At 37.8% G+C, this 72089-nt stretch overlaps 4 protein-coding genes across 5 annotated transcripts; all 4 read right to left on the bottom strand.

Annotated features, from left to right (window-relative positions):
- Positions 1–16002: 16002 nt before the first annotated feature.
- Positions 16003–24573, bottom strand: gatd3a (glutamine amidotransferase like class 1 domain containing 3A). Its single transcript, XM_036574290.1, has 8 exons — positions 24135–24573; positions 20855–20907; positions 20406–20519; positions 19386–19505; positions 18529–18621; positions 16991–17147; positions 16696–16826; positions 16003–16311 (listed from the first exon to the last, which is right to left on the bottom strand). The coding sequence occupies exons 1-7, from the start codon at positions 24246–24248 to the stop codon at positions 16698–16700; spliced, it is 780 nt and encodes a 259-aa protein (XP_036430183.1). The 5' UTR covers positions 24249–24573; the 3' UTR covers positions 16003–16311; positions 16696–16697.
- Positions 24574–25624: 1051 nt separating this feature from the next.
- LOC118810348 (interferon-induced GTP-binding protein Mx-like) lies at positions 25625–40657 on the bottom strand. 2 transcript variants are annotated; one of them, XM_036574163.1, is made up of 12 exons: positions 40427–40657; positions 37401–37641; positions 32949–33086; positions 32694–32848; positions 32072–32210; positions 31770–31968; positions 30771–30849; positions 30510–30632; positions 30241–30382; positions 29468–29626; positions 28247–28539; positions 25625–26232 (listed from the first exon to the last, which is right to left on the bottom strand). In XM_036574163.1, the coding sequence occupies exons 2-12, from the start codon at positions 37621–37623 to the stop codon at positions 25996–25998; spliced, it is 1887 nt and encodes a 628-aa protein (XP_036430056.1). In that variant the 5' UTR covers positions 37624–37641; positions 40427–40657; the 3' UTR covers positions 25625–25995. The 2 variants fall into 2 exon arrangements, with proteins under 2 accessions (XP_036430056.1, XP_036429970.1); XM_036574077.1 differs by having other exon boundaries at positions 40422–40645.
- Positions 40658–41516: 859 nt separating this feature from the next.
- On the bottom strand, positions 41517–45778 carry hpxa (hemopexin a). Its single transcript, XM_036573949.1, has 10 exons — positions 45527–45778; positions 45259–45290; positions 44747–44860; positions 44453–44610; positions 44186–44339; positions 43877–44089; positions 43692–43793; positions 42455–42579; positions 42216–42363; positions 41517–42115 (listed from the first exon to the last, which is right to left on the bottom strand). Exons 1-10 carry the CDS (start codon positions 45580–45582, stop codon positions 41886–41888), a joined length of 1332 nt encoding a protein of 443 aa, XP_036429842.1. The 5' UTR covers positions 45583–45778; the 3' UTR covers positions 41517–41885.
- Positions 45779–60934: 15156 nt separating this feature from the next.
- Positions 60935–71098, bottom strand: LOC118810198 (hemopexin-like). Its single transcript, XM_036573823.1, has 10 exons — positions 70941–71098; positions 69944–69966; positions 68310–68417; positions 67823–67959; positions 67491–67644; positions 65660–65872; positions 64763–64858; positions 64533–64666; positions 63857–64004; positions 60935–61313 (listed from the first exon to the last, which is right to left on the bottom strand). The coding sequence occupies exons 1-10, from the start codon at positions 71006–71008 to the stop codon at positions 61087–61089; spliced, it is 1308 nt and encodes a 435-aa protein (XP_036429716.1). The 5' UTR covers positions 71009–71098; the 3' UTR covers positions 60935–61086.
- Between the last annotated feature and the right edge of the window lie 991 nt (positions 71099–72089).

Raw genomic sequence — 72089 nt, 5'->3', positions numbered from 1 at the left:
AGTGCTGTGCTAAGCACATTATTTAAAGCCATTTGTTTTGGCATTAACTGTGTATTTGCTTGCAAAAACGCATAAAAAAAGAATAAAAAATGTGAGCTAGTTTCAGTTCATTAGTAGTTAGTCGATTTAACGTAATAAATTATTGCTTAGATAAACTAGGTACTGTTTTATAACTATAAGTTACTGGGCTTCTTCAAGGAGAGATTTGGAAATCATTAAATAAACCCATATACATTAAATCATTATTGTTGCATTAATATTATTTGTATTTATTGCAATATAATTTTTTTCTGAGCTAATAAATACTTACTGACTGGATAAACACCTTTTTTTAACCTAATTTTCTCAGGTGCCTAAAACTTTTACACACTACTGCCTATTCAGCCCACTACAGCCCCGACCACTCAGGTTATAAGGAGTGTTTTATTCCCAACTGCTCTCTGAATGAGGCACAACAAAAGGGCAGCCAGCCAAAAAAAGATGAAAAGATGGCTTTTATATATTACAGTCATAAAGGAACAGTAACAACAAGAGCATGTTTAATATTAAAGAGATAAAAACATGGTCAAGTAAAATGAACTATGACTGTTTTTAGTACATAAAACCATAAAAAACATCACAGGTGGACCTCACTGGACAAAATAATAGAATACAAGAAAAATTAAGACATGGGACCTTTAAAAAGAAAGAACCTGTCAAAAAGTAAGGAGTGGGTTAATGTTTTTTCTTGAGTGAATCTGAGTGTCAGGTAATGTGTTGGAAAGGGAGGGGTGGGAGAGGAGTTTTTATGGGATTTCTAAGAGTTCCCCTCAGCAGCCCACCTTATTAGTCATTATTAGTCATGTCCATCACATGCAATCGCACTAACCTCTTAACATTTACCACTCTGCACACACACACACACACACACACACACACACACACACACACACAGAGAGAGAGAAACAGTTTCTCTCTACCTCTGTCGCTCAAACACACACACACACACACACACAGGCACCCAAATCCACCAGCACTCCCCACCAATTTGTAGCCTGCACAGTCACATTGTTTGTTGGGCTGCAGTGCAGGCCGCTTCGTTAGCTTGGCCTTTAACAAGCAGCTTAATTGAGCCGTCTAGCGGGCCACCTGTCACCCTCCGCCTCATTAGCATACTAATGCATCGACATTGTGCTGCTGTGACAGGCAGAGAGAGAGAGGAGAGAGAGAGAGAGAGGAGAGAGAAGACGGAAAGATGAGAGAAGGAGAGAGCGAGAGAGAGAGGAGAGAGAGAGAGGGAGGGAGAGAGAGAGAGACAGAAAGAGAGAGAGAGAGAGAGAGGAGAGAAGACAGGGAAAGAAGAGAGAAGGAGAGAGAGAGACAGAGAAAGAGAGAGAGAGTCAGACAGGGAAAAAGAAGAGAGAGAAGTGGAAGAGGTTGAGAAAGAGAGAAATACAAAGAGAAGGGAGAGAAAGAGAGAGAAGGGATAGAAAAAGAAAAGAGGGAAGGGAGAGAGAAAGATAGAGCAGTTAAAGGAAAAATGGAGGATAAAAGCAAGATGAAAGAAAGTGAGACAGACACAGAATAAGAGATACTGACAGACAGACAGAAAATGAGAAAAAGAGAGAGAAAAGAGGAAAGGAAAGAGAGAGAAAAAAGAGAAAGCTAGAGAGAAAGGTAGAAAAAGGGAGAAAGAAGGATAAAGCAAAAGATACAGATTGAGAAACAAAGAGAGATGGAAGAATGGAGGAAGGACGAAAGTTGAAGGAAAGAGGGAGGAAAAAAGCAAGATGAAAGAAAGCCATAAAGAGACAGAGAAAGAGATTGAGAAAAAGAAAGAGAAAGACAGCGAGAAAAAAAGAGAGAACGAGAAAGTGAAAGAGGGAAAGAGACAGAGTCAGAAGGACAGAGAAACAAGACGATGAAAGCAAGAAAAAAAAGTTTGTCTTCTTATTAAAACACGCCAACTTCATTATTGTTTATTTGCGTCCAAACAAATAATGACGCCTCTTGGTGTGAATCAGCTGATCACTGCACTGAAGTTAATTGGCCACCAGTGCGTTCGGAACGGCAACGGGAATCTCTGTGGGTGAAAATAACAGATTTCTTTCAGCTCTCCTTTGGGCGCCAACATAGCTGTGCTGAAGTGCTTTTGAGCTTTTATTCAGCAGTTTTACAGCTGCAGGACCTACCTGCCAGAAAGAGGAGTGCAGTTGTGTGTAGTAAAATGGCTTGACAGGTATTGTTTATGCATGACTGGAGTATTCAGCTCTGCACTATTGGCCTGAAACCAAAAAATACTGGACTAAAACAGTTAGAAAGTGATAAAGCAATGAATGGAGGAATTAAACGAAGTGCTACAGAGAGGCAATGGGGTACAGTGGTTCAGTTACTGTTCCTCTATGAGGAAAATGTAGCATTATTAGATTAGAAATCTCTGTAATTCATACATAGAAACATACACCTGTGTTCATATTCAAACTCTCAGTGATGCTACATAACCCATTTTGACCTTTGAACCTTGACTTTTATCTCACTGGCATAGTCCCTGCCAGATGGAGAGCTGTCCTTTTGCAGCCAATATGGCAATGAACCCTGACCTCAAACAGCCTGACCATTCAGTCTGATGGCCAGACAGACCACTCCAGGAGGACAAACACACACACAAAATACTAATATATGACCTGCCAGCATACTAGTTCAAGAGGCATGTAGAGAAGCACAAGAAGAACACAAGAACCCATTATTGAAAATGGACAGTTCCGTTTTAATCTTGGCAACATCCCTAGGCAGTTATTTACACTCATATAAGACCAGGGTCCTCTCTCTTTGAATGGGGAGGAACCTATAAATTTGCAACTAAAAGCCAAAACATTTTTCAAAAGCATATTCAAAATCATTGTTAAAATCTGGCCAAATCGTGTAATATAAATGATGCCCCCTTGTTTCCTTATCTCCACAACAAGGGACAGCTTTCTTTTCAACCTGTTGATTGCCATCTCCCTTATAACATCTCTATCTCAGTTATTTTAATGTGGACCCAGTGCTGACACATACATTCAACTGCACATACTTAGCTTGTATAATCTCCATAGGAAAGCATTGCCAATAGAATGTGACACTCTGCAACAGCTGCATATAAGCCTAAAGACACCATGCCCAATACCAAGCGTCTGCTAGAGGTGTATAAAGCCGCCCAGCAATGGACTGCAGAGCAGTGGAACTGCATTCTCTGGAGTGATGGAACTCTGTCCAATACCAGAACTACCTTACAACATCAGTATCTGACCTCACTAGTGCTCCTGGGGCTGTATAAAACCAAATCCTTACAGCAAAGTTACTGCAGCAAAGGAGACTAAATACACTATATTGACAAACATTGAACAAACATGGTATGAGCAGGTGTCTACAGACTTTTGGACATATCATGCATGACCACCCACAGCAACTCAACTGTGCTCGGCAACAATAACCTGCTTCAACAAACTCTATTACTTTGTCGGAATAAAGTGTTTGCTGCTGATATTAAAGAAAAATTAAAGCTGCACTGTACACAGCTGTAAGATTGTTTGGTTAAATTGAAAGAAGTAGCAGCATTACACGTCTTTACATATTAAAATCACACACAAAGTGCTCAAAAAGAAGGTCAGGCTTGATGTTTCGGTCTCAAATGAAAAACATTACAAAACATAGTTCCAGTGGAAAAATCTGACTGGCTGTTCAAAGGCATGTACATGCCCAGCTTACATCACTTGAATTCTGTATTACTGCTCAAAGTCACAAAATATTCTTGTGCTGTTAATGGAATAACCTTTGACTGTAATGCTGCTCGCATGGACCACTGAGTGTACTGATGAAGTAAGAAACCAAATCTGTTTAAACTGAAGGGCTTAACCCCTTACATGGTCGACAGTTCAATTCTTGGCAGAATAATTCTTTATTTTCATCATTATCGATGATACCTTAAATTAATTATTGAAAAATTGTGAATTTATCATATTTTATGTAGTGCACTTTATATAAGCAATGTTACAGTGATTTTATCACAGGTAAGAGGGTATTGGTCTGCTTCACATCGTGCCTAATAACACCCTTACCTGTGATAAAATCAGTGTAGCAACATGGTCTCTTGTGGCTTATTATTTTAATGTACTGATGACAACAGTAGATCAAGTTTTCACTGAGAACTCTTTGAATATTCTTTCAATGTGCTCGCATTTATCAGCTTCATCTGCTTGAGGAAGGAGTCTGAAGCACAAACAACATTACAAAATGTTCTTGATTTCTGGGTGAAGCTGGATAAAATCATGCTGTTAGTGAGGCAAGCTCTGCTGAGTGTTGTGATGTATGAATCATGTCTGTAGCTTAAACTCTTCTGAAGTTGTGAAGGCTAGAAAGCATGTATGCATTGGTGTATTTTGCATTTGTTTTAAACACACTAAGTTCTGGTCTGTGTTTTACAGTGAAAACTGTTGCTGCTTTAAAACAAAATGCAGATCAAACAGTGCATCTCAGTTCCAGTCTTTCTTCCAAGCCGATCTTCATCCATCAATTCATCAACAGTAAAAAGCAAAACCCCATAGGAGAGAAATGACCCAGCTAACCAAATCTGCTTCTCCTCAGTTATTAGAGGTTCACGCTGGTTAAACTGAGCAGCCTGTCTCAGAGTGTGTGTGTGTATGTGTGTCTTCTGGGTTGACATGTGCTAATGTGACAGCAGAAAGCTGGCATGAGTAACCAGTGCACAAAAGAGTTGAGGCACCACACTGGGCCCACCACCCTGCTCTTTTCCAGTCCCAAATGAAGAGGGAGAGAGGGAGACATGAGTGGACTGGGACAGGACAAACAATGTGGTAACTGAAGAATAAAGAATTTCAGAGAAATATAATGTACTTGTCATATAAAAACCCAGTAACTGCATTTTTCCAGGTTTTAAAATTCATCATCCAAATTCATGATCATTCAATCATTTAAAAAAACCTACAATTTCAACTATATGAGCATTACATTACACATTGACCAATAGGAACAGCCCAAAATCTTCACACTAACAGTAACATACATTAAACAGGTGCACAAGAGACACAGGAACACACAGTCTAGGTGACTAGTTCTAAAACCAGTTAAATATCTATTACATATTTATAAACATTTATTATTTATTTATTTATAAGATATGTATTTTGACTGTATTAAAATAAAACTCACAGCAAAGTAATGCAAAAACCTCACAGTGAATATTCATGCCTGTATCCCATGGCAAACTATTTGTTTTATCAGATATATGCAACTGGCTGCAACAGTGATTCACTTCTTCAAAACTGGAATGCACTTTATTACTTTATTAGGCTGGTAATTTACTTTGTTGATTAAGATGTTTCTTTCGCATGTTATGGATTGCATGTTAAAATGTCACAGCTATTTACAAAAACTGCACAAGTTGCCAGTTCCTTTCTCAATATTTAAACTAAAACATTCTGGAAATCAAAAGAAATATCTTACAGATATTACAGTTTTAAAGTATTAGAGATTGATATGGCGAAAATATAATAGCACAAAACTTTCTTGATACGCAACGTGCATCATTCTGAGGTTTAATAAGTTGGAATGGATAAAAAAAAAAACAACAACAGACATTTTCAAAAACCAAAAACTGTAAAATACAATGATTTTTCAATACAACACAATACAACAGTAGTAATAATGCTCTGTATCATGAAACATGCAAGTGGTTAGTGTTCTTAAACACCTTTTTGCCTTCTCATAAAAACACTTTTATAAATGATGACTTGCTATTTCCACATTTATTTCCATTCTTAGTTTCTGTTATGATTTTGTCTTCAATAACATTGATGGGATACATTATATCCATTATTACCTCCGCTCCCGGCTGCGCGTACATGTATGTCAGCAGACAACCTCAATGAGGGTAGTCAGCTGATGGTGAAGCAACATGCACATTAGGTACACAAGTTTATTTTAATGATAACCTGACCTGTAAGTGTAAGAAAAGCGAGAGCAACACAGATGCCATGGAGCATATTTTTGACTGGAGCTCATTCACTCAAGCACCACTCAGTAGTACGTGCATTGGTCAGTAACTGCTTCATAGTATCGGTACTCCCTATTACTTATACTAAGATATTTAAAGCATCCATCTCATGGAAAAACAAATTTCCCAATTTTAAGTAATATGAAAGTTGTACAATTCAATACCCAGCCCATACAGTCCATATATGGAAACTAAGCTGCAAAACAGCCTGTTTTGAATTAACTGTTTCTGTGATGTCACAAGAACAACACATTTGCATATATCTATGTTCAAGGCACAGTAACAAAAACAGCATGTTTAAATGTAAGGGATTCAGAGAGGTTGGAAGATGGTTATGTCAAAATGAATTATGACCTTTTATGGTATGTAAAAAACACTAATGTTGTAAGTGAACCTCAAGGGACAAAATAAAATACAAGACAAATATAGTGCCAGTATCAGAGCGAATAGCAATAGCGAAGTGCAACACCAATATTAACTTACAGTACTTTACCTTTGATGCTTATGTACACTTAAAAGCAAGAGTGCTTTAATTGAAGTGAACTGTAGAAAAAAGGGCTGGGTTTTTTTCGGGTAACATTTTACCAAACATCTCTATTTTTATTAAAGTACAAGATTTCTTTACTTTGTCCACCACAACAGCGATATTGTACATTCCCAACATTCAAACGTAGGGCAGAAAAAGGCAACAACAGCGACAGAGTTGACGCAGAAAAGAAATGAAAAGTGAAGGAAGAAGCGTGTATGGGGCGGGGGTGGGGGGGTGTGTGGGACTGAAAAGGTGGTGGCGAAAAAAGTCACATCCACACAGTGGCCGCATTCAGCTCCAGTCGTGAATAAGCTCCACGGCCAAACAACCATATGCTAATCACCGCATCAACACACCATTTACACGTCAAATTCACCCAAGGCCATTCCTCTCTTTCTCTTTTCCATTCTCCTTCCCTCTTTCTTTCTTTTTTCCCCCCTTCTTTCCCTCTCACCCCTGGCTAATTATCGTGTGTCTTTCTCTTTGATAGAGAGTCTCTTGCGTGAATTAGTACAATATTGCTAACCCCCCCAACACTTCTCCCCAAAACGGCCCTGCTGCCCAAACCCCCCTCGGTGCCTCGCTGCATTGGGCCACCTTGCGCACGTATTGGCCGCGGGTTCCTCTGTATAACACTTGTCAGTGGTATGCATATGGAGATTGGAGCATCTATTTTAGCTGCTAATTCCCCCCTCTACTGCTTTCTTCACTCCAAAGGCCCCTCACTGTGCGCCCCCCACCATCACAAGCGGAGGACGCTGGGACCTCATGCTGGGGCCAACAAGACGGCCCACAATTGAGGCTGGGAGGAGGGGTGACCAGGGGTCAGGGGAGGGATACACTAACAGACAGGACACACTTCCCTGGACAGGCATACACACACACACACACACACACACACCTCCTCAACCAGTTCAGGGTTCGAATGGTCCAGACAAACCCACTGACCAGCTGCCATCTGAGGACTGCGCAGGGCTGGCTAGAACAGGTGAACCACAAAGTGATCTGTAAAGTAATATAGAATCAGCGACAGTTGTGGATTCTTCTTCTGTGTTACATGCATATATTATACACCACTGTTCAAAAGTTTGGAATGAATGTTTTCAATAATATTAAAACATGCAATTTTTTATCTGCTAATTATTTAGTAGGAAGCTGTAAAAATCAACACATTCTAGATGCATCCAGAATGATGAACGCAGCTGTAGAACATTTCATAAGTACTGAGAAAGTACAGCATCCAGGATGAAGTAATAAATTTAAGGAATAAATTTAACACCCATATTGACTTATTTGAAAAGTGGTAATCAAAACATAGTGTAAGTATATATTATATTTACAATTATATAATTACTGTATAGCACATAATAACTCAAAATACTTAAGATATTGGATAGAACATCTCATTAAGTACTACTTTGAAAGATTTATTTCTTGTCAATTTTATTTTTGGTAAAACATTAAATAGTATTATGTATGTACTAACAAATCACATATACAAATTAACATATAATTCATATAAATGTAATAAGTGAAGAAATGTTTACATGGTAGTAAATAGTGTCACAAAACCTCCACATCTCCATATTGTTTATTTTTATATGACTCAAAAATGCCAGTTGTCCTTTACACTGAGTTAAAAATTCATAATAAATGAACCAAAAGAAATGGTCCAAAATTACTGGAATAAAATCTTGCTACATTAACTTACATTAAAAAATTACAACTTTCCTTCTGCTGAAAAGTTACCACTTTTTGAGATATGAGGTTTTTGTTCATCAACAACAACAGACCAACAGCCAACCTGAATTCTTTACTAAATCATAAAAAACAGAGATAACTGATGGCTTCAGCAGCACAACGTTTACTGCTTATGAAAATAAGTCAACCTAAAAGTTCTTGAAATTGGGGACCCAAAGAACATGACGTCATGAGAAAAACAGTTCTCTCTCTGTGAACAGCCCCACTGTAGTGGAAGAGACCCTCAGCACCATAAACCAATCAGAATAAGAATGAGAAGCGTAAGCTTTCACACAGGGCCTTAATCCACAAGCCAGCACAGCACAAACCTCTTCTGCTGAAGTGAGAGAGAGAGAGAGAGAGAGAGAGAGAGAGAGAGAGAGCAAATAGGTGAAAGCAAAGGGAAGACAGATAGAAAGTGCAAAATGAGAGAAAGTAAGAAAGAAAGAAAGAAAGAAAGAAAGAAAGAAAGAACGAGGAAACAGCAAGAAATGTGAGAGGCAGAGAGGAAGAGAGAAAGACAGAAAGAGATGAGAGAATGTGCAAATGAAAGAAAGAAAGAAAGAAAGAAAGAAAGAAAGAAAGAAAGAAAGAAAGTGCAAATGAGAGAAAAAGAAAGTGAGATAAAGTGAAAATGAAAGTAAGAAAGCAAGAGAAAGAAAGGAGAAAGAGAAGAAAAAGAGGGAGAGAGAACAAGAGGAGTAAAAAGAGACAGCAAGAGAAAGAGACAGAGAGAGCAAGTGAGAGGCAGAAAGGGCAAATGAAAAAGTAAGAAAGAAAGAGAGAGACAGAGACAGAAACAATGAGAAAGTGTGTGAGAGAGAGAGCAAGAGAGAGTGAGAGAGAGCAAGAAAGAAAGAGAAGAGGGAGAGTGCGGCTGGCTTGCTCTTGACCCAGCGCTGACTAATCCTCTGATCAGGATGCCAGGAGGCTTTCGGGGTTTGAGGCCCGAGGCTGGCCCCTGATTGACTGGCCCACTCACACTAATGCACTGAGGCTTTAGCCTATTCACATTCAGCCACCCCCCCCCCACCCATCCCACCCTTCCACCAACACACACACACACACAATCTTAGCCAACACCAAATTTACTCCAAACCATTCACACAAACTGCTGACATGATCCAACAACTCACAAACAAACTACTGACAACATAGCTCAGAGCAGTGCTTTAGAACAGAGGGGGACAGGGGGATAAGAAGAAAGCCAAAGCAAGAAGCAGGTGTCTGTGTCTAAAGGCCGTCAAAGGGCAGGCAGCGTGACCTGGCCGAAAGAAAGCGAGCGGCTGCCCGTCGAGTGTGGAGGGCAGAGGTGTGTGTGTGTGCTGAAGTCTCAGCTTGGCACACAAACACTTAGCGCTCGTCCCTGTGAGAGTGGCGGTAGGCCCTAAATCCCCCGTTTTGTATGAACAAATTGGGCAGAACTTGGGGCTTGTTCGCCCCGGCCCCCCGGCTGGACGGCTGTGTGAAGGGGGTGGAGGCGCTGGAGGAAAGCGGAGTGGAAAACGGCCCATCAAAGCACAGTCTCGCCTGGGAACATGGGGAAATAAACAGCCCGGCCAGTGAATGGGCCTCCAGCACAGTGTGTTAGGGCTCAAGCAACCAGCATGAAGACACAGCGTCTGCCTGACCTTTCTACATAAAGAAAAGGAAAAAAGAAAATGCTCTCTGGGAGGCGAGATCTCCCTGAAGGAGAGATGAGGAGTAAAACGATGGAGCGATGAATCAGAAAGGAGGTCTTCAAACCATGAGCCAAAATTGAAATTCAGTGCAGATTTAGTTCATGGGTAAAGTTTTTACCCACAGCAGCATTCTTAAGGTCACCAATATTGTTGTTGCACAGGTTGTCTACATTAAAAAAATGAAAAAAAGTATAATCCAGTCTTTGAGATATAAACCAAAGTACTGAGCGGTTTGATGTAGACCTCGAGTCAAGACCACTAGAGGTCAGGCCAAGTCCAGAAAGAGACCAGGGTACACTGTGTCTAAGTCAAGACCAAGACTATACTCTGCAGTAGTTGACTAAGGAGTGACTCAACAACGAGACCAGGAGTGGCCGAGACCAAGACAGGGACCAGATTAAGAGTTTTGCAGATTATAAAAATGAAAAAATAAATAAATAAATAAATAAAAAGAAAGAGTAACAACAACTGAAATTTGTTCAGTATCTTTAATTTCACACAATATTTATTATTAAATAATATTTTGTAATATACTTTTTTAAAATGTAACATTAACTAATGTATGGCCTTATCTATATTTTAATTACTATTATATTATTGTCTTTGTATTGTCACTGTGAGGTTATTGACTGTTCTTTCTTCTTTAAACTTATGTAGAATCACCACCTGAAATCAGTCAATGAGACAAGACTGAGTCAAAATCATGTTAAGACTGAGACGAAACAGTCAAAATGATGTTGAGACTGAGACAAGACTGAGTCAAAATGATGTTGAGAATGAGATAAAACAGAGTAAAAATGATGTTCAGACTGAGTTGAGAGTCAAAATGATGTTCAGACTGAGATGAGAGTCAAAATGATGCTCAGACTGAGATGAGAGAGTCAAAATGATGTTCAGACTGAGACAAGACTGTCAAAATGATGTTGAGATTGAGACAAGATTGAGTCAAAATCATGTTGAGACTGAAACAAGACCGAGTCAAAATGATGTTAAGACTGAGATAAGACTGAGTCAAAATGATGTTAAGACTGAGACAAGACTGAGTGAAAATGATGTTAAGACTGAGACAAGACAGTCAAAATCAAGTCAAGAGGCTTTTATTGTCATTCCATCTACGTACAAGTACACAGTGGAGCAAAATTACGTTCCTCCAGGAACAAGGTGCAACATGGAACAAAATAGACAGTACAAAGTACAAATGTACAGACGTAAGTGTGCAAAACATTAAACTAGAAAAAATACAGTAAATACGATAATCAAAACAGACATTAGACACAAACAGTAAACAGACAGGACAGTGGAGCACTGACACAACACTGATTTCTGAGCATGAGGTAGTGAGAATGAATTAATGAGAATAAAATGATATTGAAACAGTCAAGACAGGACAGTCTTGCCAGACTTTTGACTGTCTTGTCTCAACAGTTGAGACAAGACAGTCAAAATGATGCTGAGACTGAGACAGAAGAGTCAAAATGGTGTTGAGACTGAGGCAAGACTGAGTCAAAATGTTGTTGAGACTGAGACAAGACTTAATCAAAATGATGTTGAGACTGAGACAAGACAGTCAAAATGATGTTGAGACTGAGACAAGACTGAGTCAAAATAATGTTGAGACTGAGACAAGACTGAGTCAAAATCATGTTGAGACTGAGACAAGACAGTCAAAATAATGTTGAGACTGAGACAAGACAGTCAAAATGATGCTGAGACTGAGACAAGACTGAGTCAGAATGATGTTGAGATTGAGACAAGACTGGGTCAAAATGATGTTCAGACCGAGACCACTACAAAACCAAGACCTGATTTGAGTACTACAACTCTAGTTTGATGTGAAATGGATAATTCTAGAGAAACCTAGCAACTCTAAGTTCTTTACAGTGGTGGTACCAGGGGTCATGATGTCTACAACACAAATACAGACATTTACTTATGACCAGAGAACTTACATGTGTGTTCTGAGTTATATATGTAAAGCTGATTATGGTAAAATAGAGGTAAACGATAAAAAATCAAGTTTACTTTAGGGACTATTTTGCTATGCATGTATCTCTCCACCAAGAATGGATTTAATAGATTTAAAATATGTTTCAGGCCAAAACCTTTTTGCAGAATTATTGTAAAACAACGTCTTAAATGGCACATTCATAACCATTTCATGTTATAACTTTCTGTGAGTTAGTTTTTAGAGTAGTGATGTACGAGGTTATTGGTCATATCGGTATCAGCAGGTAATGGCTTAAAAAAATTAGCATTGAACAGATGTTTGTATTTGATAGATATTTCAAACTGATATTTGATGCTGTATTTACTTTGTACTCTGGAACTATTTAGGTGAGGCTGGGTTACTGCGCTAAAACCTGTATTTTGTTTATATTACTGCATTTGTAATCGTCTATATATAAGTGTTCAATTTCTCTGTGATGCTAATGCAGCTGGATACAGTCCCACTTTCTACATTGTATGCATTCTTGTCTATCAGCATCAGTATCATGTAGATATGTGCATGAAAAATACCGGATGTTGGCACTGGCATACAGTTTCCATATTGCTGCATCCCTGTTTTAGTGACATTAAACAATTTGGATGTCGGTTTCCTACCACCACCATTGTACAAAATTCTGTTTCAAAGAGTTTCTAGAATTGGGCATTTCACATCAAACTACTCTGAATGACCTTGCTTACACCTTAACCATTTATCTATGAAGAACATTTGAAAAATCTCTGCCTTTTTCTTCCACAGCACATGTACCAGAGACAGTCATTTCCCTGTACTGCATTGAAGAATTTTTAAAAAATTCTAAATTTCTGTATAATTCAACTGTTGAGATGTAAACCAAGTCATTCAGAGTGGTTTAATGTGAAATCGTTTCTTCTTGAGAAACTTACTGATTTGGAAGTTTTCACAGTGGTGGTGATTGGAACCAGGAGTCGAAATGTCTACAATACAAATATAGGGATTTTATTTACTATCCAAAATGACCAGTGTCCCTACAAGTGTCTTCTCAGTGTTTATATGTACCGTTGATAATGTTGACAAAATAGTTAGGAAAAAATAGGCCTCACAATGCCCTGAATTTAAAAAGTTACTTTTAGGCCAAAACCAGATCTCAGAACTACTGTGAATCAATGTCTCGGGCATCAGGCAGCATTTCGTAACTATTTCATGTAATAACATTCTGCGAGGGAGCAGTAAGAGGCATTAAACTCCTTAGATGTTTAGTTCCTATCACCACCACTATGAACAATTCTGACTTGGTATGTTTCTATAGAACTGAGCATTTCATATCAAAACAATTAGAATGACTTTGTTTACATCTTAGCAATTTGTGTAGTTAAATCACTACTACATGCATCAGTGATAAAGCACAACCCATAATACAGTGAGTAACATTATCATTCTAAACAGTTAGAATGTTATTAACCTTATAGCTTCATAAATATGAAAAAGGGAGTTGTGGGGGGGGGCACTGAGCTGTGTTTCTGCCAAGCGTGCTCTAATAAGATGTGGATGGGTAATCAGGAAATGAGAGTGTGGGTGGGTGGATCCCACATCACTTTGGGCCATGTGGCCCCTTGCATGGTGCCATATGATGACCGGTGCTGGTGGCTAGCTGTAGAACTAATCCTGTTACGCCAAACACACCCACAACTTAGCTTTGAAGCATATCTTTTCTTTTTTTCTCTACCTCCCCCATCTCACATCCTCTTGGTACACTGAATGGCTGGGTCATGTTTTTTGTGCTGTTAAATAGGTGGACAGGTAAACATTTGAAAATGAAGCTTATATATATTATTATCCAACGATAGTGGAAATGTGTGCAGTATTGATTCTACAGTCTTGGCACATTATCTTGTGTGAAGTCCCAAAGGCTTTCAACAAAGTAAGAAAAATTCATCCGCACCATTTCCCACTACATTGACTCTACAGTGTCTCACAATTATAAGCAGTAATTCGCTGTTGTTGGAAGAAAACCTTGTCCATCTCCAAAATGGTAACTTTACAGGAGGAGGAAAAAACCTACTTTACTTTTAATGCATTTCAATGGAACCAGACTTTTTTCCAAGTCATTTTAGGTCATTTCTTTTAGTCCATTCGTCATGAAATTTACACACAATATAAAGGGTAACAGGTATTTTCAAATTGTCAAAAACTGAAAAATGTCAAAAATGGAGATACAAGGTTTTCTTCTGACAACAGCCAAGTATAATCAAACATTGACTATTTGATTTCCATAGATTTAGTAATATTCTGACATGAAAAACGTGGTCTTCAATGCCTGTCTGTCCTCTAGGTGGTCTAAAGCAAGAAAGGCTACAAAAATATCAGGTTATAAAGGCCCAAGGTCAACAGAATAATTAGATGCAAGCAGCAGTAGTACTTCAGCCTCATAGGTAGTGAGAGTTTGGGACAATATACAGATTGTTATGCATAGTGCTAATCACTGTTGTATAAACCGCCAGAAACCCGAATCTTCATTTTTTTGTTGATTTTTATTTTACTACATCATTTTAACATGGTGGCTGTCATTTACATTGGTTAAAAATTTCATGATGAATGCACCAATAGAAATGTTCCAAAATTACTTGTATTAAAAGCTGATAACGTTTTTGTACTCTCCTATAAAATTATAACATTGGAGGCGCATGTTTTTCTTTAGACAGTGACAATATTAATGAAAAGCAATGTTACTGATGGTAAGCCAGGAGTTAAAATAGTCTTAATCCAATTTCATAACATTCAAAACACAAAACCAGCAATCGGCCAATTTATTGTTTTTATTTTGGCAGATCTGTGTTGATGAAAATAACGCAAGGCAAGTGCACTTGTGCTGTATATGAATGCTGCTGCTACACCTGTACCAAAAAGGTGTAGCATTATTCTGCATGACCTATTGTGCTAAATAGCCAGTCACCTCCTATTTTTGATTTTGCATTTTTGTCCCAGTTTGTCCCATAAACAAGCAAATAACGTTGTTTTTATTGCAAGTTTTAACTAAAAGGAAAATGTGTTTCATGTGTTCATTTACCCCATATAGTTATATGTTCTGCAGCTGTATCATGTGCACTAATCACATGTACTTTTCAATCAGTCGTACTGATCAATTAATTGAGATATGTTCTTTTGTTTATTTCATTATACCTTTAATGATGCAATGTATTCATAACTCCATATCCTATTGTATTAGGATATTTATTGTTGCATTTCAAAGAATTAACACTTTTAAAGGAAATCTTTAAGAAATGATTTGAGAACTTATTCGGTCTGGAAAAATCAGATAACAATTCATGCAAGAGTTCCTTAGGGATGCTTCTTAATGTGGGTAGGAGGACATCTTTACCCAACAGTGATTTTCCCAGTAAAATACGTTGACATACCTCTACAGAGAACCAACATCTACACATTTAATACTCAATTGCAATTCATTGCTGAATTTAACATAAAAAATAAAATGTGTAATGTACAAAGCGTAATGTTTTTTTTTTTTTCCAATATGTTAAATTCAGTAAATCAATTGAGCTCTGAAATTAGCAAAAGCCATATTTAAGTGTTTACTGTAGAAGAATTGTTAATTTATTTTCATTTAAAAATCAACAATAGTATTTAATTTGATTGGGCATGTCCAAACTTCTGCATAGAAGTGCATGGTTTACCTTTACAGTTAATGAGGACTGATTTTAAGGGGAGCTTCCTCCTCATCTACCCCTACCACTCAGTATCTAGCAGTCAATCTGGAAACATCTGAGGAAAATGAAGTGCTTTAGCTGAATGTAGACAAAACACATTCTTAAAGGTCTTCTTCCCTTAACACTTCACAAAGACCTGCTTTTGAATTTCCTTATATTGTGAGAAATTGTCAGTTGTTTTTGAGATCCCATGTTTCTTATCTCTAGATAATGTTTTCTGAAGTATGAAAACCCTGCAGTAACACCATTTGCAAAACCATGTTGATGTCATGTGTACAGAAAAACAGAAACTTTTCTTTCTCTTCTCATGTGTCATAAATAACATACTGGCATTCAAAAGGAATAAAAATACCCTTTTTTAATCGAACTTTAATTAATTTACAGACAACTCACAATTTGAAAAGTTATACATATCAGGCACAAATAATTTATCACAGATGCATCTCAAAGTTTTCTTTTAATCTTCAAAATACTGCTCTCTTGCACTACTTCGAGTTCATGCTGTCTCAGTGTCGAGAGCACACTCTGCTGGAAACTGATTAGAAATGCAGCCATGAACGTCTTCACAGATAGGTTTTTGATTTATAATGACTGTCCACTTGAGGAAACTTGGAATTCTTTCTGCTGTTCCACATATGTATCTAATATGTAAGATAAGAAAAGAATGTTTGCTTTTCTACTTAACACTCACGTATAAAGGAGCCAGCTTTGCTTTCTGAGTTCTGTGGTTCCTTCTGATCCTCTAGAACTATACTTTCTGGCAAATTGTACTTTACATTCACAACACAGGTGCTAGGATTTGTTTATAATAACTTTTGCTTTACTAAACTGGCATTTTTCAAATCACTCTTATGTTTATTTGCTGAATATGATCCAAATGTGCTTTCAATGTCATGCAGAATTAAAAAGTTTAGACCGCACAGACAAAAGAAAAGGTCAGATCCATGTTGAATTTGTCAAATATGAACACGAACACTAAGAGCAGGATGCATGAAAGCTGTTAAAGTTATTTGCGTGCCACTTGCCCTCATTTCCCAGTGAGCTTCAGGACGTCTCGGACCATGGCGCCAATCCCGTCAAATATGTGGTGTAGCTTCGTATCGCACATGAACGCAGGAGAGGTTACTACCTTGTTCTTCGGATCAACGTGGGCTTCGTGAGGGTCAAAAGTTAAGGATCAAATCGGACAAGTGATAAAATATCTCAACAAACTGCAGCTACATTTCAGATATGAAAAAAAATTCTAGAACTACTGAAAAGAGAAACGTAAAAGTATTAGAAAATGAATCAACAACGCTTCATGAGCGCTGAGCAGGATATGGTGACCTCCTTTATCTTATGTTGGGCACCGAGGGCACTGATGGCCTGAGCGGTGCCAGCGTACGGCCATTTCCCCCCCTGCTCCTCCTCATGCCCCACTGTCACCTCCACACCAGGCAGCACCTTCGCCGCCAGCACTGGAGCAATGCAGCACAATCTGGCAACCACAACAAATGAACATCAATCCGTCAGAAACGTTATAGAAGGAAGTTTTACTGTTTTACGATTTACTGGTTAAACTCTCATTGCATACTGATATCCTTAATAGTGGCTGTAGATTACTTGTGTACTGTCCAATATGGAATAGAAATTTCCAAAACGACGACTTCACAATACAAGGAAAAACTTTATTTTGAAGGAAAGTTAATGTAACAATATTTTCCCCAAGTAATTTTGGAGCACTTCTGTGGGTCCCTTCATTATGAAAATTTAACACAATGCAAAAGGAAACTGTCTTCAAATTATGTAAAAAATGAAAAACAACCAAAATGGAGACAAGGTTTTTGTGCAACAGCAACAATATATTATATATAGTTGTATGCAAAAGTTTGAATGCCCCTGGTCAAATTGTAGTTTGTTAATGTTATCACATCCTCTGCGGTGAACAAACTTAAATATGGCATTTTTCTGCCAATTTCAGGGCACAACTCTTATTTATTTGCTGAATTAAACATATGGGGAAAAAAATGAAACAATACATTAAATGTGCCATGATTTTCGGACATGCAAAATTTTATGCTTTTGTTTTCCCAATACGTTAAATTCAGCAAATAAACTAATTGTATATTAACATGTGCACAACTTCTGTTCTGTGTATTTCTTTTTATCTTTTTTCCATATTTTATTTACTGCATTTAATTTTATGCTGACATTCCCACTAAGACAAATTCCTTGTACATCTAATACTGGGCAAACAAAGATTCTGATTCAAATATGAATGAGATCAATCTGAAGGTGGCAATTTAACTACATCAATTTGAGAATATTAGTATCAATAATAATAATAATAATAATAATAATAATAACAACAAAAAAGAAGAAAAAAAAAAGAAAAAAAGAAGAAGAGTTTTTTTTTGGTCAAAATAAAAGTAAAAAGCCAGAACAGGCTTAGTATACTGTTTTTATTATGCATAGTTTTCTATTGTTTAAATAGTTTCTTATGTCACATTTAGGCATTCAGTGCATTTTAAAAAATCAACTTACAATTGTAACAAAATTATTATTGTGGTAAAGTTTCATGATGCACTGAATCGTTTCCTAAAGAAACTGATTCACTAATTTACAAGGACACAATCACACAACAGCGCACACACATCAGAAAGAAAAGAATTACAGAAAGACAAAGGTTGTTTAGACCAAAATACTGTAATTGTCTGTTAGAACAATATTTATGCAGTCCTCTCCATAAGGACAAAATTTATTTCAATGTGATAAATTCTGAACCTGAATATTCACTGTTATGGAAGTAATGCAAGTCTGGCAACCAAAGAGCCTTGAAAACCATCTGTGTTTAACCCCCTAACACACAGCGAACTTACCCAATAGGCTTCCCTGCTTTATGAAAGTCCTTTAGGATGCGCTCCACCTCCTTATTCACACTACAGTCTTTTCCATCAACAGCAAAAGTTGACCTGATATACAAAGACATAGTCATGGAAAAAATAGTTTGGGAACACATAAAGGGGAGTTTCTGGAGGAAAAAATGAGCAAAGATGTACTGTCAATGTTCTCCAACAAACCTAAACAATCGACTGATGCATCATACCTGTGTGCAATTGCTGAGAGTCTCTAGAATGTTCTCATCCACTCCAGAATGTTCTAGAGCGTTTTCCTGTACTCACAGTTCTAGAATACTCTAGTTCTACCACGTTCTCCTGTAGTTAGATTGTTCTAGAATGCTCTCCTCCTTTTACACTGTTCTAGATTGTGGTCCTGCACTCATGCTGTTCCAGAGCGTTCTTCTCACAGTTCTAGAACGGTCTCCTCTAGGAACACAACTCTAGAGTGTTCTCCCTCATTCATACTGTTCTGGAATACTGTTCTCCATTCACATTGCTCTAGAAGCTTCTCCCTTGTTCATACTGTTCTATAATGCTCTCCTCCATTTATACTGTTCTAGAATTCTCTCCCTCATTCACACTGTTCTCCTCCACTCTGTTCTAGAATGTTTTTCTTCATTCTCACTGGTTCATTTGAGTTGTCAGTTTCGACTCTAGAGCAGTATAAAGACAACTGCCAACACCAGAATGCTGGAGTTAGTTGGGGAACACTGGGTCACTGTGAAATGACCTTAAGAAGGACGATGCAATATATTTACCGTATTTGAAAGACTAGTGGAGAATTTAGCTTGTCATTACTTTATACTCAAACAGTAAGAGACAGTGGCAGTCCTTACAGATTTTTGGCTGCTCCAAAGCCTCCAGGGAAAATGACTGCATCATGGTTACTGGCATTCAGATTAGCCAGGTCAGTGACGTTGCCTCTGGCAATGCGAGCCGACTCAGCTAACACGTTTCTGGACCACACACATACAAACACACACATACATACACACACTGATCAGCCATAATATTAAAATCACCATCTTGTTTCTACACTCACTGGCCATTTTATCAGCTTCATGTACCATATAGGTGCACTTTGTAGTTCTACAATTACAGACTGTGGTCCATCTTTTTCTCTACATACTTTGTTAGCCCACTTTTACCCTGTTCTTCAATGGTCAGGACCACCACAGAGCAGGTATTATTTGGGTGTTGGGTCATTCTCTGCACTACAGTGACACTGATGTGATGGTGGCATGTGTTGTGCTGGTATGAGTGGATCAGACACAGCAGTGCTGCTGGAGTTTTTAAGCACCTCAGTGTCAGTGCTGGACTGAGAATAGTCCACCAACAAAAAATATCCAGCCAACAGCATCCCGTGACCACTGATGAAGGACTAGAGGATGACCAACACAAACTGTGCAGCAGCAGATGAGCTACTGTCTCTGACTTCACATCTACAAGGTGGACCAACAAGGAAGGTGTGTCTGATAGAATGGAAGGTGAATGGACAGTTTTTAAAAACCAGCACACCATCACACCAGTGCAACACTAACACACCACCACCACATCAGTGTAACTGCAGTGCTGAGAATGATCCAACACCCAAATAATACCTGCTCTGGTGGTGGTCCTGTGGGGGTCCTGACCATTGAAGAACAGGGTGAAAGGGGGCTAACAGAGTATGCAGAGAAACAAATGGACTACAGTCTGTAATTATAAAGTACAAAGCGCATCTATATGGTAAGTGGAGCTGGTAAAATGGACAATGAGTGTAGGTTGCTTTAATGTTATGAACGAACGGTGTATAAGATAGTTAAAGAAAAGAAAACACTGACTTGTGATGTAAACTCTCAGTGCTATTGAATTACCTTGATTCCTTTTCTGCAGGCTGCCCTTTGCCATGATCTATCACATGCATCTGAGTCACATCAGGAGCAAACATCTGCACCTCTGCACCTTCCCGACTCAGGTGCACCAGGATTCTACATACACACAAAATACAAAGAAATGCACAGATTTCAGCTTCAAAAACTCATGTATTATTGCTTTATCATCATATCTCCAAACTAGTAACTTAGCAGAGGAAATAAAAGTTTTTAACTTTAATGCCACAAACCATTTTGGACCATTTCTATTGGTCCATTCTTTATGAAACACTCACACAATGTAAAGGCCAGCTGGTATTTTCAAGTAGTATTTAAAAAAGGTTTAAATTAACTTTATTTAAATTAAGTTTTAAAATGACAGTGATGTAACTTCAAGGCAAAAGAATGTGGATGAATCCATGCAATATACAAGTACAGAGAGAGAAACTCACGCTGATGCCTCATGGATCTCTGTGCCATCATACACTCCACATCCAGACAGGACCTGTTCACAAAGACAAACTTAAAGTCCATACATTGAGGGTGTATGTGATACAGTATGATGGCTGGACACTTTGCCTAAAGAAGACTGTCTATGGAAACTCTGCTAGAAACGGAAACAAACAGAATCTAAAGCATCAGTAAACCTGCCTCCTTTAAACACTTTGACATGAATACACCAGTGATACACTGAAAAAGAAGACGTCTTGTTTCTTTAGATAATAGCAGCTACGAGGGGTGGGCAATGTGATATTTATTATTATTGTTAACAAAGATTCACGTTTCATGGATATCGTCAGTACTTAAAGAACACCAACTATATGTTTGTTACATGTTATTACATAAGAAAACATAATTATGCCAGTTAAACTGGATTTACTGCAGTGCAGTGTGTATAAAGTTGCATAAAAATAATTTTACATTGTAATTTTTGACAGTATGTGGCACTACTGGTTCTTTTTTGTCTGTTCCAACATATCAAACCTCAGAAAAAAAAATATTGTGATGCAGACTGCATATATGAAAATGTCTCAATTTAGCTATATTTTAATTTCTGCAAACGTTCTGACTTTGTAAGTAGAACATTGTTTCACTGAACAATTTACTCCAGTCACATGCACGAAATAATCCGATAACTGCAGAAAAACAGATTTGTCTGTAATCCGATCAATTTATATGCTCTTGAGTATTGATTGAGTTCTTGATAATGGAAAAACTCCAGGTCTACGTGAGTCAGGCAGTAATCAGATTTCTGCTTTGCAACCGACCAATAAACTCACAGAAGAAGACGTGATGTAAACATAATAAAAAACTCAAACTTCATGCTGCAGCTTGTTTTTAAAACATTGACCCACTTTACATGAAAATATGAATTACATTATCTAGAAGATTAATAATACTTAAATCCTTCATTTCATCAAGCATGTAGTTTCAGCGGCAACGCCGCTTACCTTTTTCCAGTACCGCAGTCTGTTTTCGCACATGCGCAGACTGATCCGAAAGAAATCCGAGTAAGAGTTTACATGCACTGAGGAACCTGATTACTGAGCTAAAATCCAGCTCTATTCATCAGATTTCTTAATCGGATTTATAGACCTTGCTCCGATCTAAGAAATCGGAGTATGCTGTTTACATGACCATTTGAATAATTAGACAACTGCAGAAATCCGATTATGATCGGATTATTGAGTGCATGTAAACGCACTCATTGAGAGGACTTTTTAAAGGTCGAAAATCAAAGGAAAAACAGGTAATGTACAGAAACACACATCAGTGTAAAAGAGATATTCTGGCCAAAATGTGAAATTATTCCATTAACAAAGGCAAAAAAAATCAGAGACCAACTGAGGTTAGTGTTATATCACTAATGCTAACTGGCACCACAGATGTACTCATAATCCTCTTGTTCAGCGGCTACCAGTCACGATTTGTTGAGCTGTAGGGATTCCTAACGGCAGAGCCGTATAGAGAGAGAGTTGCGTCAACTCCGTTAACTCCAATGGACCGTTTTTTTACAGCAATGGCGGATCATGGAGCCTCTCAATAGTTCCCGGAAGTTAGCAGCAAATACTAGCAGCGCGGCCGAGTTGCAGCAGAATAGAGCGGTTGTGATGCACTTTTAAAGGGTAAAACATTTAAAGAATCAGTTTGTATATAATAAGCACATCTGAATCAAATTAACATGTATATTAAAGTATGTCAGTGGATTCTCCCCGATTAAATTAGTAGATTTAAGAAACATTAACAGATAACAGATTAGGCTAGGGTACTGAGTAAAGTTAGGAACCCATAATGTTAACCATAAACAGCCTAGTAATTGTAAAATCCCTGCTCTTAATGTCATTTCATCCACCGAAAAGGCTTCTAAACATGATTTTTCACGGGGTGGGTGGGAGTTAAATATTAGTTAAATATAATATTGGGGCAGAGCTTGTAGAGTGGAGGTGGAGGAGATAAATGAGAATATCGTTATCCATTTTGGAGTACAAGCTAATGTAGCTAGGTTACACAATAAAAAGAAAGCTATATTCGTGATACGTCACTATTGATGTGGATTTAGAGCGCATATTGGAGACTTTAAAGAGTAAACAAATATAAGACTTATGGATTGAGTGTTTGCAGGCTTTGTGAGTCTGTTGACTGTTGTCTGTACATTATGTTGCAGTTTAGTTGATTTTGGATTAATGGCAAGAACCACGGGGGGATTCAACTCAGCCTAGAGACACCCTACAATAAGACAGCACCCCCACCCTGCACCCTGAGTCTCAACTCCCTGGGTCTTGCAATTCTTTACCTGTTCCTTATTTTTAATAAATAAAACATTAAGCTTCCCAGTGATGTGGCTTTTGTTTGTGAAACGTATGCAATGTCACTTTGACTGATCTTAACTACCATACAAGTTTAAGAACATAATATCTATAATACTGAAAAGTCAAAGCAATGAAACAACACACTTTGAAACCATGTTCACATTAACATGTCAAAAAGGCAGCTAACGACAGCTGTTTAATCCTCAAATAGTAGCGAATTTGACTTTAAAATATATCATTGTTGTAACTACACACACACGCGCATTGGTTTTCTATATAAATATTGTAAATCAGTGAATGTATTGACTTTAAAGTACCGAAAGACGCAGTTCTGCCGCTGAGTGTTTATGGGTTTAAATTGCCCGCAAAGAACTTCCTAGAACTATCCGAGGTCTACATGAATCACGTGATCATCAAGCATTTTGAACTTCCGTTGACGCTACTCTCTCTCTATACGGCTCTGCCTAACGGTTGTGAGGTGTTCGCGTAATGCATGCTGGGTATTGTAGTGAAAGAACACTTACAGACGAAAAAGTGAAAATGATACAAAATCGCGAATTCTGTGAGGCTGAGTGGTGCAATGCTGCACTAATACCTGCTAGTTAAAGCTGGAGTGCCCTTTTAATTTTCTTCTTTAGTGTGTGTTTGTTTCCAGTGATTTTAATAGTCTTTTCTGTCTGACCTGTGTGTGGCTTGGCTGTATGCTTGCTGCAGAAGCCCAGGCTCAAAACTGAACAGACCAACAAACAGTGTCTGACCTTTCTGTGTGGCATTAGGCTCCGGGTGTTATGCAAGGCCCGACCTAAAAATGTCTGATGCATTTGACATAACGACTAAGAAACAGGGCGGGAGCCAAACTGCATATAAAATGGAAGTGCATGCTTTTTCAAAGCACAAACCGCAGAGTTGCGTGTTTACTCACCACAGCGACTTTGGCGCTGCTATAGCTGTTGGCGCTTGTGTGGATCAGACTGGCGATCTGAGACTTCACCAAAAAGGGACATTGCTTAGAAATCAACGATCGCACCGCTAACATCGTATAAGAGCGAGGCGCTGCGAGGAAACTTCAGACAGTCAAATGCAGCGTTTGGGCGTTTAAGAAGGTCAAACGTGCGACCGCTGGATTTTTGGAAGCGATAAACTCACGGCAACTCGGAAGAACAATGTAATCTAACTACGTTCAAGTTCTGGATTGCGTCAAAACTCTTCCTCTACTTCAGCGCTGTAGCGGCAACACTTCAGCGTGAATGATGTCTGTTTCAAAAATAGACGTTTATTAACGTAAAACACAGAACAAAAACGAAACAAGTTATCTTTTTTAAGTGTATTGAAAAACCGATGGTCACAGTGTAGGAAAATTACGGTAAAGTCTTCCTCTGCGTGCTTACATATCCGTAAATTAGTACTAGAGCGCCACTCGGTGGTACAGGGGAGAAGTGCACTTAATAATGATGTGGTTTAGTTCAGCGTGACCTTAGTGAGCCCCTCTGATCATGTGTCTTCATGAGATCACCTCGTAACATTTTACATTGTTACTATTCATACGCTACAATTTAAAAGTTTGTATTCACTTTCATATTATTTTTGCTATAATATATTCAATAAAAACGTTAATGTACATTTAAATATTATAACTAGATACAAACAGGGATTTTTAAATGTTAAATTCAATATTTCAAGTATTGAGGGACAATAAAAGTTATTAACAAAGTTATTATTATATTTTATAAAAATCTGGCAAATCTGACAGAACGTACTTATTACATAAATATTACTCACAGAAATACCCTGAAAGTAATATTTTGCCTCAAAATGCCTCTCTGCCATAAATGTTCTTTAAAAATATACCTTATTTCAAACCTATCATAAAATAATGTCTTAGGCATCAGGCAGCGTATCTGTAACCATTTCATGTGGTAACTTTCTGTGAGGAAGCTCCTAGAGGCATTAAACTCTTCAGACGTCTGGTTCCTATCACCACCACTATGAACAATTCTGACTTAACAAGTTTTTCTAGAACAGAGCGTTTCACATCAAACCACCCTGAATCACTGTGTTAATCTTTACACATTAATTGTACTTTTAGACAATTGGTGGAATTCACTTTTAATCTGAGTCTGGGAAACTGGGCCCTACATTTCTTTCTAAAAAAAGACGCATTCATATAGTCCATATTCAAATTAACACAAAAGGACCAGTCCTCCAACCTAGTACAATTTGAGAATCTTCCTTTGAGATTCTTCCTTTCAAAAGAATTAAGTTGCTAAAGTGGCAGAAATTTGTGAATGCAAACAACATTAACAAAAAAAGAGGCTTCTTTTCAGTTTTCTTTGCAAACTAGCCCAAAAATGGAACTGAGAAACTGTCCATCACAGCAGGACAGCAACCACACAAACACTAATACACACATGATAATATCCACACAAAAAAAGTTTAATGCAAGACATCTTAAGCATATAACATGAAACCATGGACATAACAAAAGTCAAAATTATTTCAACACAGAAACGTTTTGGCATAATAAACTCTATAATGCTGTATAGGTTTAAATAGCAGAACTAGAATGTGTACATCAAATTTACGTCACAGCAAACTCAAACATCTTCTAACATCTGTAACATTAATATGTCGCTAATCCTTAGCAAAACTGGTTTGAAGTTAACAAAATAAGAATAACAGGAATGATTTTTGTAAATACAGTGCAAGAACAGAAATGCTTAAAAGTGCATTAATATTTGCAGATACAGCAAATGAGATCCAGTCTCCAGTTTCTCCAGAAGCAGTTATGAGGCAGAGTGCACAAACTTGGACAGCACCAGCCGTGCTTTTTTCAGGCGCTCCAAGCGGTCCTTCAAGAGTTTCCTGCGGCGGGCCACGTCAGAATCCTCTCGGATGAGTTTCTCTGCATTCTTTCCTCCAATCATGGTCATCATGGCCGTCTGGATCTGAGAAATGTACTGGTGTAGCATGTGATACTGAATTATCAGAGGCACCTGGTTAGCCAGACGCTCAGAGGTGATCTGCGGGAACACCAAAAAGTAATTTAAAAACCTTGTATAATATAGTTATGGCTGTAAAATCTGATTGTCTCAGCCATTTCATTCTCAAAGCCATAAGGTACACATATGACCACACACATCAGTTGAAATCTGTACTGATGCATTATTGTTTTTTAAATTGATTAACATTATTAGTTATTAACAAATATACTGTGTATGTAGTCTTTGGTTTTACGTATCTGTTATATTGCTTGGCAGTTATAGGCTACTTATAAGCCTACACTTACTTTCCACTTAGGTACACCTACCTTGTATGTACTCTCATTGTCCACTTAATTTGGTCCATTTACCATATATGTGCACTTTGTAGTTCTACGGTTACAGATTGTAGTCCATCTGTTGCTCTGCATGTTTTGGTAGTACCTCTTAACCCCATTCATCAGTGGTCAGACCCCCCCAGGACCACAATGAGAGTGGATACAAAGTAGAAAATTGTTTTTTGGTATTGTTATTAACAATAAATAATAAAACACTTCAAATATCATGCTGTATTTGGTCAGCTTTTTAAAAAGCAACATGACTGCGTGTTAGAGTGATTTGAACACAGTTAAGGGGCAGAGACTTCTGTGCCAAAGCAAGACTTTCTCACAAGCACAAGAAATGTCAGGTCTTTTATGAAAATGTTAAGAAATGTTGACTTTGCTATAGAAACTTGCACTTCATGCATGGGGCTGGGTATCAAAATTCAGTATTAGTATTAACTAAACTATTTTAATACTACTGAGTCAATACTACTGATTCAATACCAAAGCAGTCAGTTGGAATCAATGACCTAACACAGGGGTCAGCAAATGTTAAAATGTTAAAATGTTAAAAAGAGCTATTTTGTCCTTTTAACAAAAATCAAGCCACCTTGCGAGCCACAACATTTTATGTCCATCTTACCATCTTGGCTGTCAATATGTGCTAATGTCCTAAAAATAGGCTAAAAACAATAGAAACAAAAACACAGACTTACTGTGCTCTGCTTTAAGCTTCTCTGGCTGGAAACTTTTCCTCAAAAGTATAATAGTTTCTTGTAAAATGTCTCTTAAAGTTCACTTTTTATGAACATGAAGTCAGCTTCTCATTCTCCAGCTTCTTGTTCGAATTCTTCCGTTCCACCTTCAATGATGCCTGAGGCGCTACAATGTCACCGCTGCGCCTTTTAAGGTGGAACGGGAAGATTCGAATAGGAAGCTGGCAAACGAGACGCTGACTACATGTTCACGACTTTTTAGTGTTTGACAGTTCCGCGTTGAAGATTAAAAGTATCAGGAAACCAGCTGAGTGTTTATAAACACAAATAAGTCCATTCCTCTCTAAATTCTCGATGTTCATCTTCTGTGCTGTTTCGTTAGCTACTAGCTAGGCGAGATTTTTGTCTGTGTTGCTATGGTGACCAGCAGTCTGCGTACCAACTTTCAGTGTTGAAGGGTGAAATAGCAGTTATACATTAACTGCAGTGTTTAAGAGCACTTATTGTTAAAACTGTGTTATAATGATCAGCAGAGCTTTATTTTACTGCAGAGGAGAATTATTTTATTTTTAAATAAATTTTTTTTTTTTTTTGTAGAGCCGCAACAGGGCAGTAAAAGAGCTGCATGCAGCTCCAAGCCATGTGTTGCCAACCCCTGAGTTAATAGGAATAAGTTTCAAAATCTAGACTGCTGATTGGCTGTCTAAATGACATTCCCCATGCATGTTATTAAAGTCAGTGCTTCTTGATTAGTCCACACTCTGCTGTGTTTAGTAAATATATCCACTTCCAGCATCTTACACTCATTTCTGGTTTAAACCACACCCATGTCCAGTTTGTAACTTAAAAGAAGGTATTATTTCATTTAATAATATAATTTTAAAAATTCAGGAAAAGGTATCAATATCAGGGGACCCTTGTTACTGAAAAAGTCTAATCAACCCAGCCCTAGTCATGCAGACCATGCTTTATGTACATATATAGGCATTCAGACTGATCACTGTAACAACAGCATACCGTGAAGTAGGCGTTCAGGTGCTGAGCCATCTCCCGGACGTCAGCATTGATAGGCCTGTTTAGAAATCTGGCAGGTTCTGGCTTCTTTTTGACACACTCTAGTTTCCAGCTGTAGATACCATCCTGAGAATACACAATCTTCTCCATCTTAAACTGAGCTTTCACTCTCTCTTTGGCTTTTTCATACTCCTGCTCACGTAGATCCTCAATGGGCTCTTTAGCTGCTTTCAGCAGGTTGGGAAAGGCCTCAAAATGATCGCTCGCGATGTCCTTCAAGCAGGTGTGGACAATATCTTTTTGAAATGAAAGAAAATAACATGGCCAGTTAAGAACATACAGCTGCTAGCAACTAAGCTGTTTGTACATTTAAATGAGTAAATAAAGGATTGGACAAAATACTTTCAAAAGGTAGTGATGGCTGAATACTGAATGCACTGTCCTAATTTATTTACTATTCTATTACTAATACAGAAAAAAATACATATTCAGAATACATTTACAATACAATACAGAATACAATTACAATCTTGGTAAGGCACATGAGAGCCATTTTACTTAATTTACACAGTTCCTTGCTGTTGTTGGTTTCCTTATGTAATTGTTCTGTTAATATGTTTCAATAAAATATTCTTATAATTTTAAAAGAAGCTATGAAAATTCTCTACTTTTTTTTTCTTTTTCATCACCTGCTTTAGTTCACTGCTGCTCCCACAATCCCCCGAGCAAGAGTCCGGTACAACACTAAAGCAAAACTTATCACTCACAAACGTCCACCGCTGAGAAAATTATTTGTTTTATCGTCTCTCAACAGAGCTCAGTAATGCTCATATTAATAGCTGATCATCACTTTGATTTATCAGTCTACTCTGATTGTAAAGAAGCCATTAACTCCTCTTTAAAATTCAACTAACAATGCCTTCACTGATACTAAAATAGTTAATAAACAAGCATTGATGGTGTTTCTTTTAAAGATGGTATATATATATATATATATATATACATATATATATTAGTGGGTAAGTATTCTAAAAGTATTCTCCTAAAAATGTAAAAAGTAAGTGTATTCTGAGTACTGCCTTTATAAAATGTTACTTGAACTGAATACAGGTACTTTTCTGTATTCTGACTACATATTCCCAATACTTATATTCTGTTACATCCCCACCCTGAGTACATATTAGGTGACAACTAACACAATGTCGTAAATTTGTTGGTATTCACCAGTGATATCTGTCAGTAATTGTGTGGCAGGTTCCTCCAGCTCCTCTACATGTTTCTTGACAATGTTCTCGAATGTTCTGTAATTGACAAATCCAGGAAGCTCCTTTCCCCTCCGGATCTTTGTGTACTCTTCAACCTCATCACGGAGGTTTTCCTCCACTAGAAAACAACAATGACACAAGAAAAAGACAATAGGCGATAGAAGAAATAATGATAAATCAAAGCTCATAACATGTCTTTAAATACTCCCTGTTGCCAGGCACTTTTAAAATCAATCGAAGTCATGGTACCTTGAAAACAGAGCCTCAGTAAAATCATATTATTTTGTATAACAAAAATATTATGGACTGCTTGGGTTCTTCCTTTGGAACTGGAGTTGGACTTTGTGAAAAAATAAATGCTATATCTAACCTATTCACTAACCGACTCACACACTTATGTCAGGCTCCAGTCCTCACAGGCCAAAACACTGTGGACTTCAGCACACCGACTCATTAAACAGACCTGATTCAGCTCGTCAGATAATTACTAAGGCCTTCATGAACTGAATTCAGAGAGTTAGATGAGGGTAAACGCTGATCTCCACAGGACTTTGGCCCAGAAGTTCCCCTGTTTGACATGCCTGCTCTAAGTCATGTATGTGCATTGACACATAATTTTAAGTTTAGAACCACAGAGACATTAAAAGGTGTGATGTCATGCATGGTGCACACAAACAGACTCTATCTAATCAGCTCATGGCTACCGTATGGTTCGGACTGAAAGAAACTCACGTGTGTTAGACTTCCTATCCAAGTGGGATTTCCATTTCCCAAACTCAGTCCTGACTTTGGTGAAAACTTTGGTGTTTGAGTTTTTGAGGTCTTCCTCTGCCCTCATTACATCTGTAAGGACCTGGTTGAACTCATTAATTTTCTGTGTAAATAACAAAATGCAGAAAATGAGTGTTAAAGGGGGCAAAATAAAGAAGAAAGCAGACCACATGTTAACAGATCAACAAGGAGGAAAACTGACTCTTTTGGAGCTCCTTATAGGCCCTTACCTTAATGAGGAAGTTGTTCTTCTCATGTTCCTGTAGAGGAACTCCCTCTCCAAGTTTTCTCAGCTCCTTAGCTGTCTTCTCCAATTTTTGCTCAATCTGTTTTTGCAACTGTGGGAGTGACCTCTGAAAATAGAAATAAGCATAAAGTCTTTTTCCAAATTAAATGTAAGCTACTTTTTTGCAGCAGAAAATGTCAGAAATTTGAAGGGATGTTTTTTACTATTATTATTTTGGCTAAAAAAACAATAACCATTCTCTTACTCCAATGTGTTCCACCAGTTCTTTGGTTAGTCTCTCTGCCAGGAGAGGCACTGTGGCTTTTCCTTCTTCCAAGAGAGGCCTGAAAAAGAGATGGGAATGTCACAGAGATAAGGGTTGGGTAGTATCCACGTTTCATACCTTCAAACCATCTCTGAATAATACTGAGGTATACAGTATTAACGGCTGGAGTTGGGGCGGTATTTCAAAATCGAAAAGCAGTGTACAATTTTCAAGCAACCATTCAATAAATGTCAAACTGTTTAACAATTACTAAAATGTTAAACTGTGCTGCAAACTAGGAGAGGTGTGCTAGTTAGCATTAGCTTAGCTAGTATGATAACAGCTCTGATCACAAGGGAGCATGTTTGATTATATTATAACTAAACCACTGACAAAAGTTTAGATGGTGATGATTCAAATGTGACCTGCACTGAAGGGACAGAAAGGCAAAATTAAACCTGATCCATGGTGTCTGGACCTGTAGCCTGATTGGATAACATAACATTAGCTTAGCGAGCAGGCTACAGACCCAGACAGTGTCACACACCACAGTACACGTTTCATTCTGACTAACTTCTCAACCAAATGTATGTGATACAAAAACTAATAAGAGAGAAAAAGTCGAGGCTGGTGTTGGTGTGACAGAAAGCTGACATTAAATCTGTAGTGTATGGCACAGTAGTGCTTTGGCTAAGCTAACAATATCTTAGCAGGCCAAACTTGACAAAATGTACGGTATCTTATTACCGTTATACTGCCCAGCCCAAACACAGATATAGTGTTTGTATTTTCCTACCTTAAAAATATGTCCAAAACTCATTTTGTAGAGCCAAGGTCTAGACTACAAAAGCATCTTTAATGGCAAAACCCCACTGGCGCTTACTTTAATACACAACTACCCTTAAACTACTGTAAGTCTAGGGAAGAGACCCAAAACACTCACTTCGCTTTTTCCTACATCTCAGCCTCCTTTACAGTGTGACAGTAAATATTTCTTACCTAAAATGTGAATGCTCCTCAAAGAAGTCTCTCTCGTTCTGAAGGGCTTTAGCCAGACTCAGATTGGAGTTTATGTCTTGCTGGCCACGACACTTTACTATCATGTAGCCCTTCTTCAGCGGGATGACCTGGTTACAAACTGTGCTCACTACTGTCTCCTCCGCACCTTTGTCCACCAAATCAGGCTTGGTCAGAATACCTGTATGAAAGATAAACAGGATTTTTCCAAGACATTTTATTTCAGCAACATGTCATCTACTTAATAGCTTATTTGGATTGTCCGAATTATGCTGCTACTTTACCCAGTGTCCTTTCCCCATATGGATCCACTTTATTTGCCATCTTCAGTGCCTCAGTAGTGGCAATGTCGATGTTGGCTGGCACAACCACCAAGCTAATAGTTTCTTGTCTCTTAATGAACTTCTCAATAAGATCTTTGATCTGTTTAGCAGTTGAGAGATAATAATGAGAGGGTTGAGACATTTTCCTTAATGATCTTAATGTTTACCTTTCTTGTGCAGTACAAGACAAATAGAAACTGAACTCACGTATAAAACTTTCCTCATGGCACACAAGGATCAGTAAACAAATGTAAATGCTGTTCAGTCATTTGGCAATTATATGGGCATATTTCACTTGAGGCACAGGCAGCAAGCAAATACAGAGAGTTATTGGGTCTTTCCAGAGAAGCTAGTGAAGCCATTAATTATGGGAGACAAGGAAAATGAATGTGCAAAATCCAAAAAGACTGTAAGCCATCAGAGATATTATATTATATTATATAAATAATTATATTAAAAACGCCCATATTTCTTGAACGACAAAAAAGAGATTTGCCAATATGTCTACATTCATCTTTAAACAAGTCAATAAATTACTTGCTTTCAGGATCATTTAATAATATTAATTGAAATCTGCTCTTACCTGTTTCTCAATGTCTAATGGTTGATCGCCTGTAGCCACCCTGGCAATGCCTGGTAGATCGATAAGGGTGAGGTCAGGAACTTTGCTGGATTCGATGTCTAAGGTGATCATCTCGTGGCTTATTCCCTTTCCCTTTCCAGCCAAGGAATTTTGAGCTATACAGAACAGCAAAGCACAGCACCACATTATTGCCAGGCCCAAATATGACAAACATATAATTTGAAATAAAAAAAAGAGCTGGTGAGAAGTACAGACCATTTGCTACAGCATGTCCCACATCATCTGGTTTGAGAAGGTTCTGTACTTGGTTCTGGTAGGACAGCCTTCCAGACCATGCGACACCTGGTTCAACTCTCTTTAGTTTCAGCACCAAAGGGCAGCGAGTCACAATACCTATGAGTGACAATCAAGAAAAAAATTGAGGGAAAGCAGAGCATTGTTCTAATTTTGCATAATTAAAAGCACAGAGTAACATTTCTACTTGGGTTAAAGCAAGTGCTTGCTTGTAAACGTACTGAAGGCAAATGTCAGATTTGACACAAGAGTATTCAAAGAGAACTCAAAACTTGGTTAACGACATCTGAGGTTGTAAGTGAATTATCTACTATTGTCATCATATCTTCAGCAGTACAATGGTGATTTTGCATTTGACAACAACAAGTCAGAGCTACTTTTCGGGCCTGTGCATGTGACGTTAACATGTAAAGACACATAGGTGCATTCACAGGCTGATACTGCTGTACTTTAAGCCAGAAACACAAATAAAAGATTTACACATGTAAATGTAGAACAAAAGTGTCTCTATTTCCACTCAGGTACAAGATTTTTGTACTTTGTCCACCACTGCATTCAGAACACTTATGATGACTACCACTGCCGGAGTGGGTAATTGGGGGAATCAGAAGAATTCCCTGTGGGCCAGTAGTGTTTTGGGCCAATTACTGTGAGCTAATTTATGAAGACACACATGTAAGCAAAATAGCACTCAAGCAAACTATAAATGTTACGTGTATATGTGTAGTAATTTAAGCCAGCAGCCCCCAGTTTACGTGGTACAGCCCTGGTTTGCTGATTGTCTCGTACAGTGGATAGAGATTAGATGAAGCTGAAGTTAGCTTCTTATACTCATTTGCCATTCCAGCATGAATGTTTTAGCACTTATATTCAGTCGCCTGATCAGACACTAGCGTGAAACTGCTGCACTGTTTAAAGTGAAAAGTAAATTCAGATAAAAAGCTAACTTTAGCCTCGAGAGATTAGCATGTCAACGTCAGGGTGATGGTGTGAATCTGACCCAACGAGCAGTGCTCTACAGAGTTCATTACTTAGCTTGTTGCATATTGACTTTCATGTCACATTTAAGATAAAAGCTTTGCCAGTTTTTATTCTCTCACTAACTAGCTAGCCTTGGTTATCTCAGTGCAGCCTATAAATAATAAGTAATAAATGAAGATGTGCAGATTTTAGAAAAGGTTATTTGCATGAGGACAATGCTGTGTGTGTGTGTTTGTGTGTGTGTGTGTGTGTGTGTGTGTGTGTGTGTAACAGGAGAATTGCAGTTAGAGTTTGAGGTGGGCTGGTCTGCATCATGTGACACTAAATACAAGTCCCACTCCAGCCCTGATGACTATTGTAAAAATTTTTGTAAAAAACAGATTCTGCCTGTTCTAAAATCTGATTAGCCAAGCCATATTTGAAGCCTTTTTAAAACAGGTTTTACACATGACTGCACACATCAACTAAAGGCTATAATAATGCACAAAAACATTTTAAAAACATTATGCTCTTCGAGGAATGATCATTGATCACATCTTACTATTCATGAACTACATTGCTTGGCAGAATAACTGTTTGAGATTATCTTGTGTGTGCAGCTTCGAACACTCCCAAACACCCACTGTGTTTGAGATTTCTGTGGGTTATTAACAGGAAGTTTATATTTCTATTACACAACTATTTTAAGAACAACAAATTAATAATAATTAATATAATTATGAAGAATTAATGATTCATATTTTTTTCCATTTTTATTGTGAGAGAAAGATTTATTTTGTTATTCTACTTATGTATCCTTAAACCTATGACCATGGAAAAGTCAACAATAATGAACCAATTCTCTCTCAAAATTAACCATGAATAACTGATGGTATTTGGGTGTGGTTTGATATAGATAACATTTAATTAGAAGGATGTCACTATATTTACACAGTCTGCGTGTGATCTTGGTAAACTTGGTGCAGTGATTGCTTATGAATGAGTTTCTGTGTTTTTCACCCCGCCCAAACTATTGCTCATGTAAACGGGCCAATCAGAAAAGAGCACGACTGTAAACAAACTGTTTTTGTTGGTGCACTTTAAAATGGCTTTTTTTGTTTTTTCTTTCTTTTTTGGTTTGTCTTTTTCAGATTTAGCTTGCACGATGATAAAGTTGTTACAGCTGAAGGAAGCATCTGTTAAATGTTCGGATATTTTTCTTTATATCCTCAGACATAAATAAAGACCTTTAAGTTACATTTTAATTAATCTGGTGTTATAGGTAAGACGTATGGGCTCCATTATGTTTCAGTGTATACATTCTTTTAATATCTAAAACATTAAACAAGTAAAAAAAAAAACCTCCAGAATCTGAAACACAGTAATGGTTATGTTCTGTAACAGTATTTTAGAGAAATAACATGTTTTGATTATACAGTGTATGCTATAGTGCATTTACGTTATGAAAGTAACTTCTATATGTTCCATATTGTGCAGTTCTGGTTGGTAAATGTGTGTTCTTTGCCACATGGCTAATTTTTGCATGATTTCTGGGTTTCTGTGCTTATGAAAAGTGATCTAAAAGAGCATGCATAGCACAGCACTACCAAAGACACCCAACTGAGAAGAGTAAGCCTTAATGTTCCTTTCATTTTAAATTACCTCTGATTTTACATGTGGTGCTACCTGAAACTCCACATGTCTGAAATGGTTCTTTTCAGCTGATTGCTTGCTACCCACCCATAATGCATGTTGTTAGTAATGTACATTCACCCACCACTTTATTAGAAACACCTTGCTGGTGTACAGTTAGGGTATAGCCCCCCTTTTCCTGTGCAGCTTGTTAGCCATGGTGTCTTTCATCAGTGGTCAGTTTCTGGATATTTTGGGTGATGTAAAAAGAAAAATGCTAATATTTGTGTTAGGCTAGCTATAGTTTTCCATTCCACAATCTGTTAGCCACTCTATAGCCCTTCATCAATGGTCAATTTCTGACCACAGAGCTTCTCTTGTCTGGATGATTTTGGGAGGGGGTCCATTCTCAACCTAGCAGTTACACTGATATGGTGTGACATAGGAGTATGTGTGTGTGTGTGTGTGTGTGTGTTCGTACAAGTGTTTCAAACAAAGCAGTGTTGCTGAAATATTTTACATGCATCAGTGTCATTGCTAGGTTAAGAGCGGTCCACACCCAATATTATCCAGCCAAGAGCAGTTCTGTGGTGAAAAACTGACCATTGATGTGCTAGAGCAGGAGTTCCTAAAGTTAGTCCTGACCCAACACCAACACATGTAGTTTTGTTCGTTCCCTTATCTAGCACAACTGATCCAAACATCCCAGCAATGCTGCTACTCCTGATTTGCTCATTGCAGCACCAACCTCACTACCATGCCAGTACCATTGGAGTGTCACTGCAGTGCTGAGACTATTCAGTAAGCAGCAGTCTTAAGGTGGTCCCTTTTAATTTATGAACGAGGTAGAGGGTGTTTGATAAATTGTGCAGCAACACATGGGCTATAGTTAGTAATTGTAAACCTACAAGGTGCACCTATATTAGGTGCAGCTTATATAATGGCTAGTGAGAAGAGGTTCAAGGAACTGGCAATTCTGTGTATAAACTAGTAAAATTGACCTTGTGACAGATAGTAAATAGTGACTTATGTTTGTTTATATGTTTATACAGTCACATTTGAAATTTGCTTTCAGGGTTTCAGGAATAACTGGTTTCTTCTTTGTTTGATGGCCAGGCTGCAGTACAAGACCATCAGCAGTGGAAAGAATCACAACTGACCTAATGAGTGATGCAGATGATGTGGATAGGGGTTGTAGTGTATGTAACGAAACCTCTTGGATTTAGTAGCAGTGAACTCACACTGTTGTGCAAAGGGCTTCAGCAGCAGCTGGATAAAGACATTAAGTATATGGACTTTTGTACTTGAAGAATCCAGCTACCAGAAGTGCAAGGAGGATTCAGCTAACAGAACAGCAAAGACGATCATGGCACTTTATGAATGACCAGTTTTTTTTTAAGTTGCATTAGCAATTTAAGAATTTGTTATTATTAGCTCATAGACTACGTGAATGTCCTATATATGAGCTTTGATTAACAGTAAATTATATATATATATATTTCCAGCTGTCTGTAAATTCTTATGAGGGAAAAAAAGAGATCATTTCCAAGCGTGCCTGGCAATGTACTGAGGCCATGATGCCTCTTAAATGTGGCTGAAAATCACTGTAATTGGAGTGTTGTTGTCTATTTGTGGGGCAAGTTTACTACCAGAAATTTGTGTTTTCATACAGCGTTTATGAAAGCAATAAGCCACTCAAGGCTGTATGGCACAGTCATTTTACCACAATTAAGGGATGTTGTTAGGCAGATAATCTGAAGCAGTTTTCTCAGTCTATGAAGTACTTGGGTACATTTGTGTTTTTGTGTGTATGTGTCTCACCTGTGCCTCTAGGCAATGCCACCCCTGAAAGTGCCTCCAACACAGAGCTTTTACCTGAGCTCTGATCACCAATGACAGCAATTGCTGGCAAGTTCAGGTCCTTCTCCACTCCTAGCAACCTGAGGGAGTCCACAAGATCGATGCAGGGGCGCACCTTGTCCTCATAGTGCACGTTTAGGCTGTTAGCAAGTTCTTCCACTGTCTTGGAATTCCTCGGCGACATAGTAGGTGTGAGATACTTCTGCAGAACAGAACAAATTACAGCATACAGTGTTAAAGGAATAGTTAGGCAAGAAAGAACAAAATCAAATGTACACAATTTTCCTCATACCCCAAATGTAGTTGAGCCTTGCATGGAGTCCAGACCTTACTTTTTTACTTTAGTGGTGGAGCTGTAAGGCTAATGTTGCTAACAAACACTTGAAATCAACAGTCATCCAAATATTTTTTCTATTAAAACCACCCCACCCGACCAAATGTCTCTCAACTTGCTCAAACTGCATCCATGTCTTCATTAAGGTTTCACAAACTTGTTGATGTGGTTTAGGACAAAACTTCACTGTGTAGCTGAATGCCTTGGGCAGTCATTTCAGATAACACATTTAGACAGCATTTTTATAGCTTGCAGTAAGCCATACTTTGTCCTAAACCACGTCACCAACTCTGCACTAGGCCTGATTGATAGGACGATATAAATGATTGTTGTCAATGACTGACAATTGACCCTTTGACAATGCTTCAAAGGCGATAACTGCCATGTTGGGAAAAAAACTGACAGAGGATTTTCTTCAAAACAGCTTGCTAAACAATATTAAACAATAAGTACACATAATTATTCAGCTTTACTGTTAAAACAGTGGGTTATTATGAAGCAATACAATCAATAATTGTGATTTTATAACTTGAAAATTTCATGCTAATTACTTTTATATCACCCAGGCCTATTACAAGATCTTAATGTGGATTGAGCAGGTTGAGAGATGTTTTGGGGATGTAATAAAAAAAAACGATTTGGGACTATTGACGTTTAGTATTTATTAGCAATGTTTGCCTCGAAGCTCCCGTTTTAAACTGAAAAAAGCTCAATTTTGACACCAAGCATGTCTTGGCTGATCAGCTACATCTAAATGAGCAGATGTAGTTCTATATAGAACCTTTTCATGCTTAAATCGTTCTTTGCATTGTGAAATAGTTCTTCAGATTGATGGAGAATGTGTTGTTTATGGTTCTATGTGGTTTCTACTATTGTTACAAGCTTAACAACCTAATAATAGCAGAACCCGTTTTGGTGCTATATAAAATCATTTTCAAAAAGGTTCTATGTAGAACCATATACAAAACATTCTCCATCAATCTGAGGAATTACTTCACCATGCAAAGAACTATTTAAGCATAAAATGGTTCTATATAGAACTCATGGTTCAAATAGAACCTTTACCTTTACCAAAGAACCAAAAATGTATTGTTTAAGGTAGTTAGTTACTGCAATAGCCTCGGTAGAATAACAACTTAATTGAAACTTAATTCATTTTGAACCTTCGTAGAGCATTTATAGAAGAAAACTACAAAGCTAGCAAATTAGCTTCTTGTGTTTAGCTAATGTCCTCCATGAAAGCCCCTCATTTCTGGATATCTTATTTTAATGATGGCAACAGTGGCTGCAGTTACACCTAAGTAAATACATTATTATTTACCTATACACATTATACAAAATGATCACGTACACAACCTTTCTATTTAGCTAAATTATACTAAAACTACACCTTTCACATTTTATTAGTAGCACTTCGGAGAGTAAAAATAATTTAGCTGTGTCCAAAACTGTGCCCTACTCATTACATACTGCATTATTTTGGGATTCCACCATTTCGTAATGGTGTTCAAAAATGACAATCCCACAATGCACCACAATAAGTAGGGTTCTGTCGCACAATAATGTGCAAATCTGCATGATGTAGTGTCTGAAATCGTTCACTATTATAACAACGTCTGTTCCCTATATTAGTGTTCTATATAGTGACCTAGATCTTCGAATGTATGGTATAGTGATTAAGGGACCATTTCAGATACAGCATTTCTGGGATCCCATAGCAACCACCTAGAAACACCCTAGCAACCACCTGGGATACAATAGCAACACCTTAGAAGCCACTTAGGATACCATAGTACCCGCCTAGCAACACCCTAGCAACCATCTAGGATCCACTAGCAAATCCTAGCAGTGTTGCTAGGGTGTTGGTATGGTATTTCAGGTGGTTACTATGTGGTTGCTAAGGTGTTCCAGATGGTTGGGTGCTGCTAGATGAGTTGTTAGGCTGTTGCTATGGTATTGCAGGTGGTTCCTAGAGGGAGAGAGAACAACCACTCCAATAAAACAACCCTGAACCTTAAAATTGTAACATTTCACACGTTTCACCCCAACTCGATTACACATCATTCTCATCATCCATGGTTTCCTTTAGGGTCACATTCACCCACTCCTCTAACAGAGAGAGAGAGAGAGAGAGAGAGAGAGAGAGCAAGAGAGAAAATGTCCCTGTAAAAAAGGCAAATCTACTCTACTGTAAAACTTATTGTCGTAACGTAATAAGTCACTTGTTACTAGTAAGGGGCTTATTGCCATGAAAGGCGTGCTTTACTGCGATTTTATCACAGGGAAGGGTATTTTTGTCTAAAAATGTATAGCTGCACTTTTTAGACGGTGCCTAACTTTACCGTGCAGACGGACAATACTCCCCAAACTGATCTGTTGCAGACACTACAACAGACCACACGCAGGCCAAAGTTTGCATGCAAATCCATCCCTGTAACTACAGAATAAATAGCATCATCTTCAATTTGCCTCGTTTTAGTGCGTAGTCAAACACGGAAACAATGCTCGCCATTACAGAGACACTTGTGAAAAGCCAAAGCCGCTTTAAGCAGATCTCATTCATTTCATACGAAGCTTTGACACTCCAGACCAAATTAAAGTTAATGTCAATATTAAGTGTATATAGAATATAAAAACGCCATAAATACCTTACGTGTCGTATAATGTTTACACCGAACTAGAAGGTCACTTGGTCCCCCTCGTGTTCAGACTCGGTCTCAGTGATGTGTGAGCTGTGTGAGCGGAGAGACAGCGGTTTAAAAGACCTCTCTAGTTTCGTTTTTGTCACAGCTGACTCGATCACTCTCGGTTTCCATCACCTTAACTTTCTACTTTCGTTTTCTACAAAATAACAGTCAAGTCATCTTTCGTCGTGTGTGTAGAAGCACACAACAGTAGTTGCTGATTACGTCACAATCTACAGACAAAGTCAACTCGCTGTTTTTTAGTTTCTGCTTCCTCGCAGAAACCTGAAAAACAGAAACTCTTTGAAAGAGTTGCTTGTGGTTTTTAGAAAGATAGCACTGCCTCATTCCTCTTTCCCTTTGTCTCCTCAATACGAGGGGCATTCTGAATTTTAAACCTCGAGCTTGATAAGTTGGCATGAAATTTAAACTGCTGAACCAAAGAACATTATAACATTAGTATTGATCTAACCCTGCTATAGTTTCCAGTTGACTGACCCAAAGAACATGCCTGCCTTTCACGCTCTCTCCTTATTGCACAGAGAAACGATCTGGAATCATATTCAGTTGGTGTTGCCTTTTCCATGTTCTTTGAATTGCTTTGCTTATGCATTTGCTTTGCATGTTCAAACTTTAAATTACATTTCTATTTAAGTCACAGTAGTTATTGCATGGTGGAAAGCAATATAGCCTTGCATTCATTGCATTTTAAAGTGGATTATATTCAATTCTGACATAAATTCAGCATTTCATTTTAAAAATGCAAATCCTCCTGCATTGTTTTTCAGTAAAGCGGTAATGCGATGTGAAAACAGTCTAATAGAGGGCTTGTTTTTCATTTTAGCACATATTGTCACTACGGAAAAGTAATGCCATGTGTGCATTGCATTTCACACAAGACTTTTATTTATTATTTCATGTTTTTCCAGTATGTGGTACTTCACAAAGACTATGCTAGAGTTTTCTTGTATACCCTTTTATCCTGAATTCCAATAGTGAAACAAAACTAAAGACATGCTACATGCAATACATAGTGCAACAAAAAGACAAAGAGCTTGGAATGATCTCACTTTAGTTTATTCATCAACCACAAAGTGCATAGATGGTTCACAGACAGCACTGACAGGGACATACTAGCTTGTAGTAAACAGACAGCGCACAGCACAGTGGCAGAGGAACCCAGCACGTGCGTTTATGTGTTTGTGTGAGCTGAAGGTAAAGCTTAGTTGAAAAGAGCAGCAGAGGTAGGAAAATTTGAAGCCAGAGTGACATGAGTGAAAGGAAAACGAACACGCCACTAGATGCAACTGCTTGGTGTTACACTATTCCATGGCTAATGGAGGGTGTGCAGTAAGACCCCAAAGGTCAGTCCACTTTTAGTTGTTTTGTTGCGCCTCCTCTCTCCCTCCCTCACTCTGCGTAATGGGTTTAGTGGTCACAGCCAAACAGCTCCTGGGCCACATTGTGTTGTTCAGGGATGGCCTTGGAAGTAATCATTTCCATGGGGCTCTGGAAGTGGTAGAAATGGCTTCCAATCACAACGGTCACACCCTTGGGCCCACACATGGCAGCGTCAACCTTCTTAAATTTGGTGAGGGGTCCCTCCTTCACTGATACACGTGGGGAGGCCTTCAGGTCCACATCATAGACTGTCTGACCTACAGATCATGGGTGCCATTAGAATAGTAAATAAACAAGCAGCCGATTTTATGTCAAATGCGTCATCACCTCTGATGCTAATATTTCATTCTTTCATACCCTTGATGACATGAGCAATGTGGTGGTCAGCACAAACAAAGGCAGCATCAACTGGACCCTCAATGCCCAGCTCCTGCTTCAGAGGTTTGGGGTAGCCCTCCAAGTGAGTGTGTGGCTCGCCCACTTTGTAAACGAACACCTCATTGTCCTGTGAACAAACAACAAAAACGGTAAACAACCCAACGAGCTCTCTCTCTGTCTCACTTTCAAACACTATGGCTGTGCACACCAACACTAACCTTGATCATGTAAAGGTGACCTTCATAGGAGAAGACAGCGTCCACCTCACTGTGCAGCTCTTTGAAGGCACTCTCAATAGTGTCAGAATGAAATTTATCACCAAAGACACTGAGGAAGTGGTGACCTGTGAGGAGAGGAGAAAGTTAGCAGAGAGAAGTTGAAACCAGGGCTTCAAGTTGCCAGCAGTATAAGTCCAATTGACGCTTTCTAAATACCTATTGAAACACATGTCAGCTATTCACAACTGTCCCAAACACTGCTTCCTCTGTCAAGCGAAGGGAAAAACTCAGACAAAACTCCTCATAGCAAACCTGCAGTGAGAACGGCACTGGTAGTGAACCAGTAACTTACAGAACAATGTTAAGAGCAGTTACTTGGCCAGGTTAGCTATTCTTACCTTAGATCTTGACAGTTAGCTTGATAAACAAAATTAAACTGGTCTTTATATTGCTTACATTTGCTATTAAAATATTCTGTACAAAGGTAAATATTAATGCACTTGTATGAAGGCCATCATTTTTCATTAAGGTTTGAGACAATGGGTTCTTCTCAAAAACTAACATTGATCAACTAGCTCCAGTGTTAGCTTTAGCATTGGCTTTAGTATTAGTTCATATAATGTGATGTCTAATGATGAATAATGCTGCAAAACAATGTAAAGTGAATTAAGTTAGCTTTTCTTAGTTGTTGAATGTTAGCATGTCATTAGAAATAAAAGGACTGTGCACTGTTCGAATTTACTACTAAAATATTCTGTGTAAAGATAAATATTAATGCACTCGTAAGCACACCATCATTTGCACTGTTTCATTAAAGTTTGCTGAAAATTCTCGTATACAAGACGACAAGTCCTCCTAAGCATATAACATTGTACTGGCTAGCCCCAGTGTTAGCTTTAGCATTCATTTTAACACTAGCTCATTTGAAGGCTTTTTTCACTCAAACCTCCTCTTTTTTAGACTTGAAAACCCAGTGGCTGAACAATATCCCCAGTTTGATTAATGTGAACGTGGTTTCCAGAATCCTTTTTTGGTTTTAAACTGGCATGAATTCATATGGTCAGTTATCAAATAAAACTAAAAAGTTTTTAGTCTGTTAGCATAAGAGCATAGAAGTTGTAACTAAGAGAGGTGGGACTTGTCAGAATGTTACAAACGGTCACTTCCAACACCTATATTGTACTGAAGTGTGTCTGAAACATGTTGGCTGGACTTGAGACTTATAAGTAGAACCAACCTCTGAAAGCATACACATCACCATCGTCCTCCTGAGTGATGGCATCCAGGTGCACACGGCTGCACTTCTCTCTCTCAATGTGCTCCTCAACAGACTTCTTGCCTAAGACACAAGAGTAACATGCCATCAAAGTACTGAAATGAAGAATTTTACAAAACCAATTACTTTTACTTTCTCTCACTTACCAAAGTGGGAGCATCTCATGAAGTAATCGCGAATCTCCTTGGGGTATTTTCCATGGACATCTCCAGTGATGGGGTCAAACTTAGAGAACTGGTGTCCATGGAGGCAGTAGTAGTGTCCCATGTAGCGGAAGGCACCAGTGCAGTTGGGCATGCCCTTGAATTCTTTCTCATCAACCTTCTTGGTCTTGATGTCAAAGTGGTAGATATCATCACCTGCGACATACAGAAGGAATGTTTGCAGTACATTATGGATTTAGGCATAAGAAATACTAATCCTTATCATTCTGTGAAGCACTTTGTTTGCCATACCTTTGAAGAATATAATAGTGTCATTGGGGCAGTCTGGCTTGGGGCACTCCACAGCAGCGTCCAAGTGGTCAGGGATGCCAGGGAACATGTCCGAGATCTCTTTGGGATAGCCCTCCTCCAACTTGTGCTTGTAGTAGCTGAAGACCTTGTCATCCTATATAAGGCAAGACATTCAATTTAAATAGCCAAGACTTTAAAATAAGGCTTAGCAGGCCACAAGCATAGAGTGAACATGCAAGGAAAAATTTAGATGTAAGTGTACTGTACCAGGAAGAAGAACAGGTGGTCATGGTGCTCAGGGCTGTCCTCAGAGTGCATGCGGAAAGCTGCGTCCACGTGCCCCAGGTGGTGATGGTCATCCAGCTCAGCAAAAGTCTCGTTTGAAAGCTCAGCTTCACCATGGAATCCCTTGAACAGATGGTCACCTAATCCAAATAACAAGGGACTAAGTGTTAGCCATGAGAAGTGTTTTGTCTTCTCAGAAGTGTTCAGAAATAAGGTAGATTTTCTCACAAATGTCCCTTCAACCTATCTTGGTGGAATATATTTTTTCTCACTTACCCTTGAAGAAGTAGGGAACTCCTAGCTCATTCACAGCAACGGCATCAAACTCAATTCCCTTGCAGCGGTCAATCACCGCACTATGATGTAAGGAATGGTGGTCGGGTGGCAGCGCTGAAACAAATACAACATTCTTAAAACGTGGGTAAAATAATGATGTGCATTTTAACCAGGAAATCCTCCGCACAGCCCAAGTGCAGTGGTCAACAACCCACCTCCTGGAGATCTACCTTCCTGCAGGTTTCACCTCCAACCCAAATATAATGCACCTCATTCAGCTAATCAAGAACTTCTGAATACATTCATTAAATAGATCAGGTGAGGTTGATTAGGGTTGGTGCTGTCCATAGTCCATAGGCAGGTAGATTTCCAGGAGCAGAATGGGTGACCACTGCCTTAGTGTGACTGCTGTATTTAAGCTCTAGCATCCTTTGTATGTTCTGTAGCATGGCAAGCTTTCTAAAAAGAGAAACTTTTGGGGAAGTTTGCCTTGTTGAATTGCTCACACTTACTTGCAGCTGCATGTTCCCCCCCATGGTGGTTCCTGAACACCAAGAATGAGAAAAGTAACAAAGAAGAATTTACATCATGGAGTTGAACAGAACTTTAAAACATTTTATATTGTCATGTAAAATGTATTATTTTTAATTGCTTATTTTTTAAATCTTGTGTATTTTTATGCAGGACATAGAATACATAGATATTTCAAATATGACAGAAATGAGCTCTGAAGATACAAATATGAACTAAATATAAGAAACATAAAAGAGGAGCACTCACGAGTGGCAGAGAGAGAAAGCCAGGCAGACGGTGAGGGTTTGTGCGAGCAGCCTCATGATCAAGAGGGTCCTCTGGTCCTGCTGGAGGGAGAGCTCAGCTGGAGAAGGTGCCGGACAACCTGCGGCCCTCCAGCATTTATAGCACCCGTGAGAGAGGGCTGTCGCTCAGGCAAGTGGCTGTTGGCACCAATCAATGTTCCCCAAACGCCCACGGTTTGCACAGAGCGTAGGTGGGGACACATACACTCATCCACACATGCTCACTCAAACTCATGCACGTAAGCACACATGACACGCACCCCACATTCAAAGCTGGTCAAGGTGCATATGGCTGTGTCAAGGCAACAAAGTGCAACAAGGGGGGGGCAACATCATGAACTGAGTAATGTAAAGATCAGATTAATCAGCCTGGTGGTCTCTGCCTGCTGCCTGTTTCACAAAAACAGCCTGGTGGTTTTACATATCCTCTATAGGGAATAAACTTAGATATGGCATTTATCTGCAAATTTCAGTGCACAATTTCTCATTTTGTTTTGCTAAGTGTAACATATTGTGGAAAAAACACAAAACACACAAAATTGTTGCACAGGGCTTATTTTTTTCCAATATGTTAAATTCAGCAAACAAATAAATAGTAATTATGTATTAAAATGTGCAGTATGTTCTCTGTAGAGGATGTGTTAACCCAAAAAAAAAATATGTATATATATATATATATATATATATATATATATATATATATATATATATATATATATATATATATATATATATATATACACACACACACAGACACACACACACACACATACTATATAGTCAAAAGTTTGTGGACATTTGCTCATCCAATGTTTCTTCCAGAATAGGGAGTTTGTCCCCCTCTGCTGTGGTAACTATCTCTGCTCTTCGGGGCTTTACACTAAATGTTAGAACATTGCTGTTTTGATTGCATTCAGCAGTGAGATCAGGTACGGATGTTGTATGATTAGTTTTGGGCTACAACTCATCCCAAAGGTCCTGCTTGTTCCAGTTCCACTGCTGGGGGTTTCATACTCCTCTAGCCTATGCTTAGCATTGGACATGGTGACCTTATGCTCATGTGTGGCTGCTCCAGAGCATCCCGTTCTATTGTCAATGCTTTTTTATGAAGATTATACAAGGTGTGTATTCATTTGAGTTCCTGTGTCAGCAGTGAGGGCACCTTAATGCAGACAAATTTACTACGAAGGGGTGTCACAAACTTTTGTAGATTTTTTTGGGATAGTGATGAAATATATTATTAAGGAACTAGTCTTTCTAGGAATAGGAGTTTGTTAGGTTCATTTGAATATTTGACGTTTTGTTTATTTTCTGCTTAGCTAACCCTTAACCATGGCCACCACCTAAACGAGTTACTGTACATGTGGTAAAGGTCATATCCATTCTTTTTTGCTGTCCTACAACAATCCAAATTGGTCATTTTTAGTTAGAATATTGGCTTCATCCTAAGGCCTTATGCTAACACTATATCATTTTTTCTAAAATGGGATAGGTTTGTTGGTGTAATATCTACAGTCATATGCAAATGTCAGGGCACCCAGCAAATTACATGGCCAAATTACATGTTTTGTTGATATTCTGAGAAAAAATACAGTGAACACACTTCTGCACATTTTAATGCACAACTACTCATTATTTGCTGAATTTAGCATGGTGGGAAAAAATAAAATGTAAGCTGTGGCCTGGGCAAAAGTTATGTTATACTTTTTCCAATATGAAAAGAAAAGAAAATTCATAGAATTTGTGCACTAACATATGCAGAAAAAATGTCATATTTAAGTGTTCTCTGCAAAAGATGTGAGAAAATCAATAAAACATGTAATTTGACCAGAGGTGTTCATACGTTTGCAATTATGTACATTTTGTCTTGAAGAAAATAAAATTATCTGGTGATAGAATGTGACAAATTCTCTAGATACAGTCATACGCAAACGTTTGAACATCTGTGGTGAAATTAGGTTAACATGTCCTCCATAGGGAGCAAACATAAATGTGCTACTTTTTTGCAAATTTTAGTGCACAATTTCAACATATTGGAAAAAAAATAAAACAGAAAAATGAAAAATAAAATGTCCCATAACTTTTGCACATGGCACATTTAGGTTTTATTTTTTCCTACATGTTAAGTTCATCAACTTTCAAGCTCAAAACTTTTGCATACAACTGTAAAATGACTTTACAAGTCCAGAAGTAAGTTGAATAATCTTCTAACATTCTTATATCAGTTTCAAAATGAGATTTTGTTTGTTTTGCAGCATAATGTTAATGGGAGATTAATGAATATTCTATCTGGGACTATCCATTCATCCAGATTCTGCAAGGAATGTTCCAGAATGCCCAGTGCAGTTATCAGGGTCCAGTCTATTCTACAGACCTCTAAAGGTTAGTAACACTGTTCATGTAGTAAAATAAATAAAAACTGCTGACCTCTGCACTTCACTTTGATATGGAGATCATTAACAGACTAAACTCCTAAATTCTTGGTCTCTCTTTTGCTTTCTTATACCATAGGACAGAGTTATTCTAACTGGTCATTGGTAAAATACAGGTTCTCAGACAATAATGCATATTAAAAACCAGGAACCATTCCTAGAGATATTCCTAGAAAATCAGAGAAAGATTCTGGCCTTATAGAGTGCAATAAATGATGTTTACATTTATGAGTTCATTAGAGTAGTAGTACAAGATATTCACAGATTGTACAATACATCCTTAGCTTATCCTATGGATTTTCAATCCTTAGTTGGACACCAATATTCCTAAACAAGATAAAAATTCTAATATGTTTTATATTAAAGACTGGTATGCCAAAAGTATTTTGTGCTCTTACATGCATGAGCACAGACTTCATATTGCTGTAAATAATTGACATACAATGCATGCAAATACTCCATGTTCACACATTTCTAATCCACATATAAGCAACACCCACACACTAAACAAATGCTGACTCTTAAGCATCTGCAGCCAGAATTATTAGATAGATTATGACGTTATGTGTTGACTTTTTTCCCCTCCATCCTCACCATTTTGCATCAAAGATGAATTAGCGAATCTGTTCATTTCTTTCCAAATTCATTACCTTTTTACTGTTTTATTTCCTTTTATTTTACCATATTATTATTGCTTTTTGGTGAACTCAGGGCCTGTACCATGCCAGAGGAGATATTATATTTAGAAAACTACTTTGCAGCACTGCTCATTGCACACTGTGGAACATGGGGGACGGTTAATGGGTAAATATTCAACTATTGAATACATTACAACATTTCAGTATATACTATACGTTTTTGCATTTTTTGAATTGTTATGCCGTTGTTAAAAATTTAGCACTACTTACTGTAATGCCAATAATTTACAGTATTACCCTGCAAAACTACAGCTCCATCTATGGGACATAATTGATGGGGCACAGATGAATAAATCATGCAAGAACAACATTCAAGACATTTGACATTTATTTAATACTGTACAATGGCTCTTCAGATGAAAACAAAATACTAGGAACTATGACAGCTTATTATTGTTAGCGTGTTAATATGATAATAACAATAATTGACTGCTGTTCTTCTAAGTAGTAACATAAGACAACTCAGATGAAGGTGTTCTTATTATACTGCAGCAAGCTCCCTCCATCTCCTGCAGAATAACTTATGAACACATAGCATTTGATCAGGGATCAACCTTATTTTAGCTTATTATTAGTATTTTTTATTTTTAAGGTTTTTGGCATCTAATTTTGGTCACACCTGCTTTTTATCGATTTCTTTCTTTATATATATATATATATATATATATATATATATACACACTCACACACACTTATATCTATCTATATATATATATATATATGTGTGTGTGTGTGTGTGTGTGTGTGTGTAAAATATATGTATTATATGTATTAACATGTATATATTTGGTCTTTTACATTAATCACTGAGCAGTACATAATCTTTAACAAATGGAATCAACTGATAACAAGAGGACGTGCCATGACTCTAAAGTTCAGAGATGTTAGCATTAACTCTGTGAGTCTTACAGTAGCTGCTCTGTGTGGCTCTGTCTTCTGATTGGTCAGCTTTTTTACAAATGAGAAAATCTTTCACGTGGTTTCAAAAAGGTTCTATTCATTACTTCCATTCATGCAATACTTTAGCCCTAAATGTAGCATCGATTCCAAACATGAGTTTTGCCAATAGGATCTATTGCTCTCTGTATAGCAGCAAAAACTGGGTGATGCTATTTAAAATTAAATAGTTAAGACACGATCTGCAGGTAAGAAGTAAATAGCCAGTCTACACTGGCTACATTGCATGACTGAGTAACTGACTTCATGATTTCATCTCATTGTCACAGGTGTAAAAAGTACCCATTCCCAAATATATGAAAGTATATAAAAAAGTGAAAAGTTAAAGAATGTTGAATGCTGGCCATAAGCTGACCACACTCCATGTAACCCAGACTAGACAATATCCCTTGTCTTTACCCTCTTCAACAAATTCTGTTTGGTGTGGAAACAAATGCCTTACACAAAGATAAATTAGTGTAGCCATGTGTCACTGTCAGACAAAGCTTTGTATCACCATTTTTGGTGATTTTTTTTTTTTATTTTTATACCCACAGAAGAAAATTCTATAATGAAACCAATAGAAAGGATCAAAACTTACATGGAAAAAAGTGCATTCCGTTTACTTCCATCCAATGTTTAAAATGAGTTTTGGAGATATTTTTTATACATGTCACCTTAAAATGAAACCACCCAAACATCACTATCAGGATAAAGTCTTATACTAAATGCAAATGTAAGTACTTTAAAAAGTACAATCTTCCAACATAATACTATGGTATAGGAATGAGGTATAATCACTCAAGTATTTTCCACTGTACAGGATAAACCATGCAAAACAGACAAAACCCAATTTCCCCTCTCATTGTGCTGTGCAGAATTAACTCTAACCTAACCTAATCCACTTCATCAAAGTTTTCACTAGTAAATAAACTTTACTGAACTTTACTGGATCTAGACACCTCTGCAACAGACAGTCTTGATTAATGCAATGCCATTTCTTTCTGTGCATTAACATGTTTGCTTATGCCCAGCTTACACTGAACCCTGTCCTGAAAGCAGTGACTGACCTTGTAACTAGAAACCTTGCCTTTAAATGGAAATTGTCACAATGCCTTTCAAGCTGGAGAAAAAAGGAAAAAAACTGTGCAGTGACAAGGAAGGTCTAGCATACTTCATGATCTTGTTCGACTGACACTTCTGCAAAAATAAACAAATAAACTGCTTTTGCTGATGTAAGTGCATCTAATCTTTTAGTTGCACTTTTTACATTAGTTCCTCTATAGTCCCAGTCCAGTTATGTGCTCAGTTTTATGTTCTCTAAGAAGTGAATCTCCTTCAGTGCTGGTAGGTTTGTGTAAGATGCATGAGTGTGAGATGAAGTCACGTTGCCTGAGTCAGTGACCGTGCGGACCCCTGCCACCAGCGATCCCTCCTGAGGTGGAGCCAAGGCCACTGGAGCTCAGCACTGAGGGCTCCCTGCCAGATCTATTGCCCCATGAACCCTGCTCTCTCTGCAGCACGTCTGCAATGGTGGGTCCCCCGCTGGCCTGCTGCTAACCTCGCTATTGAACAAACCCGCCTACCCTAGAGAGGACATGCAAAAGAAACTGATAAACTTCATCAGATTTTACTAATAAAATACTGTAAAAACTGCAGTTATACTGAAAATGCATGAAATATATTCAGTTTACTTGATAATGTGTAGGTCCATGTCATTTCCACGTGAATGAATATATAACATGAACACAATTTTGTCTGTCAGTTTACTTACTTTGATGTGATATATTTTATTCATGTGAAAGTGATGTGCAGTTGACTCAAGTCAATTCAATACATTACTTTTTTCAAGTGTAATTCTTACTGGTGTCCATTGAAGACATTATATGAATTAATTCAACACTGGTGTTTTCCACTGTACATTTATTATGATGGAAAGCAATTTGTTTACAGTACAGTATAGTACTAGCAGAACTGCACGTACCTTGACCAAAGATGATATGCAGTAAAGTGGCATAAAGTGAAGGCAATACATAGTCCTCTGTTATTTAAAACAACAATAAACCATTAATAAAGCATAAATTAGATTGTTTTTTTCTTATTTACCTAAATCTTTATCATCATATACACAATGATTTCAATTGCAATAAGGTATATTCCCTGTGTAAAATGCATTACTTAAAGTGGAATTCCACAGATTTTTCAAAATCTCTGCATAATGCAATGGTTGAGATGTAAATAAAGTCATTCAGAGTGTTTTGAGGTACAATTGTTCATTATAGAGAAACTAAGAAAGAAGATTACTCCACAGTTGCGGTGATAGTAACCAGGGGTCTCGATATCTATGGCACAAATATAGCCATTTTTTTTGTATGATCTAAAGTGACCAGTGAACCTACACGTCTTCTGGATTTTTATATGTAATGTTTATAATGATAAAATAGTGATCAATTCAAAAGTTTTCTTTGGGAACTATTTGCTTTATAACACCTTACTTACCTACTTTAAAAATGTATTTTTCTCAAAATATTGTAAAGCAATGTCTCTGGCATCGGGCAGTGTTGTGTTATAACTTTATGTGGACTAGCTTTTAGATCCATTAAATGCTTCAGACATCTGGTTCCCATCACCACCACTGTACACAATTCTGACACTGTTAGTTTCTCTAGAATGGAGCATTTCACAACAAACCACTCCAAATGATTTTGCTTACACCTGAACCCTTTAATCATACAGAAACTTTGAAAATTGGTGGATTCCCCTTTAAATAATGTAAACAATAAAGAGATACTCAGAAACCCAGTTTGTAGTTTTAGGCAAAATAACCATGTCTGCTCAATTTATCTGTCAATAATGAATTGCTTGGATTTTGTACACTTCATCTGCTTACATAAGCTATGCCTATTTACTGCACCCCATTTTTTATGCACATGGCCACACACTGTCAATATCAATTTCTCAAATGATGTGGAGCTTTTATTTCCAGTTTGTTCTCACCATGCTCTTTAATTGCACTACATACAAACTGCAGCTGTCTGGGCATTAATTCTACAATTACAGACTGTAGTCCATCTGTTTCTCTGCATACTTTCTTAGCCCGCTTTTACCCTGTTCTTCAGTGGTCAGGACTCCCATGGACCCTCACAGAGCAGGTATTATTTGGGTGGTGGATCATTCTCAGCACTGCAATGACACTGATGTGGTGGTGGTGTGTTAGTGTGTTGTGCTGACACGAGTGGATCAGACACAGCAGTGCTGCTGGAGTTTATAAACACTGTGTCCCCTCACTGTCCGCTCTATTAGACACTCCTACCTTGTCAGTCCACCTTGTAGATGTAAAGTCAGAGACGATAGCTCATCTGCTGCTGCAGGTTTGTGTTGGTCATCCTCTAGTCCTTCATCAGTAGTCACGGGACGCTGCCCACAGGGCGCTGCCCACAGGACGCTGTTGGCTGGATATTTTTGGTTGGTGGACTACTCTCAGTCCAGCAGTGACACTGAAGTGTTTAAAAACTCCAGCAGCACTGCTGTGTCTGATCCACTCAGCCCAGCGCAACACACACTACCACACCACCACCACGTTAGAGTTACTGAAGTGCTGAGAATGATCCACCACCCAAATAGTACCTGCTCTGTGAGGGTCCATGGGGGTCCTGACTACTGGACAACAGGGTAAAAGTGGGCTAACAAAGTACGCAAAGAAACAGATGGACTACAGTCTGTAATTGTAGAACTACATTATGTACACATGCTGAAGTTTCAAAACATACCATTCACTCCTAGTCCACAAAGTTTATATATGAAAACTAGCTGCAAAAATACAGCCTGTTTCATTGTTTCTGTGACGTCAAGACAACCAACATATTTACATATATCCACCCATGCAGCCTACAGCAGTTTAGCTCTGCCTATTCACGCAGCTATAAGAAGTGTTTCAGCTTGCAGTGCTTTTTTAATGAGGCACAATACGGGGCAGCCAATTAGAACAGATCTCATTTACATATATCAGGCACAGTAACAAAACAGCCTGTTTAACAAAGACAGATTGGAAATGGAAGGTAAAATGAATTATGAGTGCTTTCTGGTACATAAAACCACACTTGATGCTATAAGTGGACCTCAGTGGGGGTAAAAAAAAAAGCAGGAAACATGTAGGACATGGGCCCTTTAAAGTACATAGTATCTGTAACAGGTGGCTCTCTGTGAAAAACAGGGGAACGAGTCAGGTTACCAAAACCAGGAAAGTAGAATCAAAAAACAGAAACCAGACAAAGGTGTCAAAGCTGCCAGGAAAAAAAGAATAATTCAGAGAATTGCTCAAAATGCACACTAGAAAAGGCTTTTTCAGAGTCTTAAACAGGTAGGGTAAAGTACAGAGATAATTCAAATGTTTGTAAACAAAGGCCTCAAGATAGTTCTGTGTGGAAAACAGTAAGTAGATGTGAATGATGTAATCACTAGAAAATTAAAATGCAAGTTTATCCTGTTTGGGGCTATAACGTAAAGCCAGCAAACGATTTGACGTTTTTAGATTCAGAGGCTGAGGAAACCAAACAAAGCTAAGGAATCATTTGGTAAACTGTTAAATTTCTCACATCTGGGCTCTTTAGGGTTGCCACCCTTCCGGTTTTAAGACCGTGTGTCTGGGTGTCCGGTTTTGACTATCATTTGTCCAGTTTTTGCAATATGGTGTAGGAAAAAACAAGCAAGAATATTTTAGTCCATTCAGTTGTCACTTCCCCTTCCATTATGATATTTTTGTCCAGCTGTGTCATTTAGCATAATTAACATAATAACTCAATGGCCAATCATAACGAGAGCTACCACCAGTCACAGAATTTGTCTGAAATCAAGAAGAAGTGCAGAAAATGGCCTGCTCTTTCCAATAATTGTTCAATAACAACTTCAAAATGAAGAATCAGAGACATGGATTACCAAGAATCCAAACGATTCAGCATCTGCAAAATGCATTTATTGTTAAACATGACAGCGTTTCTGTCATGAGAGCCCATCAAACTTCAGATTCTCATCAAATCAGTAAATGTTGAAATTCCACATCAAAGCTGCTGAACTAACATTAATGTATCAGAATTAAGCACCATATCAACTACATGTCTCAGGTATGAGTGATAATTAATAGGATTGTCTGAATTCATTAAAACTTCAAAGAGTAAAAACTTTGAAGACCAGGTAGTGGAACAAACTTGGCTGTAAACAGTAAACACGTGACCCAGCTCTTTGTGAAGTACTTAAGTGAACACTTATTGGAAAGCATTGTATTGCACTTATGCTATGTTTTGCATCTGTATCTTTCTTTCTAGCTAGGATAGATTCTTTGAGTGGATAGTAGAGCACATGTGTAAGCTGATCTGAATAAGATTGCCTGCTAAATGTTGTAAGAGCTTGTTTTAAGGAACAAACCATTGCTGACACTGGCAGAGTCAAATGCAAAATACAGCTGAAAGAAACATTAGAGGTGAGCCTAATGGAATTTTGACTTTATATATGTGGGCATAGGGGTGTCCGGTTTCAGACGGTTGAAAAGTAGGAAACCTTTAGCATCTTTAATAATCCATAGCATGTATAATAGGTGAAGGAACTCCTAAAAGACAGAAAATGTCAAAGGGGTCAGGCTAGACATAAAAAACATGCAGGGAGAAATGCACAAAATGACAAGATTTATGCGAAGCTGAAAATGCGATGCATGAAATAAGAAAGAGATGACCTGGGCGGTGCTGGTGGTTAGAAGGATGGAAAAGCTGAGTGCTGGTGGTATTAAAAATTCAGTACACTGTAAAAAATCCAACTCGCTATATGTTAGGCAAATTTAAAAAATACAGTTGGCCCAACTTTCTCATGATGATTTAACTGACTCAACAATCTATCCTGTGTTTATGGCTGTCTTATAGCACACATGCTGCATCAACTGACAATTTAAAGTTGATGTAACGTTAACGTTTTTACATGGGTTCTAGTACCTGGGCGGGTCTGCTGTTCAGCAAACTGATTCAGTAGCGTTCAACTGATTCTCTATGAACATGGAGCTTTTTAACAGAGTACATCAAACCCAGTGTACAAAACTACACAGAAATATTTTTTGCTGCAAACGTTAACACTTAACACAGCCATTAGCAGAGTCTATTTGGTTTATACTGTATATTCTCTGTAGCTGGACTAAGTAGCTATAACGTTATATTCCTGTACTTAGCAGGCTGGCGGTTAGCTAGACGACGCTAGCTAACATGCTAACGGGCTAATAACCCAGCTAACATGAAGAGTCGGCCGAGCTCGTTTGCTGTGCGGCAGTGTCGGTTAAGAGTTTTGGCACACTGGAATCGGGACGGGTACGGGCGAGACTCGGCAACTTATGTTTAGGGAAAAAATACACGGGCAGATTCTACCCGTACTGAAGCAGATTCTACCCGTACTGAGGCAGAGTCTAACCGTACTGAAGCAGATTCTACCCGTACTGAGGTCCGAGCCGTCACCAACGGTCCACCGCGGGAAGTGCGCGCTTAGAGCAGCTTCTGGAAATTTCGAAAGGCTTCAAAACACGTCTGGTAAGTAAATGCTTGGTTTATTTGACGTACCAACAGTTTTTCAGTCAGACATTTACTCAAACCTAATACTATAATTTGTTAATGTTGAACTCTTTAGCTATTATGGTAAAACGAACTTGAGCATCATTTGCTAACAGTCAGTTAGGTAGCTAGCTAGCTTGCCATTATCTGCTGTGGTAGCTAGCCTAGTGAGTCACCTCTTTTAGATGAGTGCTCTCACAAAATAATACGAGAATTTTTTTTATGAAGTTGGAACAGTGTCCACCGCGACCCGGAAGGATAAGCGGTTTAGATGATGGATGGATGGATGGATGGAACAGTGTCATATTTATATTCCATGTCTAATAAACTCGTATGTATACTTGTTAGAGTTATTAGCTAGCTAGATAGTTAGCTAACTAACGTGTTTGTGCACGCTTAGCTAACGTTAGCAGGCTAAGTTAACAGCTCTGCTGGAAGACCGGCTCAGTTCCGGCTAACTTATCCTAACCCACGACGAATAAAGGCTCAAATCTGAGCAAGAGAGGTCGAGTGTCTGGCGTTGGAGTGACAGAAAAGGAGAAACTAACCAGGTTCTGTGATGTGCGGGTTTGTTAGCTTGCTGGCTAGCAGGCTAATGGCTTCACACACCACAGACCAGCTTCACTTACATGAGTTTAGAAGATAAAAACAGAAATCTGAGGGAGTGACTGGAGCTGCAGTTACAGTTAAAACAGTAAGTTATTATTTCAGCCGAGCCGTGATTTGGTAACTACATGCTAAGTGACTTAAAATCCTGTATCAGACTAATGTTTGTGCAACCTTTGTTTTCTTTTATATTCATGTCATTGCTTTAAGGCTTTCCCAAATTGGTAACCTACTGTTCTTGTAATGACCTCCACGTTTCCTACATCTTCCACCAGCATTTCTCAGGTATGGAAGCAGTTTTATTTACATTTCTTTCTCTAACGTTGCTGGTTTGTTTTTCTTAGTACTCAACAGTTCCCCTATCTGTAGCACAGATTGTATTTCTGTTTCTTACCATTTAAAATAAACATATTGCATCACTCATGCACTGTAAAAAAAGGTTCGTATGTTCAACCTAAAAAAATTACTTCATATGGTAGCAAGCAGTTTATTTAGTTTTATTCAACTCAAAAAGTTACATTGATTCAAAGAATTGTTCATTCAAATTATGTATTTAGCTTGAATAAAATTAGTTAATTTACTTGTTACCACATGAAGTAATTTTTTTGGTTGAACTGACGAGTCATTTTTTACAGCGTGAAGCTGAAGTTGACTTTTATTCATATTTCTGTGCCACCTCAAATTGTTGAATAAAAAACATTGAGATTTAAGGCAATTTAATGGAAAATGAAAAACATAAGAGAACTATGGCCTGCTTTGTTCAGAACTGGTGACTAATATTCTTCAGTACAATGTGGACCAGAGTCTGCCAGCTTTTAAAGATGGAGACGACCTTGTAAGATGGTGGGCTTCTTTCTTTGAAACTGGAAAATACTCTTAAGGTGTTGGAAGGTGTTGGGGGGGGGGTGCCCATAACGATTGTGGCCCATAAAGATTGTGCCCATGCTTTGTTTCTAGGTAACAAAACTTTTTTGTTTGACTGAACCACTTGTTTTGCTTCCTTTCCTGTAGTTTAATCTAATGTGCACCAGGATTTTTCATTTTCTTTTTAAAATCACTAAATCTCTGACTGGTGAGGATGCCTCTGATCTTGCCTACAGCGGGTTGTGTTTTCTCAACTTTTTTTTTATTATTATTCCTCTCGAGTTTTCATGAATAATATATCTGCTTCCATAGTGGATCCCCATCTTGTACAACCAAAGTTTAAAATATGTATTTTACTAAAGTCCTGTTTCAGGACCTCTTTTTCCATTACTTCTAGGCCCCTCCTGCCCACCACATTGCAACTACAGGAGCCTTCTCACCAGGAGTGAACAAAGTACAAAACTCCTGAACTTGAGTAAAAGTAGAAATTATCTTTATAAAATATGATTTTAGTTAAAGTAAAAGTATTGTACTTACGATTTTACCTACAGAAGTTCTTGGTTTTAAAGTCAGTGTCAATCAGATATCATAAAGCGTAAAACTATAATTGGTTATTTTTCATTTCATTTTATATATGTTTTTATTTGTGAAAGTCAATGCTGATGGAAGATAATGGTGAAACAAGAATTTAGTGTTTTATGTATAATGAATTGTATTTAATACAATCATGGACATTAACAGTTGCAGTTATATTATTTTGATATATAATTTGATATATTTATGTATGTTAAGGAGGCCTGTGTGGCTGCAGACATCAGAGTTCACTGTTTGTGTCTATAGCAAAGTCTTCTTAACAGAAAGTGTTCTTCAAAATTAACATTTTCTGTAATAACCTTTACTTATGATACTTATGTAATTTAAAAGCAAGTACTCAAGCTCAAATGTTGAGTGAATACGTCTACAGAAGTAATATTTAACTAAGAGTGTTTCTGCTTTTACTCAAGTTTGTATTTGTATTTTGCCCACCCTGCTCTTCACTGACTGTCTAAGCCCAGAAGAGGTCAGGAACAAAAAAGTATTTGTATTTTTTAGGTATGCAAGCAAAGTCTTTGCTAGATTTGAGAGGGTTGAATGCTTGTACAAGTTTAGTTAGTCAAAATAAATATGACTGTATCTGATTCAGTTGTTGATTTTAAACTTTTACCAAATGTTCTCTCTTCCTACAGCCATCCTTCTGGTTCTTGACTGATCAGGACTTAGAGCTTGTCCCAGGTGCTTTTACTTAGAGTATTGTTTATAGTATTGCTCTTTGTATTATTAGTACAGATTTTATTATATGTTTTACTACATCATTTAGCTCAAAATATTGCCAATGTTATGAATTTTAAGATGTACTTAGAACTGTGGCTCACATGCTTTGCTTTTTTCTTTACTTTGCAAAACTGTTGCATGAAAGCAAGAGCTTTCAAGATTGTGTTATGTTGTGAAAAACATAGTACATTGTTATTCACAATAACATGATCCTTCTTGTATTCTATTGTATAAGTCTTTGCTTTTTCTTGGTGTTTTTCTCATCCTTATGTTTTGTCTGGTGAGTGTTTATTACCAATTTTGCTTACTTTTTCTTCATTTTTGATACAGCCATGAAGAATCCATCCTCACAAGCTGCAAGTGACAAAGAAATTGACCAGAGACCTTCACATCTGTTAAGGGACGAGTATGTTTAGCACAGTGGGGTAGGCTTCAGATGTTCATTCTCTTGCTGTCTCTCTCTCCCTCACACATACGTATACACTCACTGGCCATTTATAAGGTATTCCTAACTTAAAGATTGCAGTCTGTCTGTTTCTCTGCATACCTTTTAGCCCCCTTTCACCCTGTTCTTCAGTGTTCAGAACCCCCCACAGGACCACCACAGAGCAGATATTATTTGGGTGGTATATTGGACACAGCAGTGCTGCTGTAGTTTTTAAACACTGTCTCCACTCACTGTCCACTCTATTAGACACTCCTACCTTGTTGGTCCACCTTGTAGATATTGTGTTTTTTTTTTTATTCTCACTCCAGCAGTGATGCTGATGTGTTTAAAGCATTGCTGTATCTGATACAGTAGTACAAATACCACACATACTACTATGCCAGTGTTACTGCAGTACTGAGAATGAAATAATAACAATACCTGCTCAGTGGTGGTCCAGGTGGGGGTCCTGATCATTGATAAATGAGGTGAAAAGGTTAATAAGTTAGGAAAAGAAACAGATCAACTACAATCTGCAATTGCAGAACTACAAAGTGCATTTATACATTAAATGGACCTGATTAAATAGGAAGTGAGCATAGACACAAGGTAGCTGTACATAATTAAGTGGCCAGTGAGTGTGTATATATAATCAAGTACAACACCAGCACCAATTTAGTTTGAAGTTTTTGGTAAACACCTTTGTAACTGTTTCTTTACTTAATAGTAATTGTTATTTCAATCATTTTGTATGAATTGCAAGTTCTGTGTAAGTTGTTTTGACAATTAAAGCAATCCATTCAGAATGCTTTTTGGTGTAATCAGTTCATGTCCACATACAAGTGAACACAGGTGAGCTTTAAGAATTGTTAAATTTAGAGGACATGATACAGTACATAGTGGCTTAATGTATGACATTATTTTTTTAAAACTGTGGCAGATATTTGATTGTTCAGCTGTGATCACCTGTGTTGTACTACCTCTTTTATTTCTCTGCACATTCACGGTTTTACTGTAGAGCTGGACACTAACTGTGTTCTTTAAGTTTAATGGCACAACGTAATATTCCTTGGTACTGACTTCCAAAGAATATTTTTGGTTAACTCAACTTCAAAAAGCTTTGTTTAGTAAGCGAGAATGTAATGGTTACATAAACTACATTTTCTTTGTTAAACAAAGAAATAAAAATTTGTACAACTCATATTTCTTTCTTTGTTAAACAAAAAAATAAAAGTCAGTACAACTTAAAAAGCTTTGCTCAAGAATAGTTGTACTTCTTTGTACAACAAATATTCTCATCTTAGCTCAACTAAATATTTCTTTTAGTGTTGACAAAAAAATGTCAGTCAGTATAACAAATAATTTATAAAAGTTGAGTGAACAAGAAAAAATTCGGGGAAATTCTGTACCAAGTTTTTTTTGTTGTGCAAGCTAAATTTTTTTTACGGTGTAGAGAGTAGAGGTGAACGAGGACAATGACAGTACTCTATGTAATCAAATGGTTATGCAAAGGTATCTTTCAATACAGTTGAATTTATAGCCACATTCACACATGCTACACATCATGGTGTCCATTGTCACCTTTATTAGTCGTCATCTTCCATCAGTCATAAATCTGTTCTACCGTGCACTTCCACCGCTACCAGTTTCTTAATGTTTCTGTCCCTCTAGTGGTCACAGCCCAGCAGCTCCAGGGAGATTCTGTGTGGATGTGGACGTATTCGGCTGTGTGACAGAAGCATGGGGCTTTTGTACCGAAAGTAATGAGCCCCCACGAACACTTTCACCCCGTCTGGACCGCACATCCCAGCATCCACCCTGGGGAAGGGCAGTAGGGCGTCCTTCTGCACAGTTCGCGGTGTGGCACTGAGGTCAATGTCATACATTTTCTGACCTACGAAAAGAGACCAAGGCAGAGTATTGGACATATTACTGTTTATTTCAGTTTGAGGTAGGGCTGCACAAAATTTCATATTGTGATTATACAGGTGGGTTTTTTGCATAGTCTAAACAAACAAAACTAAAATCAGTTTCTCTAAGTGTATGATTAACTTAAATTTGGACATTTGAGGTGTAACAACAAAAACAGCAGCAAAATTAAAGCTTAAACCATCAAACATTCTAAACAGCAAGCATATTGCCACAGCAGACATGAAAAATATGTATGGACCATTTGTATCCTACCTCTGATGAGGACTTTATGTGTGGAAGTAGAAAATGACACAGCAACAAAAAAATCAAACTTGGGGGAATCAGGTCTTCCATGCACATCTTTAGAGTATGTGGAGCTTTAAATTCAAAATACATTGAGAAGAAATGCTTGCTTGCTGAGAGCTTGACAGAGATAATGGTGGATAATGGAGTGGTTGCGAAGCGGTGATTTGAGAAGAAAATGAAGCAGACAGTCATGCATATATTATAAGTATAGTGTAGTTTTTTGTTTTTAGTTTCTTTTTTTTTTTGTGTGTGTCCTTGATATTATTTTCTATTTTTTTGTCAACGCTTCTGTCTGTGGATGGGTTGGATCTAGTAAAATATGAAAAAATGTCACACATCCGGCATGTTCTCATAGAGACATGGACTCCATCTCCCAGACTCCTCTGGGAGATCACATGACTCCTGACTCTCTATCACGCTCCTATCAGCGCTCTCAGTCACCCGAATACTAATATGTTTCACCTGTGTGTGCAGTCATATGACTCATAGTTTAGTATATAAGCCCGGGCTTTGCGAGGTATTGTTTCACTGTAAACTACTGAGCGCGCTTCATCATGGTTTGTATCCTGTTTTTGACCGTTTGCTTTGTTTTTTGACTCTGCCTTTTTGCTCAATCCCTTTGTACTTTTGCTGGACTGTGTTTTGATTCGTGTTTTGACCTTTTGCCTGCCTCTACGACTACGTCTTTTGCCTTACCCTTTTGTGTTTGTTTGTCTGGTGTTATGCTTATCGTAACACTTTTGCTGGGTTTGCTGGATTTGACTATTGCCTGTTCTTTGATTACGCTTTTGGATTTTGATTCTGGAAGTAAACCTGATATTCTCCTTTTTATCCGCGAGTGTCTGGTTTCTGTTGATTCATCACAAAAAAAACCTGTGTGTGTGTGTGTGTGTGTGTGTGTGTGTGTGTGTGTGTGTGTGTGTGTGTGTGTGTGTGTGTGTATGTATGTATGTATGTATGTATGTATGTATGTATGTGTATATATATGTATGTGTGTGTGTGTATGTATGTATGTATGTATGTATGTATGTATATGTGTATGTATATGTATCTCAGTTTGTCTTGTTATAATATGTCTTTAGAGCTAATCAAAGATTTGTTAATCTAGGTTTTATTTTAAATCGAGTTGTGTTGCACCATTTCATTTTAAAGTTCAATTAACTAATCAGTGATAAAGCCTTAATCTGAGATTAAAACTTTAACCAGTCATAATTTTGATTTTCCGCCATGACGGATTCAGAGGTATAAGTAAACAGCAACAACATCACTCTCCACACTAATCACTGTCTGTAAGTCACTTTTTTCATTTTGTGTGAAAACTAGCACAGCTCTACATCAGAAACAGCTCTCACAGGTAAGGACCGAACTCAGATGTTTAAACAGTCCGTTATTAGACCCAGAGGCTCTGCGGGAGCCTCCAACCTGTTCATCCAAACCTGAGAGGACTGCTTAAAATATCTACAATGCCTGTTGGTAATTTGAATCAAAATATTTTAAAAACAAAGCACTCTCTGTGTTATTCTATAAGTTGCACTTTTAGAGTAAAAGCTCAATAATTACTTAAATCTAAAGCCCAACACAGAGTATTATTAGAGTAGCATCTTAGCATGTTGGCAAAGCTGACAAGCTGTTCATCATTGATCAACCAGTTCAACAAAACTGCGTTACCTGGAGTACATTCAGTCTGTCTTCAGCTGTTGACTTCATTTACAGGCAGTTTGTAAATGTACAACGTACCTACAATAGCGAGATTTATTTTCTTCTATTTCAGTAAGCTACAGAAGCTACGTGAGTGCTAATTGTGCCCCCTTGTGGGAAGAATCGTTAACCATCAGTGAGTGAGTTACAACAAAGTCCTCTACATGTTCTACATTATATGGGGGTATAGTGTTACTCAGAGAGAGAGAGAGATTTTCTGTTCTGCAGAGAACACATATTTCTTAAACACATTTTGGAACCACTGAAATTGGAAGTTTAAATTTAACCCCTGCATAAAGTTTAAATCTGAGTTTAAAGTAGTGGTGAAACAGGATTACATTTAGATTTAGATCTAGATTTACTGTAATAAGTAATCCAGGTTTATAATTATGAATTAAATGTAATCCTGATTATTTTTAAGATAGGTTTAAAGTTTGGTGCAACATGATTAATAGATAAACCTTGATTTAACCCAAGTTTAAGTTTAATCCTTGTTGATGCAACCCACCCTAAACTTCTTACCTTTGATGACGTGTACAACTTCATAGTCTCCGCAAACAAAGGCAGCATCTATAGGCCCCTCGATACCTAGCTCATCCTTCAGAGGTTTGGGGTAGCCTTCAATAAGGGCATAGTCTGTTCCAGACTTATAGACGAACAACTGCTCTCCCTACAGAGGACAGTCCAAAATGAACAGTTCACTGTAAGAATAATGGCACAGTGTTCAAAAGCGTGGAATCACTCAGTATATTGATAAATGTTATTAGAGGGTTAGACACTTTAATATACTCTAATATTTATTTCTAGTCATTCATAGTACTTTGAGATTCCATCACCACTTTTGAAATATGAGGGCTGTATATTCATTTTATTATAACGTCATTCTTAATTACATACATTGTTCCATGAAGTATCTATGGCCTTTTTCATCATAGATGCATATTTCTGAATTGTTTACAGCTTCCTACAAATGGTTCGAAACCTGTGAAGTACTAGCATCATATTAGAATCATTTATATTATTGAAAAGAGTTTCCAAACTTTTCAAATGGTAGTGAAAATCTGTAGTTTAATTATGAAATACACTTAAGAAAAGAATTCATTTAGCATACATTTTTGAGATCCTATGTCTATAAAAGTTTCCACACAGTCATTGATCAGGTGTGGTATGTTTCCAGAGTGATTCTGTATTGTCTAACCTTGATGATGTAAAGCTTGCCATCAAATGAAAATGCTGCATCCACATCACCCTCAATTTCCTTCCAGGTGCTGCTGATTGGAAAGGCATGCCAGCCATCTGCCTGACGATCACTCAATCGCAGGTAGAAGTTTCCTAAATAAGGATATCAAGGATAACAGTGTTTTATTCAAGACAAAATCTTGAGTATAACACAGACTACAGTAGTAGCAATCAATTACACATACATACCTCTAAAAGCATAGGCTTTTCCAAGGTCATCAGAGGTGATGGCATCCAGGTGCACATGGCTGCAGCGTTCCCTCTCTGTGTCATTACTGCCATGGCCTTTATCCGCACAGGACAAAAATCACACTCTCAGTACTTCGATATGTGGCTGTATATTGTCACTGTCCAAAGAAAAACAAGTATCTCCAAAATGGTGACTTTACAGGAGAAGGCAAAAATGGCCTTAACATTTAATGTAAGTAGTTTTCTACCAAGTGATTTTGGAGCATTTCTATTGGCCCATTCATCACAAAAATGGAGGGTTTTTTTGGACAGCGACAAAATTCATAATCTGCACAACATGTACAAATCAACCAAAATGCAAAAATATTTGCACTAAATATTCACTACCAGCAAGTGTGGAATGACTAGTTTCACCAACACAAACTGAACGGTGATGCAGATAAATATGTAAAATGATTCTATATGATGCTGTTCTTCACATGTTTCAAATTATTTGTAAGAAGCTGTAACAATAAAGAAATGTTAGATGTATCCAGAATGATTAACAGAGGTGGGTTCATAATAATTGAGAAAATGCCTCATATTTCAAAAATAGTGATCAGATCTCAAGGCAGATAAATGTAAATGACTATATATAAAGATTACAATACATTATTTTAAATTTAATATTAGTGTAGTATGTATGGTATAATAATTTGCTGTTACCAAATACTTTAAATACTGATACAAAATGTGTACATTTTAATTTTCAATTGTAGTTCATTATATTTTTAACCATACTGTAGTAATTAGTGAATAAAGTAATAAGTGAATAAAATAACAATTATTAATATACCAAGTGATTCCAAGCTTCTGAACAGTGCCAAATCACGAACTACTCATACTTCTTTTCCTCACCAAATTTGGGACAGCGCATAAAGTAGTTCCGGGCGTCTTTGGGGTAGTTGCCCACTACAGCACCAGTCACTGGGTGAAAGCGGATGAAGTTGTGTCCGTGGAAGCAATAGTAGTGCTCCAGCCAGCGCATGGCCGCCGTGCAGTTAGGCAGGTGAGACCACTGCCTCAACTTCACCTCCTTATTCCTGGTGTCAAACTGGTACACCTTGCTATCTGAGGCGCAAGATAAGCACATGCATACATATTTAAGAGAGGGTTCTGTCAAAAATTAAATATTATAAAGAACCTAAAAATAATCAACAACCCAAAATTTTGCTTTTTTTTGTTTTGCCCTGGCACTGTAAGTCTAATGCAGCTAAAAGGTAATGGTAGTTTATACCCACTAGTTTGCAGTCCTAAATCATCATAGATGATTCTGTAAGTCAGTCAGGACTTCGATTTCTGCAAATGGAAGTTTGGTCCATGCTGCCAGTGTGTTGCTATGTAAGTTTTAAAGGGAAATTTCACTGATTTTTCAAAATTACTGCACAATTCAATCAATGAGATTATTATGTTAATAATAGAAAAATAGTGGTAAATCTGATAGAAGAAGTTGTCCTTGGGTACTATTTTGCCTTATAACAGGGCTTTTCCCAGTTGACCCCCTCCTCCCTGTGTAGTGCACTATGTAGGTCATGAAATAAGAACTTCAACTCACAAATAGTGCATTATTATTTGTCTAATAAGAAGCCATTTGGTATTCAGCCACAGGACACCTTATTCAACATTTTGTTCACTATTAGGGAGTGGAAGCCATAGTTTTATGACTTACATTGTGCACTATATAGGGACTGGGTAGCCAAACTATCCCCCATGAATGGATGTTTAAAAATATGTTTTAGTCTAAAATTATATTTCAAAACTATTGTAAAACAATGTTTCAGGCATCAGAAAATGTATTGGCAACTATTTAGTATAGTAACTTTGAGGTAGCTTTTAGTGCTGTTAAATGCTTCAGAAGTCTGGTTTCTATCACAGCCACTATAAACAGTTCTGACTCAGTAATTTTCTTTAGAATGGAGCATTTTACATCAAACCACTCTGAATGACTATAATTATTAACCATTAATTATACAGAATTTGTGAAAAATCAGTGGAAGTATCATCCTGTCTTACTGAACGTCTGGCCCATGTGTATCATTGTTAATGTTTTATTGGAAATCAATCAGAAACAGACCTAGTAATGTTATCCACAAAAATGGATAAAAGCTTGGACCAAATTCAGGCTTATAGGTAGCTGCTGTTTGTAGCCACTTTTGTCCATTTTTCAGATAACAATATGTCTTAATACCTCTCTTGTAAACTATGTAGTGATGTGGCCCTAAAACAAGAAACAATCATAATTATTCTTCTAAGTAGGGCTAGGTGACATGGAAAAAGCAGTATATTACGATAATTATAAACATTTTTATAATATGCAATAGGTATTACAACATTTTGACGCACAGACAAATACATTAACAGTGTCACATTTAAAAACGGCCATCAAAAACTATTATTACAGTGATTATTATTCAACATTTCACATACTTTGCTGCATTAAATCAAACTAATTGGGGCTAATTATGCTCTTTTTGTAATGAAACATGCAGTTGGTCAGTGCTATTTAATTACTAACGATATCCACAAAAACATATTGTGTATCATGATAACGGTAAAATATTTTCATTCTGCCAACCCATACTTGCAAGTATTATTGAGATATGATACAAGCTACATGGTTCCAGTATCACTGCAATTACTTGAACAAACAGACACATACACATATAAATGCATTTAAACACATCCATACCCTTGAAGAATAGAACAGAATCAGCTGCACACTCTCCCTTGGGGCATTCCACTGCTGCGTCCAGGTGATTGGGGATGCCAGGGAAAACCTCAGCAATATTTTTGGGATAGCCCTCTTCTAACTTGTGCTGATAATAACTAAACACTTTATCTCCCTTGGAAAGATAGAAGATGAAAGGATGGAGTGAAAACTAGTATTGTCTGTAATGCTATACTTAATGCCTTCCATTGCCAGCAAATGGATGACACCAGAGCACGGATAGAAATGTTCAGGTAAATGACTTCTACCACACTGAGAATGTGTGAAAGAGTAACTGGTTTCTGTGTGATTACCAGGAAGAAGAAGATATGGTCATGGTCAGCGCTGTCTGGGTGGTGCATGCGGAACGCTGCATCTGTGTGGCTCAGCTCCTTATATGTGCGGTTTAACAGTGCAGCATCTCCATGAAATCCAGTCCACATGTAGTCACCTGACACATAATCAAAGATGACACAAAATGTAAATGCAAGCACTAGTTAACCTAACCTAACAACCTAACATAAGCCTATAACTTTAGCTGTCCAGTCAAGACAACCTGTACTTGAGAAAGTGTGACACATGAGTAATTCTAACTTTAGTCGTTTGTGTTTAAGAGTAGTAATTTTCATCATTGTTTACAGACCTAGATAATAATAATTAAAATTAAGTTAGCCACCTAGCTACATAATAACTTATAACCATGAAACATGTAGCCCAAGTAACCCTGAACCTAGCCACTAGGAAGCATAAACCTAAAACTACAGCAGGCCCTGAAACTATAGGTCTGTGTATCTTTCTCACCTTTGAAGAAGAAGGTGACCCCATGCTCATCAGGAACAATGGCATCAAACTCAACCCCCTGACAGCGGTCTATCTTGGCATCATGGTGTTTCTCCATACCATGGTGATCTAGGACAAGGATTACACTAACTGTTATTCTGGTAGAATAACTGGGCCTCATTCACCAATAACTTCCTAAATGTTTTCTTAAATTTGCTCTTGGGAAAGGTCCTTATCGTCAGTTTGTCTTCAGTTGGGTTCTGTTTTAGACACTGAATTTGCCAGTAAAGAACATACTAAATGAACCTCATTCTCGCTTTATAAGTATGTTTTGGGCCATTGAGCCTCATTCACTAATATCTTCCTAAGTTTTTTCTTAAATTTGTTCATGAGAAAGGTCCTAAAAAAAGTCTACAACAAATTCATGACGTGTTCCTAAACCGCAGAACTGTTCGCACCTTTGTGCTCTTGAGTGTTCGTAGATTCTGTTCTTACCTAAGAGCAAATCCCTAATAAGAAAACATTGGTGAATGTCAGAATCTTCGAGAAAACTGCACAAATGTTTTTTCAGAAGAAATTTCTTCTTACGAACAGTTGTTGAATGAAGCCCTATGATTTTACACAAAAGCTTCACAGTTCATTCATTCATTTTGGAGGGGAGCACCCTCTAGTGTCTGACAAAGTGACGATTCTCCGCATTGCAAATTCTCTGGTTAATGGATCTCATGTAGGAAACCAGAAAGATACTTGTAAGTTTCTTTTAAAATACATACACCCTTCTACTTTTCAAAATAAAAGAAAGGTTCCACACAAATGGTTAGGAACTATTTTAACTTTTCATTTTTAGCCGTTTAGCTCCATTCATCCCCATTAATTGAGGACCCGCTCGCGGGCGCCCTCTGGCGTTTTGTAGTCACGATTTGGATATATTGTGAGAAATAGCAAGTGGAAAGGCCAGAGACGTTATGGGCAGAGAACTCTGTTATGGGCACCCCTTAAACTGTCTCTGGTCAAACTACTTACGTAGATACTAATTAACTTACTGCCCTCTACTGGTTTCAAGTGAAACAACACTAAAACGACAAGAAACTTTTCTTAGCTGCCGTTTATTCAACAAAATAATTTGCAGAAATGTGTCACACTGTCAGACACAGTGCATGTGGAACCTCGTCACTTTCTGTTCCTCCCAATATACCAAAATAATGACGGCGCAACGCCAGAGGGCGCCCGCGAGTCGCCAAGAAATGGGGGTAAATTGCTAAAAATATTCTTTAAATGTTTTTCTGTTTTTTTAAGCATTAATCTCCTTTAACTTTGGTTAAGTAGAAAATTAAAAATTATTGCATTACAAAATCAATGAAATCTTATTTTATATTTGCGCTTTTGTATGGCAAACGTTTTGGGAGGTACTTTGCTAGCATTACTGCTACCGAGTGCTGAGCAAAGCGGGACAGCAGTGTTGAAATGTTATGCTAGAAAACGCAGCACACGAGCATTTGTTTGTAGACCATTTACCTGAAATGAACCAAAATGAATTAAATGCATTTATTTTAGACTGTCAATTCTCCTCGCCAGAAATTCTTTGTTTCGTGACATTTTTTGAGTCATTTACAATTCCTTATGTTTAGAGCACAGGAAGGCGAAGAGCATCTCACCTGCTGTTTTAGGACCATCAAATCTAGGGGGGGAGAGGAGAGAGAGATGTGAGGTGGTTATTATTATCCTCATTTTACTGTCTTATCATATAACTCCTGAAACAGTACACCTTGAGTTTCTAGGCAACAGAGAGAAAATGATAATGCTCCAAAATGAACGACATACACGCTGATTCATGTATGAAAATAAACTGTTTAATCACATCCAAAATGTCGACTGAAGGAGAACAAGCCCTCTTTCGGTTCTTAACTAAAATTCACTGAAACCTTTAATCTAATACTAGCCTCCACTTCAGCTAATTCACCGACAGGGGGCACTGCAGCTATTACCACCAAGTTAGTAGTCAGAGCTATCCACATGTTCAAAACAGACAAATAAACCTTAGACTGCCACAAATAAGCTCTTATCATCCTCTGCTGAAGATTTACCTCTGGAAAGAGCATTATTCCCAACATTACACTCACACTGCCTTATTCAGAGTTAGTAGGCGAGAGTTACATTTGTTGCTAAGTGAAGCTGAAATGGGCCAGTTTACAGAGAAAGGATTAGTTAGTGAGGAGGCGTGGATTTGAGAATGATTAAGAGCAGAGGAAGGAGGATGCAAAAGAGGTAAAATGAAGATATTTGAGGGACAAAGACAATAAGAAAGCCTGGTGATGTCTGTAGTCAGAAATGTGGTAAACAAAGCAGCATTGAGCAAGGAAAGGGACAGAGCCAAAATACAAAATGTTCACAGCCACATTTGTTCAGTCAAAACAGATATGAGTTAATAAAAATACACTTTTTACAGTAAAGGTGCCAAAAGGGGTTCTTTAAAGTGAAGCTGTTTCCAAACCTTTCACTGGATACTTCTTTTAAGAACTATGTTTGTAAATTAGATACAGGTTTTAAGAACATTTTAAAGTTTAAAAAACCTTTACATAATGTAAATGTTCAGCATCATTTAAAGCTTTGTCACATATGTGTGATGTATGAGTGCTGTAGTGAAATACATACAGTGAGGGAGCTGCCAGGCTGAGAGAGAGAGCCAGGCAGACGGTGAGGGTTTGGGCGAGCGGCCTCATGGTCAGTAGGGTCCTCTGGTCCTGCTGGAGGGAGAGCTCAACTGTAGAAGGAGCATTTATACACACATTTACATGGGAGTATGTAGGGGCAACAGGGGACAGGCACCCCACCCACCCACACACAGATTGTAACAGACACACTTGAGCATGGAAACACACATGGTGGGAAACACATGCACATGCGTACACATGCAGCACAGCAGGAGAGCTTAGAGGGCTTTTCAGTGCAGTTACTACAGGTGAAGTCAATACAAACACTGTGTGGACAAGAACAGATGAAAGTGGCTTTTCTGTTTGAAAAATTGTTCGTTTTTCAGTCTCAGAAAAAAACAGGACCTGTATATTTAACAGAAAATTACACAAAAGGCACCAACGCTAAGTATAATATCAAATCTATCAGTACTCAATTTGTCTACTCTAAGCTTTTGTGCATGCTACACTCTTAAAAATGTTGGTTCTTTTGTAAAGACAATAGATCTGTATAGAACCATAAACACTCAAAGAACCTTTGTATGCTTAAATGGTAGTTTGCATGGTGAAATGGTTCTTCAGATTGATGGAGAATTTGTTTGTCCTTTTTGAAAATGGTTCTATATAGCACATAAAAAGTTACACATTTTTGGTGCTATATAGAACCCTTTTCAAAAAGGTTCTATATAGAGCCATATACAACACATTCTCCAACAATCTGAAGAACCATTTAGTATGGATGGGGTTCTATATAGAACTCATAGTTATCAATAGAACTATTTCCTGTACTAAAGAAATCTTGAAGAACCATATTTTTAAAGAATGCATGACTTTTGCACAGTACTGTGTTTGTATATGGGTATTTATGCAACTACAGGCAATTTTAGGTCCTGGCAGCGGAGATTTTTGAATATATGTTCATATGTTCATATTTTTAGCATGAAGCATAGAGATATTAGTGTCAACACATTTTACATACAAAACTGCTGCTAAATGTAAGGAAATGATGCAACCGATGAAGTATAAGGTCAAAATTCCAGTGTCATTCATGATCCACACTGACATAAAGGGCACTACTGAATTACATCTTTTCAATAGAAACTACACTTTA

This window comes from Colossoma macropomum, unplaced genomic scaffold, assembly GCF_904425465.1.
Source record: "Colossoma macropomum unplaced genomic scaffold, Colossoma_macropomum, whole genome shotgun sequence".
Classification (NCBI taxonomy): Eukaryota; Metazoa; Chordata; class Actinopteri; order Characiformes; family Serrasalmidae; genus Colossoma; species Colossoma macropomum.
Note: the sequence above shows the minus strand (reverse complement) of the source record. Positions and strands in the feature narration are given on the sequence as shown.

Coding starts and splice junctions, on each gene's coding strand:
- gatd3a (XM_036574290.1), bottom strand. CDS start 24,248: ATGTTAGCGGTGCGATCGTTGATTTCTAAGCAATGTCCCTTTTTGGTG. Junction 20,520..20,854: donor GAGATCCATGAGGCATCAGC/GTGAGTTTCTCT, acceptor GTGTGTATGTAG/AATCCTGGTGCACCTGAGTC. Junction 19,506..20,405: donor CCTGCAGAAAAGGAATCAAG/GTAATTCAATAG, acceptor TGTGTGGTCCAG/AAACGTGTTAGCTGAGTCGG.
- LOC118810348 (XM_036574163.1), bottom strand. CDS start 37,623: ATGTCGCCGAGGAATTCCAAGACAGTGGAAGAACTTGCTAACAGCCTA. Junction 32,849..32,948: donor GGGACATGCTGTAGCAAATG/GTCTGTACTTCT, acceptor TGTTCTGTATAG/CTCAAAATTCCTTGGCTGGA. Junction 32,211..32,693: donor CATTAGACATTGAGAAACAG/GTAAGAGCAGAT, acceptor ACTGCTAAACAG/ATCAAAGATCTTATTGAGAA.
- hpxa (XM_036573949.1), bottom strand. CDS start 45,582: ATGAGGCTGCTCGCACAAACCCTCACCGTCTGCCTGGCTTTCTCTCTC. Junction 44,340..44,452: donor ACCACCTGTTCTTCTTCCTG/GTACAGTACACT, acceptor TGCCTTATATAG/GATGACAAGGTCTTCAGCTA. Junction 42,116..42,215: donor CATTGCTCATGTCATCAAGG/GTATGAAAGAAT, acceptor CATGATCTGTAG/GTCAGACAGTCTATGATGTG.
- LOC118810198 (XM_036573823.1), bottom strand. CDS start 71,008: ATGAGGCCGCTCGCCCAAACCCTCACCGTCTGCCTGGCTCTCTCTCTC. Junction 68,418..69,943: donor TGATGGTCCTAAAACAGCAG/GTGAGATGCTCT, acceptor TCCTTGTCCTAG/ATCACCATGGTATGGAGAAA. Junction 61,314..63,856: donor AGTTGTACACGTCATCAAAG/GTAAGAAGTTTA, acceptor CTCTTTTCGTAG/GTCAGAAAATGTATGACATT.